This window comes from Procambarus clarkii, chromosome 35, assembly GCF_040958095.1.
Source record: "Procambarus clarkii isolate CNS0578487 chromosome 35, FALCON_Pclarkii_2.0, whole genome shotgun sequence".
Classification (NCBI taxonomy): Eukaryota; Metazoa; Arthropoda; class Malacostraca; order Decapoda; family Cambaridae; genus Procambarus; species Procambarus clarkii.
Window position 1 is genome coordinate 27350019 of NC_091184.1, and position 70215 is coordinate 27420233.

At 44.7% G+C, this 70215-nt stretch overlaps 2 protein-coding genes across 4 annotated transcripts; one reads left to right on the forward strand and one right to left on the reverse strand.

Moving 5' to 3' along the window:
- The first annotated feature begins 921 nt into the window (after positions 1-921).
- LOC138371404 (zinc finger protein 493-like) lies at positions 922-4748 on the forward strand. The gene has a single exon (XM_069336203.1). The coding sequence runs from the start codon at positions 1086-1088 to the stop codon at positions 2391-2393; it is 1308 nt and encodes a 435-aa protein (XP_069192304.1). The 5' UTR covers positions 922-1085; the 3' UTR covers positions 2394-4748.
- An 8320-nt stretch (positions 4749-13068) lies between these two features.
- LOC123768515 (uncharacterized) lies at positions 13069-60516 on the reverse strand. 3 transcript variants are annotated; one of them, XM_069336205.1, is made up of 7 exons: positions 60361-60516; positions 46452-48871; positions 45579-46403; positions 40538-40639; positions 31950-32066; positions 27108-27221; positions 13069-13759 (listed from the first exon to the last, which is right to left on the reverse strand). In XM_069336205.1, exons 1-7 carry the CDS (start codon positions 60455-60457, stop codon positions 13541-13543), a joined length of 3894 nt encoding a protein of 1297 aa, XP_069192306.1. In that variant the 5' UTR covers positions 60458-60516; the 3' UTR covers positions 13069-13540. The 3 variants fall into 3 exon arrangements, with proteins under 3 accessions (XP_069192306.1, XP_069192305.1, XP_069192307.1); XM_069336204.1 differs by having other exon boundaries at positions 45579-48871; XM_069336206.1 differs by lacking the exons at positions 13069-13759; positions 27108-27221; positions 31950-32066 and adding an exon at positions 33917-33994 and having other exon boundaries at positions 45579-48871.
- Positions 60517-70215: the final 9699 nt, after the last annotated feature.

The window sequence follows — 70215 nt, forward strand, 5'->3', positions numbered from 1 at the left end:
GGGCGAGATAGGAGTGAGGAACTAATACAGAGATTCAGGACAGCCATTGAATTAGTTAGGAGCAAGGGAGGAATCCCGATCATATGTGGCATTCTTCCAAGAAAGGGAGTGGGAAATGAATGGATGTCGAGGGCACTTAGTGTCAATTGCCGGCTGGAAAGATATTGCAAATCAAATGCAATATCTTTCATAGACAACTGGGAACACTTCTATGAGATCAGGATTGGCATTATAGTTTAGCGTTTTATATATGTATAATACACATGAGAGAATGTGCAGTGACTTAATGTCTAACATATTCAGAGATTTGAGTAGGGGTACCGAGTGATGTCTGGGGCCAGAGTTGGATATTGTCCTAACAGCAGCTTTGTGTTGAGTAATTAGAGGACGTAAGTGATTTTGGGTAGTAGAGCCCCAAGCACAAATACCATAGTTGAGATATGGATAGATAAGGGAGTAATAGAGAGACACCAGGGCAGGGCGTGGTACATAATATCTGATCTTAGAAAGAATGCCCACAGTTTTTGAAACTTTTTTTGAAACTCCTCTCAAATTCACTCTCCTCGACTGACTGGCTGCTTTCTGAATCCATGTGAGTATTGCCGTGGGGAGTAGCCAGTTCTTCTGGTGACTGAGTCTCCATCTCAGTACCCAGCATGGGGGAAGATGTGTAGAATGCGATTGATACTAGTCAGTCTCCTTGTGTGTAGACTGAGCTAAACACCAATACTAACTTGCTTTAGGCATTGTATGTGCTAGCTCTATCTATAAATTCATCAATATTTGTATCACACCTTGTATGTATGTACTTTACCTGAATAAACATTTGATATTGAATTTGAATTTTTTTAAATGAACTGCAATATCTCTGTTTGAAACTCCCGCCTTAAACTTCCCATTCTCCTAATCGGCCATGTTGGTCTGGATGTTGTTGTTGTGTTGGCGGCGACGGAATTGATGAACATAGTGCATTCTGCCTTGTGCTATAGCTGCCTTTAACCCACCACAACAACACACCTTTATAAATCAATCTACCAAGTGGCACGTTACGTGTATAGGAGGTGTCTCACGTCACAAGACAACTCATGCAGTCATTGGAAGGAGATAATAATGTATTGTGTGTCAAGGGGCAGCCAGACGCCACAATACAACTCATGCAATCATCGGAAGAAGATAACAATTTTGTATGTGTCAAAGAGGAGCCAGACGTCACAAATTTTGTATGTGTCAAAGAGGAGCCAGACGTCACAATACATTTCATGCAGTCATTGGAAGGAGATAACAATGCGTTATGTGTCCAGGAGGAGCCAGACGTCACAATACAAATCATGCCGTCATCAGGAGAAGATCCCCTTGTGTTGTGTGTCAATGAGACGCCCCACATCACAAGCCAACTCCTTGAGTCATCAGGAGATAACATTATGCAAACAGCAAAGAACAAGGCAAAACCTCACCAGTGTCCGGAGTGTGAGAAAAAATTCAGTAAACTTGGAACTATGAAGAGACACTTGCTGGTTCATACAGGTGTTAAATCTAACAAGTGCCCCGATTATTGGAAAATGGAGGATAATCCTAAACTGCAAGATAGTTTGTCTAAATTTTGTGATAGGCCTAAACTTCGTGATAGGTCTAAACTTCATGAGTGTCCTAAGTGTGGGAAAATATTTAGTCAACGTTCAACTATGAAAACTCACATGATGGTGCATGTGGGTGATAAGCCTCATGAGTGTCCTGAGTGTGGGAAAAAATTCAGTAAACTTGGAACTATGAAGACTCACATGAGGGTGCATATGGGTGCTAAGCCTCATATATGTCCTGAGTGTGGGAAAAGCTTCAATCATCTTGGAACTATGAAGAGGCACCGAGTGGTACATACAGGTGAGAAACGTCACGAATGTCCCGAATGTGGAAAAACATTTAGTCAACTTTCAACTATGAAAACTCACATGATAGTGCATAAGGATGATAAGCCTCATGAATGTCCCGAGTGTGGGAAAAGATTCAGTCTTCCAGGAACTATGAGGAGGCACAGGATGGTGCATATTGGTGTTAAACCTCATGCATGTCCTGAGTGTGGGGAAAGGTTTAGTCAGCTTGGAACTATGAAGAGACACATGATGATTCATACAGGTGCTAAACCTCACAAGTGTCCTGAATGTGGGAAATCATTTAGTCGTCTTACACACATGAAGAGACACAGGATAGTGCATACAGATGAAAAGCCTCACGAGTGTCCTAAGTGTGGGAAAAGATTCAATCAAGTTGGAAGTGTGAAGATTCACAGGATCGTGCATACAGATGATAGACCTCATATATGCCCTGAGTGTGGGCAAGCATTTCGTCGTCTTGGACACATGAAGAGACATAGGATGGTGCATATGAATTTGGAATAATGTTCAGAGAAACTAGCAATATAATTAACAAGAGCACATGTAAGTGTTTACATCTGAAAGTGTGTATTTTTTAAATTGCTTACAGTTTCAGTCATTTTAGTAGAATTGTATGAGAAAACTTAGGTGACATTAACTTCCATTGTACTAATCTAGTGTTGCCTGTTTGTTTGTTTTTTGGGGAACTTGTAAACTTCATTATGAAAATACTGTGCAATCCCCTTGTCACCTGGATTTCCTACAAAAGTATTTTTGTCTAACTTGTATTGTATGTGAAATACATTTGGCTATGGATTTTTTTTTAAGAATCTATAAAATTTGATATTAAATATAAAGATTTTTGTTTTAACCATTTTTAAATAAGTATATACTTTAAATTAACTAACTGAACTTTAACTATTCCAATGCACACACACACAAACACACCTAGTGCAATTGGGTCATTGGGGGGAAATAGCTTCCTCTTCCAATGACTTTTAATTGTCTGGTGGTCAGTTGGTCAGAGTACTGGACTTGTCAAGGGGTTCATTGCCCCTGTCAGTCATAGGTTTGATCCTTTCATGAGAAGAGTTCTTTCTAATAAAATATATATTTGCGTGTAAATCACGAAAATTAACACATGATGAAAAATGTGACAAAGTCAGTATTAATTCCTTCTGAAGATGTATTAATATACGAAAGTACTTAAAGAAATTCCTGTTTCAATTCTTCCTCCGTGGTCTGACTTTTGTCACATATATATATACTGTCTCCACTCGATTATCTGGGGCCGGATTCAGGAAGGTACTTACGAAGGTTTTTCCTCTTAGCTAAGAGCGTTTTCCGTCTTAGCGCCTTCGTGGCGGCTACGTCCGTATTCAATTAACTACCCTAAGTGGAAAAACCTTCGTAAGTTCATTCCAGGATTTAAGTGTGGTTTCGATCACTCGTAGCTTTACGTAAACTGGATATAAGTCATTTTTTCTCTTCTACATAACACTGGGATCGATTTATGATATTGGAACATGACCAAAATATTATAGCTGGTGAATCTAGTGGAGAGGAGTCCTTCGTGTTAGTTATATATGCATTCTCTGCTTGAAACTTGAAGTAAATATGTGTTTGATGATAGTAGAATTAGTTTTATAATAGCAAGATATTATACCAGTAGTTATTAAGTAAATAAACACTGGTGAACATGAAATATGAGAGAAGGTGATGAGCCCTGCCTGATGGGATCATTTACTATCACCAAATGCCCCTGTTCACCTAGTAGTAAGGGTGTACCTTAGCTATACATACCCATTTCTAATTTATTTAGTTTGGTTTTATTTTGAAATTAAATCTGGGTGAGACATAAAATAAAAATATGCTGCACAAATGATGTTAGGTAAGGAAAAGGGTAAAAATGTCACAAACTTTATTCATTGAATACTTAAAGCTATAATTATGACTATATAGATTATTAAAAAAGAGAGAGGGAAGTAGGGGTCCAAGACCTCTTCCTGTTATACAATTTGGGTGTGGAACAAGTAATTATCAAAAGAAGGCACCATGCCGGGAAGGCTATGTAGCAGTAAGGCAGTGAGGCGAGGCAGCTACTTATTTGAGAAATGCTTATTTTATTTACCTTATTAGCTGAGGCAACTTATTTTATTTGAGGAATACTCAGCTGATTCCTCTACATTTAGCATGGAACAAATTTGTGTCCAAGACCTCTTCCTGTTACTCAATTTGGCTGTGTGTAACCAAACTAGAAGTGCTCTACAAATCAAGGGACCCAGAATGTGGAATGACCTCCCGAATCATGTCAAAGGCTGTACCTCTCTCAACCAGTTTAAGAGTTAAACCAAGTACTGCCAAATTAACTCCATGTAACCTAACTTACCTCCTAAATGTCAACCCATGTCTTGCTATTTTTTAAACAACGCTGTTCACCAACATGTGCAATTGCTGATTTATGCTATGTTAACCCCCTTTTTGTATTTTTTATTCCTTCTTTCAACACAATTTATACCTAATCCCGATTACTATTAAGTTTTAGTCTGTGTTTTTTTTCCCCCACACCTTGCCCGAAATGCTATGAGTATTAGTGGCTTTAGGTATTGTATGTACTAGCTCTGCCTATAAATCCATCTTTATGTTTGTAAATCAACTGTATGTACTTTTCCTGAATAAAATGTATTTATTATTTATTTTTTAATCAGTAAGTATTAAAAGAAGGCACCAAGCTGGGAAGGCTATGTAGCACCATTGTGTGTAACAATAAACCAAATTTTTTTTTAACAAATAATGCACCTGTATGGGAAAACAAATCCTGTCAGCTGTAAAAATATTGATGCAGTTATTTAAATGAAAAATATAATGAAAGAAATATTACTGGTTTATTTTTATCCTATCTTTTTGTACTGTACAGTATATCCAAGGAAGTGAAACATTGAGACAATGCACAATTTAATGAATGATTAGCAGTTCAAAAGAAATATGACTTGTCATTACATATCAACATGAGATCTTAATGATCCATGGTCAACATGATTAAATAAGGATAATACAGTACTGTATTTGTAATACAAACTATAATTTAAAATCTTTATTACTGATTTTTTTTATTAAGAAGATTAGGTATACACAGCAATGTGCTGCTACCCTAGTCTATATGGAATATTACACAGTGTAGATAAAAAACTAGCTATAAATTTATCTAATACTCCCATCTCACAGGATGGTTAGACATACTGTACATGGAATCAATTTAGAAAATACCAGCCTCAATACAAAAAACAAATCAACTCTGACTAAACAACTCTAAGCAATTTTCACAAGAGGTAAGCACTGAATCATGGAAACATTATATTATAATTACTCTTACCAGTTTCTACAAAACTCCTCTCAAACAATGTATTTTTTAAACATGTTTAGGTATACACAGCAATGTGCTGCTTCCCTATTCTGTATAAAGGACCACACAGTGTAGATAAAAAACCAGCTACAAGCTCACCCAACATCCTCACCTCACAGGATGGCCAGTCATACATGGAATTAGGAGAGAACAAAATACTTAATGCTGATCTATTAGCCTCCACTGGCAAAATCTGGGTGCAGCACAAGAATATCTTCCAATATTCCTGAGTGTATGAAGTAATTACAGAGCTCAAAATACCTCATACCATTTGGAATGAAGTCACTGATAACAGGACAATCACAGATATAGTGTTGGAGAGTATGTTCTCTCAAGTAGGACTGAAAACAGATGTTTTTTTTCCACCAAGAGGACTATAAACCCATGGAACAGCCTACCCGCTGAAGCCGTAAATGCCAAATTCCAGCTAAAAAATATCATTAAGACAATTGGCGGGCCCTTTAACAAGCCACCGGCTTTCTGTCCTCTTCGAGGTCACTAGATAGTTAGTGGCCCTTGGGTAAATTCAGTAAATATATACAATAATTGTCAGCGCATCTTCCGAGCAACAAGGACAGCTACACAGTATCTCTTAGAATTACGTAGGTAAACAACAAATGTAACATATTTGTTTACTACAATGTCGGTGCTGGCTGTAGAAGTTGAAAAAACATTGTTTTACTTCGAAATATACTAATTTTATAAGAAAATTCGACGTAAATAGGAGGCAGTAGAGCTCCGATAAGCCAGCGCTAAATCTTTAATATGAAGAATGTTGCTGCTCTCTGATTGGCCAAACGAAACACAGTAGTGACCTCTATCGGCACGCAGGTGAACCAACAATTTTCTTCCTAAGTATACCTTATTGAATCGCACCTAAGCATCTTCTTAGGGCGCACTTAGGAACCTTCGTAGCAAACCCACTTACGAAGAAATACACAGAGCTTCCTGAATCTAGGTCCTGGACTATATGGGAAGGACCCCCAGCCGGATATTCATGTGTTCCAGATAATGGTACTTTTTCACCTCTGAGTTCAAAAGTGACCATTTCCAACTATTTTTATATTACAAACAACATAATTTGAATTGTCTTGCCACATATAATTATTAAATATTCAGCTAGAAATCTCAACTTACCTTGTTGGTGTTCATCTTCTTGATTGATGCCACATATTTTGAAGTTAAGAATTCTTAACAATTTACTTAACCTATACTAACACAACACTAAATTTACCACTTAAAATTATTGTATAGTTCATTAAGCAAAGTTAGTTTTGACTGCCAGCTGCTGAAGCCTTACTGGTTGAAGGCATTTGGGTTGCCTGTGAGGCCTCACTTGTTGAAGGAGCTTACTTGTGCTTCACTTGAAGGCGCTTGGCATGCCTGTGAAGCCTCACATGTTGAAGGCATTTGGCTTGCCTGTGACGCCTCACTTGTTAAAGGCGCTTGCTTGCACCTCACTTGTTGTTGGCGTTTGGCTTGCCTGTGAAGCTTCATATGTTGAAGGCATTTGGCTTGCCTGTGATGCCTCACTTGTTGAAGGCGCTTGCTTGCGCCTCACTTGTTGAAGGCGCTTGGCTTGCCTGTGACGCCTCATTGTTGAAGGCATTTGGCTTGCCTCTGATGCCTCACTGGTTGAAGTGTATAACACGTAACTTGTCTTTAATTGTTAGGACAACCTTCTTCCTCTTAACACCTCCAGAACAATTGATGCTGCTACCAGACATAGTCTTGGCCAAAAATGTTCAAAGTTACCATGAAAATAAAAAAGTTATTTAAAAAAATATTTCACTAATGGCATGGCACTGTGGTATAACACGAGGGACGGGAGCACATGGGTTGACCAGTGTTGGATGGGTCCACTTGGGGCAGCTATAGCACGTTACGTAGGCCACCAGGAGGAAAAAAATCAAAATATTTTTTAAAGAAACTTCAGCCTGTGCACATTGTTTTTAGGAAACTTATATATTTGTTATTACATAATTACTAGTATTTCATTTGTTTTTGGCTATGATGAATTGTTCTAAAATTTATGGTAATTCCTGTATCCAGGTGGTCCCTCCCGACGCTTCCCTCCCACCCTCCCGATACCACCCACCCACCCCACCCCCTCCTCCATCATGTGCCTTAAGGCAGCCAGCCACAGCCAGACGGGATTAATACGGTACAGCCCGCCCCATACTTTCATATCCGAACAATTCAATGATTGTCATTGTCAATTCAATTCAGCTGGTTGTCCGGATAGTGTAACATCGGCAGTAAGTTAACAAGCTCCGATTTTTTTATCCGGCTAAACCAGCTTTTATCCGGCTCCCATGGCCATTTTGGCCGGATATTGAGAAAACTTTATCTGGTCATGATTTTGGCTGTATAAGGGCAAATCCCAGATAATTGAGTGGTTACAGTTTATATTTATATACAGTACAACCTCGATTCAATGTACCCCGATTCAAGGAATCTCCGGCTGGTTCGCACACTTTTCAGGCCGGATTTACTCACCTAGTTCCACGAACAATGGTTCGCCGAACAGGGGAATGTTCGGATTTGCTTACGATGTCCAGAGTTCACAGACTGGTGGAAAACTTTCCCATTCTATCACAGATTACAATTAATAATTCTCTCATATGACAAGTTGGATCACACAAGTGGACCACTCAAGTGGACCGCATAAGTGGTCCACAAGTGGTCCACAAGCTTACGATGTTGGGACAGAGTTCACAGAGTGGTGGAAAACTTTCTCATTCTATCAGATTACAATTAATAATTCCTTCATTAGACAAGTTGGATCACACAAATGAACCAGACAACAAGTGAGCCATATGAACCAAACACCAGCCAGAGTGTCTCGGTTGTTCACAGAAGTGAATTTCCATGATTTTCGTTCACTGATTTGTGGCACATGTATCTTTGTACATTAATTTAAAGGCTGAAGCATGATTACCTAGCTACATGTGGTAAAATCTCCTTATAGACATTTTCTGTGATGAAACAAGATGAGTGAGGGTGGACAGATAATTAAGAGAGTACTGTACTGTAAACTTTACTTTACAGTGAGGTTTCACTCACTCTCGTCTGTGTCGTCATAGTTCAGTGACCCACGATTTTGAAAGTTTCAGATTAATAAATAATTTCTAAAGCCAGTGTTTTAATAGCTTTTAGTTATCCTTATTAAACTAAACTAAATAAAACCGAAAATATACTGTAATATGATAGACACCTGCTATTTGAGAAATTACTGTATGTTATTAGAACAACGCCAGTGCGAGTGGACAGGTTTAATCCTTGTACACACAGCACCATGCGTGTTTCATTCGGTTTTGTCGCCATAGTTCATTGACTACGGCCTCGAAATAATAAAATTAATAAATTAGTTCTAAAATAAGTTTTTTATATCTCTTATAATCCTAACAATGTTACTAAACTAAATATATTATCCAAAAATATATAAATTGATGTAAGTCCAACATTTATCACTGGCGTACCCCGCGCGCCACCCCTCAACTGTGTGATTTGGGTCTCAGCGTTTCAAGGGAGCGCGCGTTAATTCTGAAAAGCGCGCGTTAATTCTCTCTTCAACTTTGTCACCTCAATTCTCGTCCTACGAGATTAAATTTGGTATCATTGTGTTCGCAATAGAATTCTCTACATGCACTAAATGCATATAAACTCCAAAAGCCTGGCTAATTACCCGCAGCAAACAGAGAAAGTGCGAACGAGTTACCCAGGAGCGCGCAAAAGCGATAAAATGTTTTTTTTTTTTTTTTTTTTTTGAGATATATACAAGAGTTGTTACATTCTTGTACAGCCACTAGTACGCGTAGCGTTTCGGGCAAGTCCTTAATCCTATGGTCCCTGGAATACGATCCCCGCCGCGAAGAATCGTTGTTACATCCAAGTACACATTTTACTGTTGCGTTAAACAGAGGCTACAGTTAAGGAATTGCGCCCAGTAAATCCTCCCCGGCCAGGATACGAACCCATGACATAGCGCTCGCGGAACGCCAGGCGAGTGTCTTACCACTACACCACGGAGACTGCATGTTCACTCTGGTCACCTCAATTTTCGTCCTAAGTCTTTCATTTTGGTATCAATGGGTTCGCAATAGAGGAATGTTAGCATATAAAATAAAAAACCTGGTCACACTCCACCCGCCGACGAGTTGAAGACGGGCCACGCGTTAACCGCGAGTGAGCGCCCAGACGCCTTCCCGCTACAGTAATTGCACACACTACCACTGGACCACACACTACCACTGGACCACACACTACCACTGGACCACACACTACCACTGGACCACACACTACCACTGGACCACACACTACCACTGGACCACACACTTCCACACACTACCACAGGACCACACACTACCACTGGACCACACACTACCACTGGACCACACACTACTACAGGACCACACACTACCACTGGACCACACACTACCACTGGACCACACACTACCACAGGACCACACACTACCACAGGACCACACACTACCACTGGACCACACACTACCACTGGACCACACACTACCACTGGACCACACACTACCACTGGACCACACACTACCACTGTACCACACACTACCACTGGACCACACACTACCACTGGACCACACACTACCACAGGACCACACACTACCACAGGACCACACACTACCACAGGACCACACACTACCACAGGACCACACACTACCACTGGACCACACACTACCACTGGACCACACACTACCACAGGACCACACACTACCACTGGACCACACACTACCACTGGACCACACACTACCACAGGACCACACACTACCACAGGACCACACACTACCACTGGACCACACACTTCCACAGGACCACACACTACCACTGGACCACACACTACCACTGGACCACACACTACCACTGGACCACACACTACCACAAGACCACACACTACCACAGGACCACATACTTCCACAGGACCACACACTACCACTGGACCACACACTACCACTGGACCACACACTACCACTGGACCACACACTACCACTGGACCACACTACCACTGGACCACACACTACCACAGGACCACACACTACCACAGGACCACACACTACCACACGACCACACACTACCACAGGACCACACACTACCACTGGACCACACACTACCACTGGACCACACACTACTACAGGACCACACACTACCACAGGACCACACACTACTACAGGACCACACACTACTACAGGACCACACACTACCACAGGACCACACACTACCACAGGACCACACACTACCACTGGACCACACACTACCACAGGACCACACACTACCACTGGACCACACACTACCACAGGACCACACACTACCACTGGACCACACACTACCACAGGACCACACACTACCACACGACCACACACTACCACAGGACCACACACTACCACTGGACCACACACTACCACAGGACCACACACTACTACAGGACCACACACTACCACAGGACCACACACTACTACAGGACCACACACTACCACTGGACCACACACTACCACAGGACCACACACTACCACACGACCACACACTACCACTGGACCACACACTACCACAGGACCACACACTACCACAGGACCACACACTACCACACGACCACACACTACCACAGGACCACACACTACCACTGGACCACACACTACCACTGGACCACACACTACTACAGGACCACACACTACCACAGGACCACACACTACTACAGGACCACACACTACTACAGGACCACACACTACCACAGGACCACACACTACCACAGGACCACACACTACCACTGGACCACACACTACCACAGGACCACACACTACCACTGGACCACACACTACCACAGGACCACACACTACCACTGGACCACACACTACCACAGGACCACACACTACCACACGACCACACACTACCACAGGACCACACACTACCACTGGACCACACACTACCACAGGACCACACACTACTACAGGACCACACACTACCACAGGACCACACACTACTACAGGACCACACACTACCACTGGACCACACACTACCACAGGACCACACACTACCACACGACCACACACTACCACTGGACCACACACTACCACTGGACCACACACTACCACTGGACCACACACTACCACAGGACCACACACTACCACTGGACCACACACTACCACAGGACCACACACTACCACTGGACCACACACTACCACAGGACCACACACTACCACAGGACCACACACTACCACAGGACCACACACTACCACAGGACCACACACTACCACTGGACCACACACTACCACAGGACCACACACGACCACACACTACCACAGGACCACACACTACCACAGGACCACACACTACCACAGGACCACACACGACCACACACTACCACAGGACCACACACTACCACTGGACCACACACTTCCACAGGACCACACACTACCACTGGACCACACACTACCACAGGACCACACACTACCACTGGACCACACACTACCACAGGACCACACACTACCACTGGACCACACACTACCACTGGACCACACACTACCACTGGACCACACACTACCACTGGACCACACACTACCACTGGACCACACACTACCACTGCTGCATAAGCACCAGGGTAATAATTTAATATCCTACTCCCACCACTGCCCTGTACGAACCAGGGTGAAGATGCAAATTTCTAGTTTAGGTTATTTATTATGCACCCCATACCCATCCTGTGGGCGGTAGTGAAAAGGGTTACAGAGGCACATAATGGGCTCAGGGACTGAACCCCACAATTCATTTAGCTAAGCAAGTTACAGTCTTGATGAGCTAGTTACAAAATTCAATGCACATCGTCACATCATTATTGGGTTCGAGACCGACCACAAGAACAGTTTCTAAATTAAGCAACTGACATATGTGGAGAGCTAGTGTCACAATTGATGTTCGAATCCTCGTCACGGCCCTTGTGGATTTGTTCATTTGATACATCACGTAATTGTGATTTCTGTGTGTAATTGACGTTTATCTTGCAACCCCCCTCCTCCTCCCCACCCCATCCAGTGGAGGTGGTGGATAGTTTACAATCACTTAGTTACTATCTACAGTTAGCAAACTGGGGATATTTGGCCAAGAATTTTAGAAGCAGATAATTTGTAACGAAATATTTACATTTTGAACATTTTGATATAGAATTGTCTCTGAATTCACGTATCTTTCCGCACTTCATCACATAGTGAAGGAGGGTGTGCGAATAATTTTGTTGACAGTTTATTTTTAGTCAGGTCTACACTAGCAGATAATGAGAATTCCCAGAGATTCTTGTAACCTAGTCTAAACCTAGCAGTAGTAGCATATATGAGTCTGCTGATTTTATTGGATGGTCCATAGATGTGTACTCACCTATATGTACTCACCTATAGGTGCTTGCAGGATCGAGCATTGACTCTTGGATCCCGCCTTTCTAGCTATCGGTTGTTTACAGCAATGACTCCTGTCCCATTTCCCTATCATACCTAGTTTTAAAAGTATGAATAGTATTTGCTTCCACAACCTGTGGATCTTGACCCACAGGTCACAACCTGTGGATCTGTGGATCAATTGCAAATTTGTGTGGCTTCTCTTGCATGATAGTATGATGGTAGATAGAATTACTGGTGTCGATTTCACTTTGCCTCGCATCAACAAGATGCATTAGGTCAAAACACTAACACTGTTCTGTAAGAACCCGGGTCAAGATGTATATACGAACCACACACACTGCAACTGCTCCTTGAGGAGCTTTAAGGATTAGAACCAAAGAATAGGCAGATTTTTAAATTTATTTGAGAATCATAAACAACACTAAATTACTAAAAATACATATTGTGTTTATTGACTTCGTTTCCCTAAAGGCATATAATTCAATGTTAATTTATTACAGCACTTTACATATGTTTACTGGCAATTATTATAATATAATCATGCAAACTTTGTGAGTAATAATAAACCCTTCAGCTCTGCTATAGTTGCAGCTCATAAATAAGGAACACAATACTCATACAAATCTGCTTGATAAACCCCACAGTCAGACGTGCCGAGGAAATACACTTGGATATCTCTGTCCACGACATTTGTCGGGAATCCTGACTTTACCTGAGAGCCACTATATAACACTAGTGGCCTCGATGAGGACAGGAAGACTTCGGTTTGTCGAAGGTTCTCCCCAGTTGCCTTGATGAGTGGACCTTCGACAATCCTGGCGTGGATAAAGCTGGCTGCTGCGGTTCCCAGCGTAGGTCTACACATCCTGGGACTCGTGGTCACAGAGTCCCGGGTAGATGATGGAGGGAGAGTCCGGGTGACAAGCGGTGGCTGGGGGGCCCGCTAGGTATTGAGGGGCCCCCAGCACGTTACCCGAGGGCCCGTAGTTACACACATACACATAGCTCTCGCTGCCTGATTGACTTCTGAAGGTCGCGGCTCCACACCCGACCTCCAACGTCCTCGCCCACACCACCTGCAGGAGCGGAGTGCCTCAGTGTTCAGCACACTCGTGGGTGTTGGATGGTCAGTAGTGGCATGATGCTGAGTGTGGGATGGTCAGTAGTGGCATGATGTTGAGTGTGGGATGGTCAGTAGTGGCATGATGTTGAGTGAAGGATGGTCAGTAGTGGCATGATGTTGAGTGAAGGATGGTCAGTAGTGGCATGATGCTGAGTGTTGGATGGTCAGTAGAGGCATGATGCTGAGTGTGGGATGGTCAGTAGTGGCATGATGTTGAGTGTGTGATGGTCAGTAGTGGCATGATGCTGAGTGTGTGATGGTCAGTAGTGGCATGATGTTGAGTGAGGGGTGGTCAGTAGTGGCATGATGCTGAGTGTGTGATGGATGGGGTGGTCAGTAGTGGCATGATGCTGAGTGTGTGATGGTCAGTAGTGGCATGATGTTGAGTGAAGGATGGTCAGTAGTGGCATGATGCTGAGTGAGGGATGGTCAGTAGTGGCATGATGTTGAGTGTGGGATGGTCAGTAGTGGCATGATGCTGAGTGTTGGATGGTCAGTAGAGGCATGATGCTGAGTGTGTGATGGTCAGTAGTGGCATGATGCTGAGTGTGTGATGGTCAGTAGTGGCATGATGTTGAGTGTGTGATGGTCAGTAGAGGCATGATGCTGAGTGTGTGATGGTCAATAGTGGCATGATGCTGAGTGAGGGATGGATGGGATGGTCAGTATTGGCATGATGCTGAGTGTGTGATGGTCAGTAGTGGCATGATGCTGAGTGAGGGATGGTCAGTAGTGGCATGATGCTGAGTGTGGGATGGCCAGTAGTGGCATGATGCTGAGTGTGGGATGGTCAGTAGTGGCATGATGCTGAGTGTGGGATGGTCAGTAGTGGCATGATGCTGAGTGTGGGATGGTCAGTAGTGGCATGATGCTGAGTGTGGGATGGTCAGTAGTGGCATGATGCTGAGTGTGTGATGGATGGGATGGTCAGTAGTGGCATGATGCTGAGTGTGTGATGGATGGGATGGTCAGTAGTGGCATGATGCTGAGTGTGGGATGGATGGGATGGTCAGTAGTGGCATGATGCTGAGTGAGGGATGGATGGGGTGGTCAGTAGTGGCATGATGCTGAGTGTGGGACGGTCAGTAGTGGCATGATGCTGAGTGTGGGACGGTCAGTAGTGGCATGATGCTGAGTGTGGGACGGTCAGTAGTGGCATGATGCTGAGTGTGGGACGGTCAGTAGTGGCATGATGCTGAGTGTTGGATGGTCAGTAGTGGCATGATGCTGAGTGTGGGATGGTCAGTAGTGGCATGATGCTGAGTGTGTGATGGTCAGTAGTGGCATGATGCTGAGTGTGGGATGGTCAGTAGTGGCATGATGCTGAGTGAGGGATGGTCAGTAGTGGCATGATGCTGAGTGTGGGATGGTCAGTAGTGGCATGATGCTGAGTGTGGGATGGTCAGTAGTGGCATGATGCTGAGTGAGGGATGGTCAGTAGTGGCATGATGCTGAGTGAGGGATGGATGGGATGGTCAGTATTGGCATGATGCTGAGTGTGGGATGGTCAGTAGTGGCATGATGCTGAGTGAGGGATGGTCAGTAGTGGCATGATGCTGAGTGTGTGATGGATGGGATGGTCAGTAGTGGCATGATGCTGAGTGAGGGATGGTCAGTAGTGGCATGATGCTGAGTGTTGGATGGTCAGTATTGGCATGATGCTGAGTGTGGGATGGATGGGATGGTCAGTAGTGGCATGATGCTGAGTGTGGGATGGATGGGATGGTCAGTAGTAGCATGATGCTGAGTGTGGGATGGTCAGTAGTGGCATGATGCTGAGTGTGGGATGGTCAGTAGTGGCATGATGCTGAGTGTGTGATGGATGGGGTGGTCAGTAGTGGCATGATGCTGAGTGTGTGATGGATGGGATGGTCAGTAGTGGCATGATGCTGAGTGAGGGATGGTCAGTATTGGCATGATGCTGAGTGAGGGATGGATGGGATGGTCAGTAGTGGCATGATGCTGAGTGTGTGATGGATGGGGTGGTCAGTAGTGGCATGATGCTGAGTTTGGGATGGATGGGGTGGTCAGTAGTGGCATGATGCTGAGTGTGTGATGGATGGGGTGGTCAGTAGTGGCATGATGCTGAGTGTGTGATGGATGGACTTGTCAGTAGAGTGGTAAATTGCTTATAAAGAAAAATGATTTTTCAAATGAATTTAAGAATTCAATAATCTGTATGACTGGAGCTGAACATGTATAAGTCAGGGTTATACATGGAACATGACTGATTTTTAAGTGTAAGTATACAGCATATACTTACACTGTATATGTGTAAGTCATATTCATGTCACAACATTCACTCGTAAGAGACATGACCTGTAGTTACTATTATATTAATCTCCCGTATGAGACATGTCTATAGTTACATGTCTAACACTAGTCAGAGACAACTCAACTCGTCCTCCTATAACAGAACGTCGCATTTTTGACGTATACTCTACCTAAGGCCAAAAATCTTGGTACTAGAAAATGGAAGCTGCTCACGAAAGTGACATGCTGTCCCATTTTCTGTTTTGGGTCCTCTAGTTGGTTAGGATAAGGTCCCTTTAGTACGACTGTTGCTTGACGTTGGGAAACCTTTGGAGGTCGTGACAGTAACTACAGGTCACACTAGTCACTAGTAAGGTCATGTCAGTAACTACAGGTCACACTAATCACTAGTAAGGTCGTGACAGTAACTACAGGTCACACTAATCACTAGTAAGGTCGTGACAGTAACTACAGGTCACACTAGTCACTAGTAAGGTCATGACAGTAACTACAGGTCACACTAATCACTAGTAAGGTCGTGATAGTAACTACAGGTCACACTAGTCACTAGTAAGGTCGTGACAGTAACTACAGGTCACACTAGTCACTAGTAAGGTCATGACAGTAACTACAGGTCACACTAATCACTAGTAAGGTCGTGACAGTAACTACAGGTCACACTAGTCACTAGTAAGGTCATGTCAGTAACTACAGGTCACACTAATCACTAGTAAGGTCGTGACAGTAACTACAGGTCATACTAGTCACTAGTAAGGTCGTGACAGTAACTACAGGTCACACTAGTCACTAGTAAGGTCGTGACAGTAACTACAGGTCACACTAGTCACTAGTAAGGTCGTGACAGTAACTACAGGTCACACTAGTCACTAGTAAGGTCGTGACAGTAACTACAGGTCACACTAGTCACTAGTAAGGTCATGTCAGTAACTACAGGTCACACTAGTCACTAGTAAGGTCATGACCGTAACTACAGGTCACACTAGTCACTAGTAAGGTCATGTCAGTAACTACAGGTCACACTACTCACTAGTAAGGTCGTGACAGTAACTACAGGTCACACTAGTCACTAGTAAGGTCGTGACAGTAACTACAGGTCACACTACTCACTAGTAAGGTCATGACAGTAACTACAGGTCACACTAGTCACTAGTAAGGTCATGTCAGTAACTACAGGTCACACTAGTCACTAGTAAGGTCGTGACAGTAACTACAGGTCACACTAGTCACTAGTAAGGTCATGTCAGTAACTACAGGTCACACTAGTCACTAGTAAGGTCGTGATAGTAACTACAGGTCACACTAGTCACTAGTAAGGTCGTGACAGTAACTACAGGTCACACTAGTCACTAGTAAGGTCATGTCAGTAACTACAGGTCACACTAGTCACTAGTAAGGTCGTGATAGTAACTACAGGTCACACTAGTCACTAGTAAGGTCGTGATAGTAACTACAGGTCTCATCATTCACTCCTGTGACATGAAAGTAAATACAGGTGAAATAATTCACCATTAGGAGACATGATAGTAACTACAGGTCATATAATTAACCATTAGAAGACATGATAGTAATTACGGGGTCATATAATTCACCAATAGGAGACACGATAGTAATTATAGGTCATATAATTAATTACTAGGAGACCGGATAATAAATACAGGTCGTATAATTCACCATTAGGAAACATGATAGTGACACCAGATCATATAATTCATCCTTAGAAAAAAAGGATAGTAACTACAAGTCATATAATTCATTATTTGAGACATGATCGTAACTACAGGTCACATAATTCACCACTTAAAGACAGGATAGTAACTACAGGTCATATAATTCACCATTAGGAGACAGGATAGTAACTACAGGTCATATAATTCACCATTAGGAGACAGGATAGTACCTACTGGTCAGATAATTATCCATTAGGATACAAGACACTAATTACAGGTCATATAATTCACCATTAGGAGACAGGATAGTAACTACAGATCATATAATTCACCATTAGGAGACATGATAGTAACTACAGGTCATATAATTGACCACTAAGAGACAGGATAGTAACTACAGGTCATATAATTGACCACTAAGAGACAGGATAGTAACTACAGGTCATATAATTGACCACTAAGAGACAGGATAGTAACTACAGGTCATATAATTGACCACTAAGAGACAGGATAGTAACTACAGGTCATATAATTGACCACTAAGAGACAGGATAGTAACTACAGGTCATATAATTCACCATTAGGAGACATGATAGTAACTACAGGTCATATAATTGACCACTAAGAGACAGGATATTAACTGCAGGTCATATAATTCATTTATTTATTTTTGCCTGAAACGCTATGCGTACTAGTGGCTTAAGGTATTGTATGTACTAGCTCTATCTATAAATCCAACATTATGTTTGTAAATCAAATATGTATGTACTTTTCCTGAATAAAAGTTTATTTATTTATTTATTTAAATTATTTATTTATTAGGAGACAGGCTAGTATCTACAGGTAAGATAATTCACAATTAGGAGACGGGATAGTAACTACAAGTCATATAATTCTCCATTAGAAGAGAAGAGAGTAACGACAGGTCATATATTTTGCAATTAGGAGATAAGATGGTAACTACAGGTGATATAATTCACCATTAAAACACATGATAGTAACTGCAGGTTCATATAATTCACCATTAGGAGACATGATATTAATTACAGGCCATGTAAATCACCATTAGGAGATATGACAGTTACCACAGGTCATATAATTCACCATTAGGAGACGTGACTGTAAATACAGGTCATATAATTCATCACTAGGAGACAAGGCAGTAACTACAGGTCATATAATTCACCATTAGAAGACACGATATTAACTACAGGTCATATAATTCATCACTAGGAGACAAGGCAGTAACTACAGGTCATATAATTCACCATTAGGAGACACAATATTAACTACGCGTCATATTGTTCACCATTAGGAATAGGATATAAACTACAGGTCATATAATTCACCATTAGGAACCTCGAAAGTAACAATACGTCATATAATTTACCATTAGGAAACTCGATAGTAACAACAGGTCAGATAATTCACGATTAGGATATAGGATAATAACTGCAGATCATATAATTCCACCACTAGGAGACATGGTAGTAACTACAGGTCATATAATTCACCACTAGGAGATAGGATAGTAACTACAGGTCATATAATTCACCACTAGGATACATGATAGTAACTACAGGTCATATAATTCACCACTAGGAGACAGGATAGTAACTACAGGTCATATAATTCACCACTAGGAGACAGGATAGTAACTACAGGTCATATAATTCATTCGCAGAGACATGATAGTAAATACAGGTCAAATCATTCACTCGTAAAACTTGAGAGTAATTACATGCTTTATCATTCACTCATAAGAGAATCAAAAATTTCCATAAAATAGTTTGTCTGTCTGTCTAAAACAGGAGGTCAGACTTCATGGGCTAGCCTCTCCCAACTTTACAAGATGACACTTGGGGGGTATGTGAGTGTCATAGGCCAGTCAAGTTTGACAACCGCGTTTCTCTTGAAGAATTATTTGCATCGGAAGTTTTTAGAAGTTTTAACGTTGCTTCGTAATATCATATTTTCCGAAAGAAAGAGAAATATGTAGATAGATTGATTGATTGATTGAGTGATTGATTGATTGATTGATTGATTGATTGATTGATTGATTGATTAATTGATTGAGTGATATGTAGCTCGATAAACAGATAGATACATAGATAGATTGATTGATTGATATGTAAATAGATAAATAGATAGATAGATTGATTGATTGATTGATTGATTGATTGAGGGATTAATTGATGGATAGATAGATAGATAGATAGATAGATAGATAGATAGATAGATAGATAGATAGATAGATAGTGTGACGATAATCTCTTTCAAGAGAGATTGAGCCTCCTCTTCCCTACACAATTACGTCATTCAAGTACAAGATACTATATTGAAGATACGTCCACCAGTATCGCCAAACGTTTTGCCCAGGAAGCAAATCGTACCATGCACACCCCGACACACCGGCTACAGCCCGCCGTAACCAGCAAACTGCTCATCCTCCACCTGCCTGTTGCTGATTGGCTGGTGTCTCGCCGCACCTGCACTCACGCCACCACCAAGAGTCGACGTCTGGGCAGCAGCACGCCGTACTCCTCAGAATATCTCTGTGCTCCTTGGAGTTGACATCTCTCGCTAGTAGACTAAGCCTTGGCTGTCGTGTACTAAGGGAGGTGGCAGCTTGAAGCCAGTATTCCAGCACCTCACTTATTTGATTTATTTTAACTTGCATTCTTGTCTTAGAGTAACTTTTCATTACCAGTAATTATTCATGTTGTTTTGTTTGTTGACCTGTTCTGAATTTTATGAGATTGTCTTTATTCTTATCTTGTTTTCTAGAGTAATTAAAATTTCATTGTTTATATACTTTGTGTTTTGTGTGTCTTCCCATTACCTTACCACAGACGAAAGGACAAACTTCTTTTTTTTTTGGTTATGTGACGAGGCCCTGCCCCCAGCTTTTGAAACAGCCGAACACCAACGCTTTACCGTCACATTACATGGGGGCCTGTCCACGGAGCTTCACTTAGGTACTGGTGCCAAGTTGTAAATTTGTGGTAAGCGTATTTGGCTTTGGTAACGTAGCTTTTCACTATTTTCAATATTCAATTTTATTTTCATATGGTGCTGTGTGTATTGTGCATTCCGAGAGTAGCATATGGTGAAGGTGAGACAACTTTGGATTACGTGGTGACTGTAGGCCTCAGTCATTCTCTTAATTGGTCATCTCTCCCTCCGTGTTATTACTCGTGTTTACCATCTTTTGTCCCTAGGATATTTCTCATATTTTCGGCAGATCATCATATTGGTACCCTGGTACTGTGGTCTGTCCCCGGGTCAAGTGCACCTAATCTTCTGCAATCTGACGGTAGGAGGATAAAGAGGGCCATAGTTCCTCTCGCACGAACTTTAGTTGCTGAATTGGGACCTCAGCAGCAGTTCTCGTCACCAGTTGACACCTCGCACCCCTACACGTCGGTCAGAGATGATGATATTTACATTGGTAGGGAATTAGCCTTCTTTTTCAGAGCACAAAAGTTCGCTAATTCTGTAAGTATCATATTAATTTCAGTGGGAAAAACTTGCTTATGTCCTATAGAGACTCGGCAAGGTATGCCTACATTCTTGGACTACCTAATTCACTTTTGAGGCAATTAACTGTTTCATTTGTTTTAGAAACTCAGTTTCGCTTATTTAGTAGGATTTTCTTGCCCTTATCCTCTTACATGAGTACCGGGTACAAGATTTCCTGCAACCTTGATTTATTAATCATTTATCATCTTGAAATTAACATTAATTGTTAACGATTTTTATCGTTAATCGTTAAATTAGGATAGGTACCAGTTGCCACGTTGTCCTGTTTCTGACATTCACCATATCACAACAGTATATTCGTTGTGCATTTATTTGCTAATTTCACCATGTTTCGTCTCCAAGCTTTCCGTACAGATCCAGCAGGTGAAATAGGGACTTTAAGTCGTGCCAAGAGGACTGAATTACAAACTCTTGCACATGAGTATCAACTAGAAGTTCCCTACCAAGCCAACAAAAATGAAATACACAACCTGTTACTGGATCATCTCTTAGAGGAAGGTAAGATAGACTCTGAAACTCACGAAACGTACTTTATTGCAGATAAAACTGACTTGGCAACGATGAAACTCAAAATAGAGCTGGCCAAGATCGAACGCGAACAGCAAAGGGAAGCAGCTGCCATACGAAAGGAAGAAAAGGAACGTGAAGCTGCCTTGAGGAAGGAAGAACAAGAACGTGAAATCGCCCTCAAGGAACGTGAGATTGCAATACTCCGTGAGCGGGAACGTATACAGCTTGAAACAAAACAACGCCACCTGGAGATGCAACGCGACCATGACAAACAACAAGCAGCTCTGGCTATGGAATGTCGTCAACGAGAATTCGCGTTGGAAACTACACACCTCACTTAACGCCAGCAAGCTACCGCCAGTCTTCCTGTCAGTTTCAATATCTCGCATGCAAGTAAGTTAATGCCACCATTCGTAGAGACAGAAGTTGATGTGTTTTTCACCACCTTTGAAACCCTTGCTAATCAACTTAGTTGGCCTGCCGACCAATGGGCAACCCTTCTCAGAGTACATCTCACAGGTAGAGCTGCAGTTACACTCAGTACTTTGGCGACTGAGAATGACTATCAGACTCTGAAACAAGCAGTGTTGGACGCCTACCTTCTCTCCACCGAAAGTTATCGAAGGAAATTCCGTGACCACCTGAAGGCAAGTACCACTACCTTTCTCGAATTTGCTAATACCAAAAGGAGATATTTTATGAAATGGCTGGAAGCAGCACATGTCTCTACCTTTGCAGAACTCGTCAACCTCATGCTAGTTGAAGAATTCTTGAGGCGGGTGCCGCCTCCTGTCCGTCTCTACTTAGCAGATAAAGAAGAGACCGACTACCTGAAGTGTGCTAAGTCGGCTGACACTTACCAGCCTCATCGACCGGCTGACAGCAGAACCATCCTCCAGTAAGAAGTCGTGGTACAGTTACGAGAAAGTGAGTACCGATCAAGCTGGCTCGCAATTGTACTGTAAGTATTGTAGACTCTATGGACATACCATAGATAAATGTGGTAAGTCTCAATACAAAGGAAATCCTGAATCACCTAAACCCAAACAGACTCCTCCTAAGTCCGGTAAGCCTGTGATGAATGTTGGTGTTCATGTTAATGATCTTTCTCTCTTCAGTAAACACCTGTATACTGGAACTGTCTCTACCAACGGCTCAAATCCGGAGGGACATTTCAAACTGAAGATCTTGAGGGACACAGCGGCTCTTCAATCAATTATTTTGAATCAGGCTGTGCCCAATATCGCCTACACTGGAGAAACTGTCTTCATCACTGACCTCACTGCTACTACTCCTTATCCTCTCGCCAGTGTCCACCTGGATTGTCCCTTCGTGACCGGAGAAGTCCAAGTCGCCGTCAGGGAAAAGCCTTTTCCCATGCCTGGAGTGCAACTTCTCCTGGGCAACGACTTGGCAGAAGACCTGCAACCGACCAACCTGATCGTCATGGACAAACCCCAGGTGTGTAACTCTGTGATGGATAATCCCATCTTTGAATATGTTCCAGCAGAGGTTCAAGAGAGTGATGAAGTTTCTCCTCCGGTTTTAGTAACCACTCGTGCACAAGCTGCACGACCACAGCCAGCTGACTCTACTGCTACCGCTGTCCCTCAAGACCCTCAGAAACTACCCCCGAATCTGACCACGTTGGAGTTCCGTAAGTTACAGAGGGAAGATCTTACCTTGACACCATTATTTTTCCAGGCTGAGACTCAACCTGACAGTATTCCTGGGTTCTTCCTAGAGAACGAGTTGCTCTACCACAGATATAGACCCAGTAAACTGAAGGAGGAGGACGATTGGGCCAACGTCGAACAACTAGTGATTCCTGCCAGCCTGCAGCCCACTATTCTACACCTGGCCCACGGAGCACTCTCCCACTACGGATTTAACAAGACCTACCATGGAATCCGTCAAGACTACTACTGGCCAGGTATGGTAAATAGCGTCAAACAGTACGTCAAACAGTGTCATACATGTCAGATAGCAGGTAAACCGAACATCTCTATCCCCAGAGCACCACTGACTCCCATACAGGTGCCTGCGGAACCTTTCCACAGACTTATTATAGACTGTGTTGGTCCTTTACCTCGGACCAGTTCAGGTAACGCCTATATCTTAACCATTCTGTGTCTTACAACCAGATTCCCCATAGCAGTTCCAGTAAAGAACATTACGGCTGCTACGGTTGTGAAACACTTATTGAAGATCTTCACCCAGTATGGATTTCCAAGGGAGGCTCAGAGTGACTGTGGCACCAACTTCACCAGTGATCTCTTCAAGAGGACACTGGAAGAGTTCAACATCAAACAGGTATTGTCCAGCCCCTATCATCCTGCTTCACAGGGTTCTCTTGAGCGTAGTCATCAGACTATTAAAGCACTCCTGAAGAAGTTTTGTAATGAAACCTCTAAGGATTGGGATAAGCAAATTGACCTGATAATGTGTATCTTTAGAAGTCTTCCCAATGAGTCTCTAGGAATATCTCCTTATGAGATGCTCTACGGACTAAGTGCCGTACTCCTCTCAAAGCTTTCAAAGACTCTACGTGATGCCACCTTCAGTGAGCATCAGAATGTGCCCCAGTTTCTTCAAAACCTACAACACATTCTAGAGAGGGTACACAGTTTTGCCCAAGATAATTTATTGAAAGCACAGGAGAGGATGAAGACTCATTACGACCAGACCAGCAAAGTAAGGAAATTTAAACCGGGTGACTTGGTGATTGCTTATTTCCCTGTCCCAGGTTCTCCTTTGCAAAACAGGTTTTCAGGACCCTACCGCATCAAGGAGTGCAGAAACAACCACAACTACGTTCTAGAGACTCCAGATAGGCAGCGGAAGACCCAGTTGTGCCACGTCAACCTCCTGAAGCTATATAACGGTACTCCTCCCACTGTCATGATAACCTATTCTTCCTTTAAAGAGCCATACATCCACAGTGAGACCTTCCTTGCTTCTCCTCCCGAAAGCACTGAAACGGAGTCAGCGCTTTCCAATTCGGAAATCCTAACTGATCTTCACAATTATTTTCAGGACAATCATAGTGCACCTCTCATCAAGATCTTCAAAGAACATCAGGAGTTGTTCCGAGATGACCCCCAAGAGTGTAATGTTACCCAGCACGACATCCAACTGCTCCCTGGCACCCGGCCGATTCGTTAACCCTTCTACCGAATCAGCCCTAGCAAGAAGGAAGTCATGCGTGCTGAGGTGCAGTACCTCTTGGATCATGGACTGGCTACACCTTGTGAGTCCCCCTGGGCCTCACCCTGTATCTTGGTGCCAAAACCCCAAGGTAAGGTGAGACTTTGTACGGATTACCATAAATTAAATAACGTAACCGTCAAGGATGCATACCCCTTGCCAAGGATAGATGACATTCTTGACGCCATTGGTAATGCCCAGTACTTGTCCCAAGTGGACTTGCTTAAGGGGTATTACCAAGTGTGTCTAACAGAGCGAGCCAAAGAAATATATGCCTTTATCACTCCCTTTGGACCTTTCAGATATGAACGCCTTCCTTTCGGACTATGTAATGCCCCGGCCACCTTTCAGAGAGCTGTCAACCGCGTCATCCAGGGCTTGGATAACACCTACGCCTATTTGGATGATATCGTCGTAGCATCCAACACCTGGAGCGAACATCTGCTCCAGCTGCAACGATTGTTCGCCAAGCTCCTGACAGCCGGCCTCACCATCAACCTGGGCAAGTCCACCTTCGCCAAAGGTAAAGTGCGTTATCTGGGTCATGTAATTGGGAGTGGCAGCCTAGCTCCGTTAGACACACACACTCAAGCTATCCAGCATTATCCACAGCCTACCACCAGGAAGCAGCTCCTGCGCTTCCTTGGTCTTGCCTCCTACTACCGTAGGTTTGTGAGAAATTTTAGTTCGGTAGCAACACCATTAATTACTTTAACCAGTCCCAAGCAACGGTATAATTGGACCATGCAGCAAACCGTTGCTTTCGAACAACTCAAATTCCTCCTCTGTTCTAATCCTATTCTCGCCTCGCCAGATATCACCAAGCCTTTCATCCTACATGTCGACTCCAGTGGTACCGGCATCGAGGGGTGTCCTGATGCAGCAACGAGGCGAGGAGGTTCTACCTGTTAGCTACTACAGCTACAAGTTGAAACCTCACCAGAGGAACTACAGCACTATCGAGAAGGAGCTACTCTCCATCGTCCTGAATCTCCAGCACTTTGCTCCATACCTACAAGGTGCCAGGTCTACCACCATCTTCTCAGACCACAATCCTTTCCGCTTCTTACATCAAGCCCAATTCAATAACCAACGTCTTCTACGATGGGCATTATATCTGCAAGATTTCAACCTGGAGATCCGCTATATCAAGGGTTCTGACAACATCATAGCCGACGCCCTCTCCAGAGTCTATGAAGTAGAAGCAACTCCAACTATCACTCCACCACATGAAGACGTAACTTCTTCCAGAACCGCAGGCTTTGGGGGAGAGTTGTGACGATAATCTCTTTCAAGAGAGATTGAGCCTGCTCTTCCCTACACAATTACGTCGTTCAAGTACAAGATATTATATTGAAGATACGTCCACCAGTATCGCTAAACGTTTTGCCCAGGAAGCAAATCGTACCATGCACACCCCGACACACCGGCTACAGCCCGCCGTAACCAGCAAACTGCTCATCCTCCGCCTGCCTGTTGCTGATTGGCTGGTGTCTCGCCGCACCTGCACTCACGCCACCACCAAGAGTCGACGTCTGGGCAGCAGCATGCCGTACTCCTCAGAATATCTCTGTGCTCCTTGGAGTTGACATCTCTCGCTAGTAGACTAAGCCTTGGCTGTCGTGTACTAAGGGAGGTGGCAGCTTGAAGCCAGTATTCCAGCACCTCACTTATTTGATTTATTTTAACTTGCATTCTTGTCTTAGAGTAACTTTTCATTACCAGTAATTATTCATGTTGTTTTGTTTGTTGACCTGTTCTGAATTTTATGAGATTGTCTTTATTCATGTCTTGTTTTCTAGAGTAATTAAAATTTCATTGTTTATATACTTTGTGTTTTGTGTGTCTTCCCATTACCTTACCACAGACGAAAGGACAAACTTCTTTTTTTTTTTGGCTATGTGACGAGGCCCTGCCTCCAGCTTTTGAAACAGCCGAACACCAACGCTTTACCGTCACAATAGATAGATAGATAGATAGATGGATAGATAGATAGATAGATAGATAGATAGATAGATAGATACAACGTTACACCTACACCCATGACTTTCCTGAGTAATGGACATCATGTACAGCTGTACACCTACACCCAAGACTCACCTGAGTGTAGTGGGTAATCCTCCTGCCAGAGTTATCCACCTGGAGGCTGTCGACGAAGCCTCTTGGCACCCGGACCACCTCGTCGTACCAACCATGCACCGCGCGGCTCCAGTTCTTGCAATGGGGGAAAAAAATACAAATTCGTCTCGTACTACTGCAAAAGTTGGACATGAGTGTTTGTCTAAGAACAATGAGGAGGAACCAGTGACGATGGACGTGGTGGAACAACACGAAGATTCTTACAATTTTTCAGCAGCAATATTTTACAGCATAAGATTGAGACAAGTATATGGAATGAGTTGCAGGGAAGAGAGGTCAAGTTTGCTCAATCCGCGAATTTATTTTTGTATGCTGAGTTAGCTGATAGATGAAAGTCGAAGCAGTTAAACACCGAAGAGAGTCGAAGCAGTAAAAGACCACATGTTTGTTCCAAATGAACACCATTAACCACATGTGTGTTCTAAATAAACGCCATCAGCCACACATATGTGTTCAAAATGGACACCATCCACCACACATGTGTTCTAAATGGACACCATCCGGCGCACACATACGAAAATATTCTAAGATAAAACGATCCACCACATATATATGTGAGTGTTTTAAATGAACACTATCCACCACATGGAAGTGTGTGTTTGAAAGGTACGCCATCCACCACATAAGTGTTTAAGTAAACATGATCAATCACATAAAAGTGAGTGTTCTAAATGAACCCCCATCCACCACACATATGATTGAGTGCTCTAAATGAAAGACATCCACCACATAAACGTGAGTGCTCTAAATGAACGCCATCGATCACATAAACGTGAGTGCTCTAAATGAACGCCATCCACCACATATACGCGAGTGCTCTAAATGAACGCCATCCACAACATATACGCGGGTGCTCTAAGTGAACGTCATGCACCACACATACGTGACTGCTCTAAATGAACGCCATCCACCACATATACGCGAGTGCTCTAAATGAACGCCATCCACAACATATACGCGGGTGCTCTAAGTGAACGTCATGCACCACATATACGTGACTGCTCTAAGTGAACGCCATCCACCACATATACGCGGGTGCTCTAAGTGAACGCCATCCACAACATATACGCGGGTGCTCTAAGTGAACGTCATGCCCCACATATACGTGACTGCTCTAAGTGAACGCCATCCACCACACATATACGTGACTGCTCTAAGTGAACGCCATCCACCACATATACGCGGGTGCTCTAAGTGAACGCCATCCACCACATATACGTGACTGCTCGAAGTGAACGCCGTCCACCATATACACGTGACTGCTCTAAGTGAACGCCATCCACCACATATACGCGGGTGCTCTAAGTGAACGCCATCCACCACATATACGCGGGTGCTCTAAGTGAACGCCATCCACCACATATACGCGGGTGCTCTAAGTGAACGCCATCCACCACATATACGCGGGTGCTCTAAGTGAACGCCGTCCACCACATATACGTGACTGCTCTAAGTGAACGCCATCCACCACATATACGCGGGTGCTCTAAGTGAACGCCATCCACAACATATACGCGGGTGCTCTAAGTGAACGTCATGCACCACATATACGTGACTGCTCTAAGTGAACGCCATCCACCACATATACGTGACTGCTCTAAGTGAACGCCATCCACCACACATATACGTGACTGCTCTAAGTGAACGCCATCCACCACATATACGCGGGTGCTCTAAGTGAACGCCATCCACCACATATACGCGGGTGCTCTAAGTGAACGCCATCCACCACATATACGCGGGTGCTCTAAGTGAACGCCATCCACCACATATACGCGGGTGCTCTAAATGAACGCCATCCACCACATATATACGCGGGTGCTCTAAATGAACGCCATCCACCACATATATACGTGAGTGCTCTAAATGAACGCCATCCACCACATATATACGTGACTGCTCGAAGTGAACGCCATACACATTTTCTCTTGGCGTATTCAAACTTTGGCATAAAATACATAATATTTGGAACATTCAAAATATCGTATTATTTGGAACACTTAAAATATGGTAATAATTAAAACACCCAAAATATGGCAATATTTAGAACATTAAAAATGATGGCAAGGTTTGGAGCACTAAGGATTATAACAATATTTTTAACAATAAAGATTATGGCAATATTTAGAACATTAAAATTATGGTAATATTTTTAATTAAAAAAAATTATGGCAAGGTTTGGATCATAAAAGACCATGACATATATTGAAGATAAAGATTATGGCAAATTTGGAACACAAAAGATTATGTCAAGTTTGCAAAACAAAGATTATAGAAATTTTGGAATACGAGAGTTTGTCAAGTTAATTAAAGGTATATAGAGGTTATGGTAAGTTTGTAACACATAGATAATGGCAAAGTTTGGAGCACAAAGATAATGGCAAAGTTTGGAGCACAAAGATTATAGGAAGTTTGAAATGCCAAGAATAAGCATTGTCAAGTTTGGAAAACTAAAGATTAAGGCAAGATTAAGAAACTAACAAATATTAGAGTTTGGTATTGTAATAACGATTATGTGTGTAGTCAAATGTGTTGGTACTGTGGTACCTGAGATGTGCTGGTATAATGGCACCTGAGATGTGCTGGTATTGTGGTACCTGAGATGTGCTGGTATTGTGGTACTGAGATGTGCTGGTATTGTGGTACTGAGATGTGTTGGTATTGTGGTACCTGAGATGTGCTGGTACTGTGGTACCTGAGATGTGCTGGTATTGTGGTACTGAGATGTGTTGGTATTGTGGTACTGAGATGTGTTGGTACTGTGGTACCTGAGATGTGCTGGTATTGTGGTACTGAGATGTGTTGGTATTGTGGTACTGAGATGTGTTGGTATTGTGGTACCTGAGATGTGCTGGTATGTTGGCACTGAGATGTGCTGGTATAATGGTACCTGAGATGTGCTAGTATTGTGGTACCTGAGATGTGCTGGTATAATGGTACCTGAGATGTGCTGGTATTGTGGTACTGAGATGTGTTGGTATTGTGGTACTGAGATGTGTTGGTATTGTGGTACCTGAGATGTGCTGGTATGTTGGCACTGAGATGTGCTGGTATAATGGTACCTGAGATGTGCTAGTATTGTGGTACCTGAGATGTGCTGGTATAATGGTACCTGAGATGTGCTGGTATTGTGGTACTGAGATGTGTTGGTATTGTGGTACTGAGATGTGTTGGTATTGTGGTACCTGAGATGTGCTGGTATGGTGGCACTGAGATGTGCTGGTATGGTGGCACTGAGATGTGCTGGTATAATGGTACCTGAGATGTGGTGGTCTTGTGGTACTGAGATGTGCTGGTATGGTGGCACTGAGATGTGCTGGTATAATGGTACCTGAGATGTGCTGGTCTTGTGGTACTGAGATGTGCTGGTATGGTGGCACTGAGATGTGCTGGTATAATGGTACCTGAGATGTGCTGGTCTTGTGGTACTGAGATGTGCTGGTATGGTGGCACTGAGATGTGCTGGTATAATGGTACCTGAGATGTGCTGGTATGGTGGCACTGAGATGTGCTGGTATAATGGTACCTGAGATGTGCTGGTATGGTGGCACTGAGATGTGCTGGTATAATGGTACCTGAGATGTGCTGGTCTTGTGGTACTGAGATGTGCTGGTATAATGGTACTGAGATGTGCTGGTATTGTGGTACTGAGATGTGCTGGTATTGTGGTACTGAGATGTGCTGGTATAATGGTACTGAGATGTGCTGGTATAATGGTACTGAGATGTGCTGGTATAATGGTACCTGAGATGTGCTGGTATAATGGTACCTGAGATGTGCTGGTCTTGTGGTACTGAGATGTGCTGGTATGGTGGCACTGAGATGTGCTGGTATAATGGTACCTGAGATGTGCTGGTATGGTGGCACTGAGATGTGCTGGTATAATGGTACCTGAGATGTGCTGGTATGGTGGCACTGAGATGTGCTGGTATAATGGTACCTGAGATGTGCTGGTCTTGTGGTACTGAGATGTGCTGGTATAATGGTACTGAGATGTGCTGGTCTTGTGGTACTGAGATGTGCTGGTATAATGGTACCTGAGATGTGCTGGTATTGTGGTACTGAGATGTGCTGGTATTGTGGTACTGAGATGTGCTGGTATTGTGGTACTGAGATGTGCTGGTATTGTGGTACTGAGATGTGCTGGTATGGTGGCACTGAGATGTGCTGGTATTTTGGTACCTGAGATGTGCTGGTATTGTGGTACTGAGATGTGCTGGTATGGTGGTACCTGAGATGTGCTGGTATTGTGGTACTGAGATGTGCTGGTATGGTGGTACCTGAGATGTGCTGGTATTGTGGTACTGAGATGTGCTGGTATTGTGGTACCTGAGATGTGCTGGTATTGTGGTACCTGAGATGTGCTGGTATTGTGGTACCTGAGATGTGCTGGTATTGTGGTACCTGAGATGTGCTGGTATGGTGGCACTGAGATGTGCTGGTATAATGGTACCTGAGATGTGCTGGTATAATGGTACCTGAGATGTGCTGGTATAATGGTACCTGAGATGTGCTGGTATAATGGTACCTGAGATGTGCTAGTATTGTGGTACCTGAGATGTGCTGGTATTGTGGTACTGATATGTGCTGGTATAATGGTACCTGAGATGTGCTGGTATGGTGGCACTGAGATGTGCTGGTAAAATGGTACCTGAGATGTGCTGGTATGGTGGCACTGAGATGTGCTGGTATAATGGTACCTGAGATGTGCTGGTATGGTGGTACCCGAGATGTGCTGGTATGGTGGCATTGAGATGTGCTGGTAAAATGGTACCTGAGATGTGCTAGTATGGTCACACTTACCAGCTTGACATCAGCTCCGGAGTCGTAATAAAGGTTCTGGCCGACTACGTAGTTCCTGGAGCAGATCTTTCTCTTCTCGAACCCGTCGTAGGCGTATAGACATTGGTTAGCCCAGGCCTGTAAGAACATTGGTTAGCCCAGGCCTGTAAGAACATTGGTTAACCCAGGCCTGTAAGAACATTGGTTAGCCCAGGCCTGTAAGAACATTGCTTAGCCCAGGCCTGTAAGAACATTGGTTAGCCCAGGCCTGTAAGAACATTGGTTAGCCCAGGCCTGTAAGAACATTGGTTAGCCCAGGCCTGTAAGAACATTGGTTAGCCCAGGCCTGTAAGAACATTGGTTAGCCCAGGCCTAGTAAGAGCATTGGTTAGCCCAGACCTGTAAGAACATTGGTTAGCCCAGGCCTGTAAGAACATTGGTTAGCCCAGGCCTAGTAAGATCATTGGTTAGGCCAGGCCTGTAAGAACATTGGTTAGCCCAGGCCTGTAAGAACATTGGTTAGCCCAGGCCTGTAAGAACATTGGTTAGCCCAGGCCTAGTAAGAGCATTGGTTAGCCCAGACCTGTAAGAACATTGGTTAGCCCAGGCCTGTAAGAACATTGGTTAACCCAGGCCTGTATGAACATTGGTTAGCCCAGGCCTGTAAGAACATTGGTTAGCCCAGGCCTGTATGAACATTGGTTAGCCCAGGCCTGTAAGAACATTGGTTAGCCCAGGCCTAGTAAGAGCATTGGTTAGCCCAGGCCTGTAAGAGCATTGGTTAGCCCAGGCCTGTAAGAACATTGGTTAGCCCAGGCCTGTAAGAACATTGGTTAGGCCAGGCCTGTAAGAACATTGGTTAGCCCAGGCCTGTAAAAACATTGGTTAGCCCAGGCCTGTAAGAACATTGGTTAGCCCAGGCCTGTAAGAACATTGGTTAGCCCAGGCCTGTAAGAACATTGGTTAACCCAGGCCTGTAAGAACATTGGTTAGCCAAGGCCTGTAAGAACATTGGTTAGCCCAGGCCTGTAAGAACATTGGTTAGGCCAGGCCTGTAAGAACATTGGTTAGCCCAGGCCTGTAAGAGCATTGGTTAGCCCAGGCCTGTAAGAACATTGGTTAGCCCAGGCCTGTAAGAACATTGGTTAGCCCAGGCCTGTAAGAACATTGGTTAGCCAAGGCCTGTAAGAACATTGGTTAGCCCAGGGCTGTAAGAACATTGGTTAGGCCAGGCCTGTAAGAACATTGGTTAGCCCAGGCCTGTAAGAACATTGGTTAGCCCAGGCCTGTAAGAACATTGGTTAGCCAAGGCCTGTAAGAACATTGGTTAGCCCAGGCCTGTAATAACATTGGTTAGCCCAGGCCTGTAAGAACATTGGTTAGCCCAGGCCTGTAAGAACATTGGTTAGCCAAGGCCTGTAAGAACATTGGTTAGCCCAGGCCTGTAAGAACATTGGTTAGGCCAGGCCTGTAAGAGCATTGGTTAGGCCAGACCTGTAAGAACATTGGTTAGGCCAGGCCTGTAAGAGCATTGGTTAGCCCAGGCCTGTAAGAACATTGGTTAGCCCAGGCCTGTAAGAACATTGGTTAGCCCAGGCCTGTAAGAACATTGGTTAGCCAAGGCCTGTAAGAACATTGGTTAGCCCAGGCCTGTAATAACATTGGTTAGCCCAGGCCTGTAAGAACATTGGTTAGGCCAGGCCTGTAAGAGCATTGGTTAGGCCAGACCTGTAAGAACATTGGTTAGGCCAGGCCTGTAAGAACATTGGTTAGCCCAGGCCTGTAAGAACATTGGTTAGGCCAGGCCTGTAAGAGCATTGGTTAGGCCAGACCTGTAAGAACATTGGTTAGGCCAGGCCTGTAAGAACATTGGTTAGCCCAGGCCTGTAAGAGCATTGGTTAGCCCAGGCCTGTAAGAACATTGGTTAGCCCAGGCCTGTAAGAGCATTGGTTAGCCCAGGCCTGTAAGAACATTGGTTAGCCCAGGCCTGTAAGAACATTGGTTAGCCCAGGCCTGTATGAACATTGGTTAGCCCAGGCATGTATGAACATTGGTTAGCCCAGGCCTGTAAGAACATTGGCAAAGACCTAGTTGTTGTGCTTGCGGGGGTTGAGCTCTGGCTCTTTGGTCCCGCCTCTCAACTGTCAATCAACTAATGTACAGGTTCCTGAGCCTACTGGACTCTATCATATCTACACTTAAAGCTCTGTATGGAGTCAGCCTCATCCACATCACTGCCTAATGCATTCCATCTGATAACTACTCTGACACTGAAAAAGTTCTTTCTAACGTCCCTGTGGCTCATTTGGGTTCTCAGTTTTCACCTGTGTCCCCCTTGTTCGCGAACCCTACCATGTTAAACAGTGTATCCTTTTCAACCCAGTAAATTTTTCTGAGAATTTTGTAGGTTGTGATCATGTCTTCCCTTACTCTTCTGTCTTCCAGTGTCGTGAGGTGCATTTCACGCAGCCTTTCCTTGTAATTCATGCCTCTTAGTTCTGGGACTAACCTAGTGGCATGCTTCTGAACTTTTTTCAGCTTCGTCTTGTGCTTGACAAGGTACGGGCTCCATGAGGGTGCTACATATTCCAGGATTGGTCTTACATATGTGGTATACAAGGTTCTGAATGATTCCTTACACAGGTTCCTGAAGGCAGTTCTTATGTTAGCCAACCTTGCATAAGCTGCAGAGGTTATTATTTTTATGTGGGCTTCAGGAGACAGGGTTGGTGTGATATCAACTCCTAGATCTTTTTCTCTGTCCGTTTCATGAAGTACTTCATCTCCCATTCTGTATCCTGTGTCTGGCCTCCTGTTTCCACCGCCTAGCTTCATTACCTTACATTTACTTGGGTCGAACCTTAGTAGCCATATGTTGGACCATTTATTCATTCTGTCTAGGTCCTCTTGTAGCCTCCTACTATCTTCCTCTGTTTTAATCCTCCTCATAATTTTTGCATCAGCAGCAAACACTGAGAGGAACGATTCTATACCCTCTGGGAGATCATTTACATATATAATGTATAGTGTTTGTGAAGCAGAAATATAGCAAACGTAGACATGGGTGTGTCTATTTGAGTGCAAGTAGGAAGGGGGGGGATATGGGTGTTACACAGTGGGGGTTTGTTCATAGGGGGATGGGGGAGGGGAAGGGGGAGGGGAAGGGGGAGGGGCCACGAGGGCCCTAGTCCATATAAGTGTCAAAACGTCTATCCAGAATGAGCCATCCGGAATTGTTGGTCTAAATATCTCGGATATATTTTAACTTAATTACTTTAAGTCTCTCTGTACACCTTATTGATGACCTGGGGCCAGATTCAAGAAAGCACTTACGCAAACATCTACGAACCTGTACATCTTTTCTCTATCTTTGGCGGCTTTGTTTACAATTATTAAACAGTTAATGACCTCGGAAGCACCAGGAGGCTGTTTATAACAATAACAACAGTTGAATGTGAAGTTTTCATGCTTGTAAACTGTTTAATAAATGTAACCAAAGCCGTCAAAGATTGAGGAAAGATGTACACGTTCGTAAGTGTTTGCGTAAGTGCTTTCGTGAATCTGGCCCCTAGAGAGAGAGAGAGAGAGAGAGTACCTGTCACTAGCTCACCTCAAGCAAGCACATGCTAGGGGAGTTTCAGGTGATGTCCATATGACGAGGGTTTGGTCACCTGTCCTCTCCTGGTGCTGGTTGGCAATGCTGTCTACACGCGGTCCTGATATACTATTCGTTCCTATCCTTCTCACTGAGCGTCAGTCAACATGTACTACATAGTATACGTTTCTACACGGTGCACACACTTCGGGGGATCGATCACCATGTCTGTTATATTTCACCTTCACAAACAATATTCTCGCCAATTAGTCAGACCTGACTTACGGTATGGCACTGATGTTGCCATTCAACCTTATTTTTTCCTTATCTGATCTAATGCTATCGGTGCTCACTATATACTTGATCACATCGTTTGTGTACACTCCTGTGATAAGAAACTATGTTTCTTGTCACAAGAGCGACAATAAATATCTTGTGACAAACTATGTTTCTTTTCACAGGAGTGACAAGAGAGAGAGTGTTTCTTATCTCTGTAACACTTCAATTTCTCGAGACAACAGATGTTAGTTCACTGACACGTGTGTCTCTCACGACCCCAGAATTCAGACAGTGTGTGTATCTGTACACACCTAATTGTGCTTGCAGGGGTTGAGCTCTGGCTCTTTGGTCCCGCCTCTCGACCGTCAATCAACAGGTGTACAGGTTCCTGAGCCTATTGGGCTCTATCATATCTACACTTGAAATTGTGTATGGAGTCAGCCTCCACTACATCACTTCCTAATGCATTCCATTTGTCAACCACTCTTACACTAAAAAAGTTCTTTCTAATATCTCTGTGGCTCATTTCGGCACTCAGTTTCCACCTGTGTCCCCTAGTGCGTGTGCCCCTTGTATTAAATAGCCTGTCTTTATCTGCCCTATCGATTCCCTTGAGATTCTTGAATGCGGCGATCATGTCCCCCCTAATTCTTCTGTCTTCCAACGAAGTAGGGTTTAATTCCCGTAGTCTCTCCTCGTAGCTCATATCTCTCAGTTCGGGTACTAGTCTGGTGGCAAACCTTTGAACCTTTTCCAGTTTAGTCTTATGCTTGACTAGGTATGGACTCCATGCTGGAGCCGCATACTCCAGGATTGGTCTGACATATGTGGTATATAATGTTCTGAAAGATTTCTTACACAAGTTTCTAAATGCCCTTCTTATGTTGGCCAGCCTGGCATATGCCGCTGATGTTATCCTCTTGATATGAGCTTCAGGGGGACAGGTCTGGCGTGATATCAACCCCCAGGTCTTTCTCTCTCTCTGACTCTTGAAGTATTTCATCTCCCAAATGATACCTTGTATCTGGTATCCTGCTCCTACACCTATCTTCATTACATTACATTTGGTTGGGTTAAACTCTAACAACCATTTATTCGACCATTCCCGCAGCTTGTCCAGGTCTTCTTGAAGCCTCAAGCTGTCCTCCTGTCTTAATCCTTCTCATAATTTTGGCGTCGTCAGCAAACATTGAGAGGAATGAGTCTATACCCTCTGGGAGATCATTTACGTATATCAGAAACAGGATAGGTCCAAGTACAGAGCCCTGTGGGACTCCACTGGTGACTTCACGCCAATCTGAGGTCTCACCCCTCACTGTAACTCTCTGCTTCCTATTGTTTAGGTACTCCCTTATCCACTGGAGCGCCCTACCAGTTACTCCTGCCTGTTTCTGCAGCTTATGCATCAGCCTTCTATGGGGTACTGTTTCACAGGCTTTCCGACAGTCCAAAAAAATGCAGTCCGCCCATTCTTCTCTTTCTTGCTTAATCTTTGTCACCGGATCGTAGAATTCTATTAAGCATGTAAGGCAAGATTTACCCTCCCTGAACCCATGTTGATGGATTGTCACGAAGTCCTTTCTCTTCAGATGTGTTGCTAGTTTTTTTCTCACGATCTTCTCCATCACCTTGCATAGTATACAAGTTAGGGACATTGTCCTGTAGTTCAGTGCCTCTTGTCTGTCACCCTTTTTAAATATTGGTACTACATTAGCAGTCTTCCATACATGTGGTAGGTCTCCCGTTTCCAGTGACCTACTATACACTATGGAGAGTGGCAAATATAGTGCTCCTGCACACTCTTTCAATACCCATGGTGAGAGTCCGTCCGGCCCAACAGCCTTTCTCACGTCCAGCTCCAATAGATGCTTCTTGATCTCATCTCTTGTAATTTCGAACCCTTCCAAGGTCGCTTGGTTTGCTGCCACCTCTCCTAGCGCCGTGCCCTCTCCTTGTTCTATTGTAAAGACCTCCTGGAACCTTTTGTTGAGTTCTTCTCACACCTCTTTGTCATTCTCTGTGTACCTGTCCTCACCCGTTCTAAGTTTCATCACCTGTTCCTTCACTGTTTTCTTCCTCCTGATGTGACTGTGTAGTAGTTTAAGTTCGGTCTTGGCTTTATTAGCTATATCACTTTCATACCTTTTCTCAACTGCTCTTCTCACACTAACATACTCGTTCCTGGTTCTCTGGTATCTCTCTCTACTCTCTGGTGTTCTGTTCTTACGGAAGTTCCTCCATGCCCTTTTGTTCAGCTCCTTTGCTTTCATACATTCCCTATTAAACCACGGATTCTTCCTTTGCTTCTCTGTTTTTTCCTGTTGGGCTGGGACAAACCTGCTTACAGCCTCCTGACATTTTTGGGTGACATAGTCCATCATGTCTTGTACGGACTTGGTTCCGAGTTCTGTGTCCCAATGTATATCCCATAGGAATTTATTTATCTCCTCATAGTTTCCCTTTCGGTACGCCAGCCCTTTGTTTCCCAGTTCTTTTTTGAGGGTGATAATTCCTAGCTCAACCAGGTACTCAAAGCTCAATACTCTATGATCACTCATTCCCAAGGGGGCTTCGAACTTAACTTCCCTTATATCCGACTCATTTAGGGTAAATATCAGATGAAGCAAGGCTGGTTCATCCCCTCCTCTCGTTCTTGTCGGTCCCTTGACGTGTTGACTTAGAAAGTTTCTTGTTGCCACATCCAGCAGCTTAGCTCTCCATGTGTCTGGGCCTCCATGTGGGTCTCTGTTCCCCCAATCTATCTTCCTATGGTTGAAGTCTTCCATGATTAGAAGTCTGGATCCGTTCCTGCTAGCCACAGAAGCTGCTCTCTCTCTTATATTGATGGTGGCCAAGTTGTTTCTATCATATTCCTGTCTGGGTCTTCTGACATTCGGTGGGGGGTTATATATGACTACTACTATAATTTTCTGTCCTCCAGTTGCTATGGTGCCTGATATGTAGTCACTGAAACCTTCACAGTTCTGAATTACCATCTCTTCGAAACTCCAACCTTCTCTTAGTAGCAAAGCTACACCACCTCCTCCTCTCCCTTCTCTCTCTTTCCTCACTACATAGTAGCCCTGTGGAAACACTGCGTTTGTTATGATTTTCGTTAACTTTGTTTCTGTGAGTGCTATTATGTCTGGGTTTTCTTCTAGTGCCCATTCTCCAAGTTCACTTGTTTTATTTGTAATCCCATCTATGTTAGTGTACATCGCCTTGAAGCTCACTTTCTTCTGTTCATTTTCATGTCCCTTTCTTGGCAAGCATTCTGCTGGTGTGGGAAGCTGTTCCGTGGGTGAGAGGATCTGTGAGGTGGTTTGCAGGGTCTCAGAGGATTTTGGGGTGGGGGGTGGGGGTTTAAGGGACAGGTAGGGTGTGGGTTAAGGAGATAGGGGGGACATGGAGGATACGGGGTGAGGGGGGAGGAGGGATAGGGAGGGTATGGGATGAAGGGGGAGGGGGGACAGGGGGAGAAAGGTGGGAGGGGGGACATGATGGGAATGGGGAAGGGGTGTCAAGGTCAGAATGGGGTGGGGGGGGAGGGATGGTTGGGTGGGGGCAGGTAGGGTGAGGGGAAGGGAGGGTTTCTATGCAGAGGGGGGGTGGTGGTGTTGCCCCCCCCCTCTAGTGTGTGTGTGTACTCACCTATATGTACTCACCTATATGTGCTTGCAGGATCGAGCATTGACTCTTGGATCCCGCCTTTCTAGCTATCGGTTGTTTACAGCAATGACTCCTGTCCCATTTCCCTATCATACCTAGTTTTAAAAGTATGAATAGTATTTGCTTCCACAACCTGTTCCCCAAGTGCATTCCATTTTTCTACTACTCTCACGCTAAAAGAAAACTTCCTAACATCTCTGTGACTCATCTGAGTTTCCAGTTTCCACCCATGTCCCCTCGTTCTGTTATTATTACGTGTGAACATTTCATCTATTTCCACTTTATCAATTCCCCTGAGTATTTTATATGTCCCTATCATATCTCCTCTCTCCCTTCTTTTCTCTAGTGTCGTTAGGTTCAGTTCCTTCAGCCGCGTGTGTGTGTGTGTGTGTGAGTGTGTACTCACCTAATTGTGCTTGCGGGGGTTGAGCTCTGGCTCTTTGGTCCCGCCTCGTGTGTGTGTGTGTGTGTGTGTGTGTGTGTGTGTGTGTGTGTGTGTGTGTGTGTGTGTGTGTGTGTGTGTGTGAGTATGCGCGCATGACTGAGTGACAGCATATTCACATGTCAAATAACAACATGGACACTTTAGTTGCAACTGTAGCTAGTAGATTATCCCAATAATATACTCGCTCCAAACGCATTAGCCTAATGAGAAACGCAAAGCTCTTCTTAGTACTAATTATGGAACTTCCCTACTTCCAGTTAATATTCCAGTTAATATTCCTGTCACCCTTTGGAGAATGATGAGGTGTTGCCCGAGCATATAAGCAGCAGAGTAGCGAATAATAACTAGTCCACTTTCAAGTGTGGTCTAGAACAGACACTTGCGAGATACTGTACCGACGCTCAGTGCTCTCCACGCACACCATTGCTCACCAAAGTATCACCTGCGTACTTCTCTATACTCGACAAAATATATATATATTCTCTTAGTGTTTGTGTTTATTTTCGCCATACTTTACGTTACAATAGAACCGTTACATTGGTCACTCCGGGGTCACCAATGTAACGGTTCTATTCACAACAAATATTTGCATTCAATGACTGCGACAATACTAGACACACCTGAGCAACAGCGGCCAGCTCCTCATTCCAGCGCAGGACGGCCATGTTGGCGGCTTGTGGCTGTGGACCAGGATCTCCCCGGAGCTCCTCTCCTCTCGCTACCTGTAGGAGGACAAGTGTGAGTCGTGTGGTAGTGTGCTCCTCTGGTAGTGTGCTCCTCTGGCAGTGCGTTCGTCTGACAGTGTGCTCTGCAGGCAGTTCCAATGGCGTTCATCACACACTTGATCTCAGGACACGCACACTCAGAGTCGTCCCACTACCAGACTGCTCATATCAGTACATATGTACAGTCTACAGTACATATGTACATATGTACAGTAAAGTGTACACACTGATCACACCAGAGCATCATCTGCCTTGTGTGAAGACTTTTCACAGAACTTACCTGAGGCTGTTGTGTACCAATAGTCACGGAACTAACCTGCGTCCTGAGGCTGTTGTGTACCCTTATTGTCACGGAACTAGCCTGCGTCCTGAGGCTGTTGTGTACCCTTATTGTCACGGAACTAACCTGCGTCCTGAGGCTGTTGTGTACCCTTATTGTCACGGAACTAACCTGCGTCCTGAGGCTGTTGTGTACCCTTATTGTCACGGAACTAACCTGCGTCCTGAGGCTGTTGTGTACCCTTATTGTCACGGAACTAGCCTGCGTCCTGAGGCTGTTGTGTACCCTTATTGTCACGGAACTAACCTGCGTCCTGAGGCTGTTGTGTACCCTTATTGTCACGGAACTAACCTGCGTCCTGAGGCTGTTGTGTACCATTATTGTCACGGAACTAACATGCGTCCTGAGGCTGTTGTGTACCCTTATTGTCACGGAACTAACCTGCGTCCTGAGGTTGTTGTGTACCATTATTGTCACGGAACTAACCTGCGTCCTGAGGCTGTTGTGTACCCTTATTGTCACGGAACTAACCTGCTTCCTGAGGCTGTTGTGTACCATTATTGTCACGGAACTAACCTGCGTCCTGAGGCTGTTGTGTACCATTATTGTCACGGAACTAACCTGCGTCCTGAGGCTGTTGTGTACCCTTATTGTCACGGAACTAACCTGCGTCCTGAGGCTGTTGTGTACCCTTATTGTCACGGAACTAACCTGCGTCCTGAGGCTGTTGTGTACCCTTATTGTCACGGAACTAACCTGCGTCCTGAGGCTGTTGTGTACCCTTATTGTCACGGAACTAACCTGCGTCCTGAGGCTGTTGTGTACCCTTATTGTCACGGAACTAACCTGCGTCCTGAGGCTGTTGTGTACCCTTATTGTCACGGAACTAACCTGCGTCCTGAGGCTGTTGTGTACCCTTATTGTCACGGAACTAACCTGCGTCCTGAGGCTGTTGTGTACCATTATTGTCACGGAACTAACCTGCGTCCTGAGGCTGTTGTGTACCAATAGTCACGGAACTAACCTGCGTCCTGAGGCTGTTGTGTACCAATAGTCACGGAACTAACCTGCGTCCTGAGGCTGTTGTGTACCCTTATTGTCACGGAACTAACCTGCGTCCTGAGGCTGTTGTGTACCCTTATTGTCACGGAACTAACCTGCGTCCTGAGGCTGTTGTGTACCATTATTGTCACGGAACTAACCAGCGTCCTGAGGCTGTTGTGTACCCTTATTGTCACGGAACTAACCTGCCTCCTGAGGCTGTTGTGTACCATATTGTCACGGAACTAACCTGCGTCCTGAGGCTGTTGTGTACCCTTATTGTCACGGAACTAACCTGCGTCCTGAGGCTGTTGTGTACCCTTATTGTCACGGAACTAACCTGCGTCCTGAGGCTGTTGTGTACCCTTATTGTCACGGAACTAACCTGCGTCCTGAGGCTGTTGTGTACCATTATTGTCACGGAACTAACCTGCGTCCTGAGGCTGTTGTGTACCCTTATTGTCACGGAACTAACCTGCGTCCTGAGGCTGTTGTGTACCATTATTGTCACGGAACTAACCTGCGTCCTGAGGCTGTTGTGTACCCTTATTGTCACGGAACTAACCTGCGTCCTGAGGCTGTTGTGTACCCTTATTGTCACGGAACTAACCTGCGTCCTGAGGCTGTTGTGTACCCTTATTGTCACGGAACTAACCTGCGTCCTGAGGCTGTTGTGTACCAATATGTCACGGAACTAACCTGCGTCCTGAGGCTGTTGTGTACCATATGTCACGGAACTAACCTGCGTCCTGAGGCTGTTGTGTACCATTATTGTCACGGAACTAACCTGCGTCCTGAGGCTGTTGTGTACCAATTATGTCACGGAACTAACCTGCGTCCTGAGGCTGTTGTGTACCCTTATTGTCACGGAACTAACCTGCGTCCTGAGGCTGTTGTGTACCCTTATTGTCACGGAACTAGCCTGCGTCCTGAAGCTGTTGTGTACCATTATTGTCACGGAACTAACCTGCGTCCTGAGGCTGTTGTGTACCATTATTGTCACGGAACTAACCTGCGTCCTGAGGCTGTTGTGTACCCTTATTGTCACGGAAACTAACCTGCGTCCTGAGGCTGTTGTGTACCCTTATTGTCACGGAACTAACCTGCGTCCTGAGGCTGTTGTGTACCATTATTGTCACGGAACTAACCTGCGTCCTGAGGCTGTTGTGTACCCTTATTGTCACGGAACTAACCTGCGTCCTGAGGCTGTTGTGTACCATATTGTCACGGAACTAACCTGCGTCCTGAGGCTGTTGTGTACCCTTATTGTCACGGAACTAACCTGCGTCCTGAGGCTGTTGTGTACCCTTATTGTCACGGAACTAACCTGCGTCCTGAGGCTGTTGTGTACCCTTATTGTCACGGAACTAACCTGCGTCCTGAGGCTGTTGTGTACCATTATTGTCACGGAACTAACCTGCGTCCTGAGGCTGTTGTGTACCCTTATTGTCACGGAACTAACCTGCGTCCTGAGGCTGTTGTGTACCATTATTGTCACGGAACTAACCTGCGTCCTGAGGCTGTTGTGTACCCTTATTGTCACGGAACTAACCTGCGTCCTGAGGCTGTTGTGTACCCTTATTGTCACGGAACTAACCTGCGTCCTGAGGCTGTTGTGTACCATTATTGTCACGGAACTAACCTGCGTCCTGAGGCTGTTGTGTACCCTTATTGTCACGGAACTAACCTGCGTCCTGAGGCTGTTGTGTACCCTTATTGTCACGGAACTAACCTGCGTCCTGAGGCTGTTGTGTACCATTATTGTCACGGAACTAACCTGCGTCCTGAGGCTGTTGTGTACCCTTATTGTCACGGAACTAACCTGCGTCCTGAGGCTGTTGTGTACCATATTGTCACGGAACTAACCTGCGTCCTGAGGCTGTTGTGTACCCTTATTGTCACGGAACTAACCTGCGTCCTGAGGCTGTTGTGTACCCTTATTGTCACGGAACTAACCTGCGTCCTGAGGCTGTTGTGTACCCTTATTGTCACGGAACTAACCTGCGTCCTGAGGCTGTTGTGTACCATTATTGTCACGGAACTAACCTGCGTCCTGAGGCTGTTGTGTACCCTTATTGTCACGGAACTAACCTGCGTCCTGAGGCTGTTGTGTACCATTATTGTCACGGAACTAACCTGCGTCCTGAGGCTGTTGTGTACCCTTATTGTCACGGAACTAACCTGCGTCCTGAGGCTGTTGTGTACCCTTATTGTCACGGAACTAACCTGCGTCCTGAGGCTGTTGTGTACCATTATTGTCACGGAACTAACCTGCGTCCTGAGGCTGTTGTGTACCCTTATTGTCACGGAACTAACCTGCGTCCTGAGGCTGTTGTGTACCCTTATTGTCACGGAACTAACCTGCGTCCTGAGGCTGTTGTGTACCATTATTGTCACGGAACTAACCTGCGTCCTGAGGCTGTTGTGTACCATTATTGTCACGGAACTAACCTGCGCCCTGAGGCTGTTGTGTACCATTATTGTCACGGAACTAACCTGCGTCCTGAGGCTGTTGTGTACCATTATTGTCACGGAACTAACCTGCGTCCTGAGGCTGTTGTGTACCCTTATTGTCACGGAACTAACCTGCGTCCTGAGGCTGTTGTGTACCCTTATTGTCACGGAACTAACCTGCGTCCTGAGGCTGTTGTGTACCATTATTGTCACGGAACTAACCTGCGTCCTGAGGCTGTTGTGTACCCTTATTGTCACGGAACTAACCTGCGTCCTGAGGCTGTTGTGTACCATTATTGTCACGGAACTAACCTGCGTCCTGAGGCTGTTGTGTACCCTTATTGTCACGGAACTAACCTGCGTCCTGAGGCTGTTGTGTACCCTTATTGTCACGGAACTAACCTGCGTCCTGAGGCTGTTGTGTACCAATAGTCACGGAACTAACCTGCGTCCTGAGGCTGTTGTGTACCCTTATTGTCACGGAACTAACCTGCGTCCTGAGGCTGTTGTGTACCCTTATTGTCACGGAACTAAGCTGCGTCCTGAGGCTGTTGTGTACCATTATTGTCACGGAACTAACCTGCGTCCTGAGGCTGTTGTGTACCAATAGTCACGGAACTAACCTGCGTCCTGAGGCTGTTGTGTACCCTTATTGTCACGGAACTAACCTGCGTCCTGAGGCTGTTGTGTACCCTTATTGTCACGGAACTAACCTGCGTCCTGAGGCTGTTGTGTACCAATAGTCACGGAACTAACCTGTGCCCTGAGGCTGTTGTGTACCATTATTGTCACGGAACTAACCTGCGTCCTGAGGCTGTTGTGTACCCTTATTGTCACGGAACTAACCTGCGTCCTGAGGCTGTTGTGTACCCTTATTGTCACGGAACTAACCTGCGTCCTGAGGCTGTTGTGTACCCTTATTGTCACGGAACTAACCTGCGTCCTGAGGCTGTTGTGTACCATTATTGTCACGGAACTAACCTGCGTCCTGAGGCTGTTGTGTACCCTTATTGTCACGGAACTAACCTGCGTCCTGAGGCTGTTGTGAACCATTATTGTCACGGAACTAACCTGCGTCCTGAGGCTGTTGTGTACCCTTATTGTCACGGAACTAACCTGCGTCCTGAGGCTGTTGTGTACCCTTATTGTCACGGAACTAACCTGCGTCCTGAGGCTGTTGTGTACCCTTAGGATTTCCTTCTTCTCCTGCTGAGGAAGACTCGTCCTGGTGGTGGTACACTGGGAGCTGCCACTCAGTACCATACTGTGGTTGTGGTGGAACTTGGAATAGTCACATTGTGGCTGGGCTGCAGTGGGCTCAGCTGTATCCTCTTCTGGATACGCAATATTATAGCTGGCTCTCAGGTAAGATGTATAGTCTTGGTGGGAAGTGTCTTGATCCGGTTCTAATTGTTCCTTTTGCAGGATAGGATTATGTTCTTCATGCATAGATGTGATAGCTTGGTTGAAAGGGCTATGTTGTTCTCCATTAAAAGAAATATGTTCTTGGAAAGTAGTATGTTCTTCAAGGTGGGAAGGAGAGTGTTCTTCACTATGGTAAGGAGTATGCTCTTTTGGGTGGACAGGAGTTTGCTGCTGTCCATGGAAAGTGATATTTTCTTTGAGGAAAATTTTTTGTTCTTGTTGTTGAGAAGGAGCATGTTCTTGGTGGGAAGGAGCATGTTCTTCTTGGAAAGGAGCATGTTCTTGGTGGGAAGGAGGGTGTTCTTGGTGGGAAGGAGGGTGTTCTTGGTGGAAAGGTGCATGTTCTTGGTGGGAAGGAGGGTGTTCTTGGTGGAAAGGAGGGTGTTCTTGGTGGAAAGGAGGGTGTTCTTGGTGGCCCGGAGCATGTTCTTGGTGGGAAGGAGGGTGTTCTTGGTGGAAAGGAGCACGTTCTTGGTGGGAGAGAGCACGTTCTTTCTGGGAAGGAGAGTGTTCTTGGTGGGAAGGAGCGTGTTCTTGGTGGAAAGGTACATGTTCTTGCAGGTGGGAAGATGCATGTTCTTGCAGGTGGGAAGATGCATGTTCTTGCAGGTGGGAAGATGCATGTTCTTGCAGGTGTAAAGTGGAATGTTCTCCAGGGTGTAAAGTGGAATGTTCTCCAGGGTGTAAAGTGGAATGTTCTCCAGGGTGTAAAGTGGAATGTTCTCCAGGGTGTAAAGTGGAATGTTCTCCAGGGTGTAAAGTGGAATGTTCTCCAGGGTGTAAAGTGGAATGTTCTCCAGGGTGTAAAGTGGAATGTTCTCCAGGGTCTAAAGTGGAATGTTCTCCAGGGTGTAAAGTGGAATGTTCTCCAGGGTGTAAAGTGGAATTTTCTCCAGGGTGTAAAGTGGAATGTTCTCCAGGGTGTAAAGTAGAATGTTCTCCAGGGTGTAAAGTGGAATGTTCTTCATAATGCATCGTGGACTTAACTTGGTGGACAGGAGAAACTTGTTGGAAAGAGGTTTCTTGATGGAATGTGTCATTGAGTTTTTGGGAAAGAATATGTTCTAATTGGTGGGAAAGAATATGTTCTCTTACGTGAGAAGCATTATGTTCTTGCTGGGGAGGGTTATGTTCTTCATGCTGAGAAGGAATATGTTCTATTATGTGAAAAGGATCATGTCCTTCATGCTGGGAAGGATTATGTTCTTTCATGTGAGAAGGATTATGTTCTTTCATGTGAGGAGGATTATGTTCTTTCATGTGAGAAGGATTATGTTCCATCATGTGAGAAGGATCATGTTCTTTCATATGAGGAGGATTATGTTCTTTCATGTGAGGATTATGTTCCTCTCGGGGAGAAGGTGTATGTTCTACAAGATGAGAAGGATCATGTTCTGTCACGTGAGAAGGAAAGTGTTCTCGGTGGGAGGGAGAATTTTCTTCTCGGTTGAAAGAACTATGTTCTCCATAGAGGAAAGGAGTAAGTTCTTCTCTTTTGGAAGAATTATACTCTCCTTGGGTAAAAGAAGTATGTTCTTCGTGGTATGGAGAACTTTGATCTCGGTGCGACTGATAAAGTTCTCTTTGAGAAGGAGTGTGTTCTTTACGGTGGGAAGGCGTATGAACTTCTCGATGGTATGCAGAATGTTCTCCGTGGTAGAAAGGGGTAGTGGCATGTTCTTCATAGTAAGACGTGACATGTTCTTTCTGGTATAAGTTTGCATTTTCTTGATAGGAATGAATGTGTTCTGGGTGAACACTGACATTACCAAGAGGGAGAGGAATGCCTTCCTGTGACTCGGAAGAGACATGTTCTCCTTGGTTGAAAGGGAGTTGTTCTTTTTGATAGAAGAGAGGCTTTTCTAGCATGGTAAAGGGCTGTTCTGAATGCGTATGAATATTATCCCCTTGTAAATTGACCCCAGTTTGTTGGACTGGACTATATTTGTATATTTCTAAAGTGGAATGTTCTGTTGGATAAACCAGGGTTGGTTTTGGTTGGAAAGTTTCATTAACTACTGTGAAAGTTGTGTTGTGTGCGTGGAGGAAAAGGTGTTGCTCCTGTGTTTGGTGTTCAGGCCCAAGTTCTCCTTGAGGAAAGGGAAGATGTTTCTGACTGTGAAAAGCATCATGATCTCTGTGGGAAGGTGCGTGTTTCCCTTGATGGGAAGAGGTATATTCGTCTCCGTGGCTTGGGGTATATTCTTCACCGTGGCTTGGGGTATATTCGTGCCTCTGGAAAGTGTCATTAGGTTGGTGGAAGAGAGTATGCTTTTCTTGTTGGTATAATGTATTCTTTAGTAGGTGGAAAGAAGTATTTTCCTTCTCCTGCAGAGGTGTCTGTTCTTGTTTATGAAAAGAGGAATTTAGCTGATGGAATAGAGGATGGTCTTTTTGACTGACAGAGTTCTGTTCTTCTTGGTGGGAGAAATAATTATGGGCCTGTGGGTGGTAAGTGGAATTTGCTTGCTGGAAACTGGTGCGTTCTTCGTCGTTGAAAGATGTGTCTGCTCGGTTGGGAGAGGAATTTGTTTCATCGTGAGAGAAAGATTTTCCTCTGCGGAAGGTGCTATGTTCTGTAGGACGGCAAAGTAGTGTATTGGGCCTGTTGTAAATGATTGATTCCGTTGGTTGGAAAGTAAGTGATTCGTTTGGCCGGGAAGTGAATTGTTCAAATGGATCGAAAACAGGTGATTCTTTTATAATGGAGGTGATTGGTTCTGTTGTTTGGGAATGGGGAAAATGTTCGTCATTTGTAATGTAACAGATTAATTCCGTAGTGCCGGGAGATATCTTTTGCATCAACTTGTCTGGAATGTGAAAGACTAATGTATTTGTCTGGAGAGGCATCTGCTCTTTAACGTCATCATTTGTATACTCTGAGATGAATGGCTCTGAGAGCTTGGGGAGACCTGGAGTTTCTCTTCGAATGTTTGAAGAAGAGTCCCAGTGGGACCCGGAGAACCCGATGCTAGACGAGTTGACTGCATCATCTCTCTTTCTGTCCCAGTCTCCTTCCACCACCAAACCTGATAAAAGAGCATAGAGTTATATTTTGTTAGTTGGTTATATATATATATATATATATATATATATATATATATATATATTATATATATATATATATTGTGACGGTGTTCCCCCCCTTATATTTCTCCCACGCCTGCAGTAAGAGTCATGTCCACTTTACCCGAGCGTTCTCTACGTCGCAGGCATCAATTTGGTATATGTGGGGGACTGTAGTGTTCTCGGAGTGCCGAGAAATTTATCAAAGAAGAGTATTTTGGCCTGTGGTTTAGGCCCTTTAGGAAGCCAATATGGCGCTGGCTCTTCTGTTTTGCCGCCAAAACTATGTGACGTCAGTGACACCGGATTGGTCACCTACAGCGATGTGGCACAGGGAGCCAATGAAAACCTCCTGTGGCGAATGTGACGTCACGAAGGAAGGGGGGTCCGGTCAGAGCGCCACGGCGGCGCCATCAGTCTGACACGACACGTCAAGGTGGTTGGACGTGCGAAGATTGGTCCTGTCAGTTTGACAGTTGTTTCCCGTTCCCGTTGATTTTACGCGTCACCCGAAGTCTGCCAGTACTCTGTGAGGTCTTCCTTCGTTCCTGTGTTGGACCAGAGAGGGAATCGACGGGATATTGAGCAACAAGCGTTCCGGGACAGGTACTGTGCAAGAAGAAGTGAAGCCTGTGCAGTGACGTATACGACGTCTGAGGCCGTTCACCCGTTTGTGACGGCGTAGTGGCTGGACCGAGCCACCGGGAAGCAGTGGAAGAGGAAAACTGTTCGGGAATCCGAACGACTGCAGCCGAGACGTAGGCGGGCAGCCGTAGCTGGGAGGAGAAGTCAACGGCCGGGAGACCGACTCCAACCCCACAAGAAGTCGAGGAGGAGCACGGACCTGCAGTGAAAAGGCACGGAGACGACGCGCTTACGGTGGGACGTTGATTGAGTTCCTGGAGGACACGACAGTGTGTGTGTGGGGGCGTTCCCTACACGAGGCCGGAGCCAGGACCAGGAGCTACAACTCAACTCTCACCGGAGGATAGGTGGAAGTAGGTGATACTAGTTTCCCTCCCAATTCCCCTTTAGTCAGCTATATTATTTAGCCAGAGTATTTTGTATGTCGTGAGCAAGGCTCACCTATGTCACAGTAAGGCACCAGTGTGAAGAGTGGGACTATAAAGAGTACTCACGATGTTTATGATTATTATTGGTGTGTACAGGCACCCGGAGTAATTGATGAATTTACCGTGTTGATAACGTCTTTCATGAGACTTTAATAAGATCATTTAGTGAGAGAATATATATATAAATATGCCAGTGTTTGGAGTTAGGCTATGTGCCCAGTAACTATGTTATTACCATTATTGATGTCTGACTCATCCATATATATATATATATATATATGTCTATGCTCGTGTATTGAATAATCATTCATGTGTGCAGTGATTAATTGTGTTATCGCCCACAAAAGGAATTACTGAGAACTCCAGTAATATATACTTGCATACATTATCATTAAATGAAGGGCAGTGTGTAATACCATGACAGTAAATTATTGTCACCTTTAATATAGAAATGTTTGATTGAGCTCAAGATCAGTGTAGCGAAGTGTTTACGTGCTATTGTCGCGAATATTGTGTGTTCGATCTTGTAGTGATCTTTGAGAACTTAAAGAAACTGGCGCGTCACGCCACAAGCAAACAGATAAAGTGACATTCGCGCGGGGGTAGTCGCCCGGCTGATTTTGACATTGACGTGAGGGGGAGCATTGCCAGCTTGGCGAGTTCATATTATATGTGGGAACGAGCGGCTCCCGCCTGAAACAGCTGTTTGCTTATTGATATAATCTTGTGATGTCTTTGAATGAGTTTTAAGTAAAATACAAAGTACATTGGTGTTTATATCATCCCCTCCATATTTCTTGTGGCTATATAATACCTGAAAGCAGAGAGCGATAGAAGTAAATACCTGCCTGATATCAGACATATTGAGTGTGTTCTTGCCACTGTTACCACAATTCAACAAAACCACTGACGTGTTACTGGACACCGAAAACACCAGTTGGCGACCTTGTGGTTAGTAGTAGAGCCCTATGTTGGGGCGGGCATACAACAGTTAAGTGAACAAGTTGTGTTCCCACTCCTTCTCGATCAGAGGCCGGTTGGGATTGACTGGGATACTCTCCTGGCGTACAGTGGCGCCGCGAGGATAGAGTGAAGACCCGCAGGGCTACGGTGAGTGACCTTGAGTATACTCTTACTCGCCCCTTTCCCCTCTCATTGGAGGTGAACCCCGACATTGGCGACCTTGCCAGGATTAAGCACTTATATTGTCGCTCACCGAGTAACCCTGACAATATATATATATATATATATATATATATATATATATGTATATATATATATATATATATATATATATGTATATATATATATATATATATATATATATATATATATATATATATATATATATATATGCGAACAAGCCTGAATGGTCCCCAGGACTATATGCGTCTGAAAACTCACACCCCAGAAGTGACTCGAACCCATACTCCCAGGAGCAAGGCAACTGGTAACTACGGGGCGCCTTAATCCGCTTGACCATCACGGCCGGACAAAAGGAAGTGATAGCCGAAGCTATTTGAACCACTTCCCCGCCGGCAACTCGGATGGTAATCTTGGGCATAGCATTTTATCAAATCACCTCATTCTTTGGGGCACACGTGAGGAACACAAATGCGAACAAGCCTGAATGGTCCCCAGGACTATATGCGTCTGAAAACTCACACCCCAGAAGTGACTCGAACCCATACTCCCAGGAGCATACTCCCAAAAGAATGAGGTGATTTGATAAAATGCTATGCCCAAGATTACCATCCGAGTTGCCGGCGGGGAAGTGGTTCAAATAGCTTCGGCTATCACTTCCTTTTGTCCGGCCGTGATGGTCAAGCGGATTAAGGCGCCCCGTAGTTACCAGTTGCGTTGCTCCTGGGGTGTGAGTTTTCAGACATATATATATATATATATATATATATATATATATATATATATATATATATATATATATATATTGTATGTGTATATATATATGTATGTACCTTTGCCTAAATAAAAAATATTATTATTATTATTATATATATATATATATTTTAAGATAAATAGGAAAACCAGGGATATACTGAACATCTTGTTTCAGAATCTTTACTTTAAAATGCATAACGTTTCGAATACTTCTCGTATTCATCATCAGATCTAAAAGAAAAAACTGAAATCACAATCAAATAGCTGGTAAACAAAGAACTCATACTGAATATAATTGCCTATCAAAGAAAGGAAAATGCTTGAAAAACAAAACACTTAAGCACACTTAAAGTGATCAATACAAATAAAACTTATTAACTGTCACATATGTTAAAACTAATTTAAAATCCATTAAACTACAAGATGAAATTTATAACTACTAAAACAAACCATTCTATTAAACTTACGTGAAGTGATCAGAAGTGAAACTTGATACCTAACACATAGATACTAAACACTATAACAAATATTTATATAATGACCACAAATCTACAAAAAATGTATGTAAAATACAAGCAGAATAAACGACAATTATAAAGTACAAACCAAAATCATATAAAAAACTCAAATATTAAAAAAAATTAAATACCAAAAAATGTATTATATATCCTAAATAAAAGATTATATTAATGTACAATGTTAAGACTTGAAATAAGTAAGAAAGGGCAAAGACATGGTAAACTAAACAAAATTAAATTACCAAAACAAACTAAAAATCAAATTACAGGGCCTACTGTGCACTATACAGTGTACAATTGAACAGCTGAAAGGTTGCTATTTAACAGAGGCCGCAGCTCCTTTATATATAAGGATTCCATTACTTTCAAATCTGACTGGCCATTCATACAAGTGTCCAGAATTTTAAAATCAGATTCCAGCAGAGAATGATCAAACTCATAACAATGGTTTCTAATCTCCGAAAATGCTGGTTTAGACAATGGTAATCCAGTCCTAAAAGATAATCCCCGGTGCTCAAGTATCCTAATCTTAAAGTTCCGAATGGAACTCCCGATATATCCAGCATTACAGCTGGAACAATTATACATATATACGACATTTGAGCACAAGGGAGTAGGCACTTTATCTTTAAATTTAAAATAAGAGCCTATGGTATTTGTGTTGACAAAAATAAATCTAAAGTCTACTTGAGGATAACACTGCTGCAACAGTCTCCTCAAACGACTCCTTACAGAAAAGCTAATAGTGCCATAAAATGGTAATTTAATATATTTAAGATCCCTTTCCACTGTAGTAATCCTACACGATGGGTGAAACTTCTTATTTAAGAAATTCCTTATAAAAGTATAAACCATATGCACAGGATAACCATTATTTGAAAAAAAATTCACAAGAAAATTAATTTCCTGATCAAAGTTATTCCAATTAGAACATAAAACAAAGGCCCTATTCAGTAGAGTGTTAATAGCATTTTTCTTAAAAATATCAGGAACAAAGGAATTAAAATTTAAACCTAAACCAGTAAAGGTTGGTTTCCTAAAAACATTAGTGTTGAACCCATTGAGGTTATTCACTTTTACATCAAGAAACGACAATGAATTATCAACTTCACACTCTGCAGTAAACCGTATATTACTATGTTGTGCATTAAGATACTCTCTAAATTTCTCAATATGACACTGGTCCCTAAACAACAAAAAAGTGTCATCTACATATCTTCTGTACAAGACTGGTTTGAAGGCCGAAGGACAATTATCAAGCCAATTTATTTCGTGAAAACTCAAAAAAGCATTAGCCAGTGCAGGACCTAAAGGAGACCCCATTGCTACTCCATCAATTTGTTTATAATAAATATTATTAAACATAAAGATGGAGTCTTTAACTGCTATTTCTAACAGCCGTCTGAATATTTTACTACAAAATCCAGACACTAAGTTAGTGTCAGCAAATAATTGACTTACACAGATGTCAATGGTTTCCAACAGAGGAATATTAGTAAAAAGTGATTCAACATCGAAACTGGCCATTATAGTTGGGAACTCCAAATTTAAAGAGGAAAGTTCTTTTACAAAATCCTGAGAATTTCTCACAGTAAATTCATTATGCGTTAATGGTTCTAATAATGGAACCAGAAACTTTGCCAGTTTATAATTAAAAGTGCCAATCGCTGATAAAATAGGACGAATCGGTATACCTGTTTTATGAACTTTAGGTAACCCATATAAGATGCCTGGCTTAGAGCCAGTTGCAAGAAATTTAGTATAATCGAAAAGAGAGTCTTTCAAACTTCTTAAAACTCTATTCAGTTTATCCTCACATTTCAAAATATACGAGAATGGGTCTATATCAACCAACGTAAATTTAGAGGGGTCTTCTAACAACCTTTCCACCTTATTAACATACTCTAACTTGTCCAAAACCACTATACCCCTACCTTTATCTGGCCTGGTAATGCAAATACTCTCTTTTCGATTATACTAAATTACTTGCAACTGGCTCTAAGCCTGGCATCTTATATGGGTTACCTAAAGTTCATAAAACAGGTATACCGATTCGTCCTATTTTATCAGCGATTGGCACTTTTAATTATAAACTGGCTAAGTTGAGAAAATTGACAAACCATGGATACACAGGTCAGATACCATAGATACAGTGGTCAAATCACATGGAGACACTGGTCAGATCCATGAATAAACTGGAGAGATTCAAAGGATTCACTGGTCATGGTCATATACCATGGATACAGTGGTCAAACACAATTCAGACACTGGTCAGATCCCATAGATACAGAGGTCAGATACCATGGATGCACTGGTCAGATACCGTTGAGACACTGGACAGATCTATGGATACAGTGGTGAGACACAATGGATATATTGCTCATATACAATGGATACACTCGCAAGACCATCTTGAGGTTATCTTGAGATGATTTCGGGGCTTTATTTTTAGTGTCCCCGCGGCCCGGTCCTCGACCAGGCCTCCACCCCCAGGAAGCAGCCTGTGACAGCTGACTAACACCCAGGTACCTATTTTACTGCTAGGTAACAGGGGCATAGGGTGAAAGAAACTCTGCCCATTGTTTCTCGCCGGCGCCCGGGATCGAAACCGGGACCACAGGATCACAAGTGCAGTGTGCTGTCCGCTCGGCTCCCCCCATGGATACCCTGGTCATATACCTTGAATACACTAGTCAGACCCCCTTGATACAGTGGTCAGATACCTTGACACACTGGCAAGATACAACGGATACACTCATCAGACCATGGATACAATGGTCACGAACCAGGATACAATGGTGAGTGTTGGAAATTCCCAACAGTTTTATGTTTGAGATATATACAAGAGTTGTTACATTCTTGTACAGCCACTAGTACGCGTAGCGTTTCGGGCAAGTCCTTAATCCTATGGTCCCTGGAATACGATCCCCTGCCGCGAAGAATCGTTGTTACAACCAAGTACACATTTTACTGTTGCGTTAAACAGAGGCTACAGTTAAGGAATTGCGCCCAGTAAATCCTCCCCGGCCAGGATACGAACCCATGACATAGCGCTCGCGGAACGCCAGGCGAGTGTCTTACCACTACACCACGGAGACTGTAAAGACTTTTATACATCATTTGTATTTTATACAACATTTCTGCATTAATCACAAGTAGTTACTAAAAATTACTAACTTGTAGAATTAACCATAATCATGATTTTATAATTCGCAATATTCTGCCAAATTCTTCCTGAGTCCAGTTTATAACTACCTTTACTAAGGATAATTACTCACTAACAAGTTTATTTACGTAGCACCTTACTGCTTACTGGAACTCCCTTATATTAACCACACCAGTAGAAATTAATACTGGTTGTAAAATCTCTTTATGTATGTACCTTTGCCTAAATAAAAATTATTATTATTATTATTATTAATAAAAAGTAAAACAATTTCACTTTATATTCCTCATTCCTTTATGCAGCTTTAATATACCGACTTACGCCGCGAGAGGTTAGAATATAACACTAAATATATAAACGTGACATATTCATCACAATCTCTTCCTTCGGTATTTAACTCCGAAATACTTAAATTCATTTACACACGAGGTATCTAGCGAGAGCCGCGCATGCGCACTAGGAGCGAGCGAGGAGGAGTGACGCCAGCCACCTTGGGACTCGGACACCATTACAGACTCTCCCACGCCATTATATGGAGAGAGCGTGGGCATCAAATTTGCCTAGTTATTGTGTTGCAGAAGTCCTAATCAACGACTCTTAATTACGTCACACTTGCAGCAGCGGGTGGTAGAGTTCGTGGAGACCCACATCTGCATTTTAATCAGTCTCCGTGGTGTAGTGGTAAGACACTCGCCTGGCGTTCCGCGAGCGCTATGTCATGGGTTCGTATCCTGGCCGGGGAGGATTTACTGGGCGCAATTCCTTAACTGTAGCCTCTGTTTAACGCAACAGTAAAATGTGTACTTGGATGAAAAAACGATTCTTCGCGGCAGGGGATCGTATTCCAGGGACCATAGGATTAAGGACTTGCCCGAAACGCTACGCGTACTAGTGGCTGTACAAGAATGTAACAACTCTTGTATATATCTCTCTCTCTCTCTCTCAACACAATTCCAGACGAGGATAATTACCTTTTATAATGATTTTTGTTAGAAAGTGCACTTGATAACATTCTCATGTATAGGTAGCTCGTTCGTTGTCCCACGCGCAACCCGTTCTCGCAAATTTAATAAGTCAATATTGACTTATTAAATATGTGCATAGGTGACATACTTAACATAATAGATACCCTTAAAAAGATTCATAGAAAACACCGACCTTACCTAACCTACTTAGTATGTTAAGATAAGCATCTTATTGCTTCGTAATTACAATTATTACCTAACCTATAATAGGTATAGGTTAAGTAATAATTGTAATTACGAAGCAATAAGATGCTTATCTTAAGATACTAACAAGGTTAGGTAAGGTCGGTGTTTTCTATGAATCTTTTTAAGGGTATCTATTATGTTTAGTATATCACCTATGCACGTAGTTAATAAGTCAATATTGACTTTACGAATTTGCGAGAACGGGTTGCCCACGCGACAACAACGTCATCAAAGTTAGTTCCATTAAGACTAGACTCTCACCTTTTCAATCAGAAATAGTGATATTAAATGCAGTCTAGACAACCTTTACATTTAATTTGCCTTTCAGCTTGACTGGTAGAAGCGTAAACAAGAATAATAATATTCATTCCCTGGGTGTTATCTTGAGGTTATCTTGAGATGATTTCGGGGCTTTTTAGTGTCCCCGCGGCCCGGTCCTCGACCAGGCCTCCACCCCCAGGAAGCAGCCCGTGACAGCTGACTAACACCCAGGTTCCTATTTTACTGCTAGGTAACAGGGGCATAGGGTGAAAGAAACTCTGCCCATTGTTTCTCGCCGGCGCCTGGGATCGAACCCAGGACCACAGGATCACAAGTCCAGCGTGCTGTCCGCTCGGCCGACCGGCTCCCCACCTGGACATGGTGTTGTAGCAAGTGTGCTATCGTTATCGCCCCACACTTGCCACACTAATTCAGTCGAACACCTAAGCTGACATTATTTTTTGTAGTGTAGTATTAGATATATTAACATTAAGCTACATGAATGATTTCCTTTCAAATTGCCATTTACTCGCCATTTGTGAATGAATGATATATTATTTTCTAACCTCATTTCATATTTGATTTTATGTGTATGAAATATAACTTGAATTTATATTAGTAATTCTTACCGACGGTTGAACCAACGTCAGATTACAGGTGCTAAGATTCAATTGTATCCTAGCGCTTAACCCCCCAATTTTGTGAAAGTTAATTTGACTCTTGATTTATGATAAATTACAATCCTATTAAGATCCATAAGACACTAGTTCTTGGTATCAATATTAATCCATTTGCTCACTTTTGTTTTCCATTTTTACTCAAAAAGTGGCGGTCCTTCGCAGCTATTGAAGTTTTTATTATTTATTTCAAATACTGGAGTCAGATTTTCCCACAGTGAGATACCATGGATACAATGGTCAGGTACCAGGATAGACTGGTGAGATACCATGGATACAATGGTCTGGTACCAGGATAGACTGGTGAGATACCATGGATACAATGGTCAGGTACCAGGATAGACTGGTGAGATACCATGGATACAATGGTCTGGTACCAGGATAGACTGGTGAGATACCATGGATACAATGGTCAGGTACCAGGATAGACTGGTGAGATACCATGGATACAATGGTCTGGTACCAGGATAGACTGGTGAGATACCATGGATACAATGGTCTGGTACCAGGATAGACTGGTGAGATACCATGGATACACAGGTCAGTTGCCATATACTCGTCAGATACTATTAATGCACTGGTCAGTTATTATGGATACACTGATCAGATACCATTGATACACTGATCAGATACCATGGATACACTGGTCAGATACCATGGATACACTAGTCAGATACCATTGATACACTGATCAGATACCATTGATACACTGATCAGATACCATGGATACACTGGTCAGATACCATTGATACACTGATCAGATACCATTGATACACTGATCAGATACCATGGATACACTGGTCAGATACCATGGATACACTAGTCAGATACCATGGATACACTGGTCAGATACCATTGATACACTGATCAGATACCATGGATACACTGGTCAGATACCATGGATACACTGGTCAGATACCATGGATACACTAGTCAGATACCATGGATACACTGGTCAGATACCATGGATACACTGATCAGATACCATGGATACACTGGTCAGATACCATGGATACACTAGTCAGATACCATGGATACACTGGTCAGATACCATGGATACACTAGTCAGATACCATGGATACACTGGTCAGATACCATGGATACACTAGTCAGATACCATGGATACACTGGTCAGATACCATGGATACACTGGTCAGATAACATTGATACACTATATCTTGAGGTTATCTTGAGATGATTTCGGGGCTTTTAGTGTCCCCGCGGCCCGGTCCTCGACCAGGCCTCCACCCCCAGGAAGCAGCCCGTGACAGCTGACTAACACCCAGGTACCTATTTTACTGCTAGGTAACAGGGGCATAGGGTGAAAGAAACTCTGCCCAGTGTTTCTCGCCGGCGCCTGGGATCGAACCCAGGACCACAGGATCACAAGTCCAGCGTGCTGTCCACTCGGCCGACCGGCTCCCAATCACTAGTCGGATACCATGAATACACTAGTCAGATACCATGGATACACTGGTCAGATACCATTGATACACTGGTCAGATACCATGAATACACTAGTCAGATACCATGGTAAGATACCATTGATACACTAGTCAGATACCATGAATACACTAGTCAGATACCATTGATACACTAGTCAGATACCATGAATACACTAGTCAGATACCATTGATACACTAGTCAGATACCGTGAATACACTAGTCAGATACCATGGATACACTGGTCAGATACCATTGATACACTGGTCAGATACTATGAATACACTAGTCAGATACCATGGTAAGATACCATTGATACACTAGTCAGATACCATGGTAAGATACCATTGATACACTAGTCAGATACCATGGTAAGATACCATTGATACACTAGTCAGATACCATGAATACACTAGTCAGATACCATGGATACACTGGTTAGATACCGTGAATACACTAGTCAGATACCATGGATACACTGGTTAGATACCGTGAATACACTAGTCAGATACCATGGATACACTGGTTAGATACCGTGAATACACTAGTCAGATACCATTGTTACACTAGTTAGATACCATGAATACACTGGTCAGATGCCATCGATACACTGGTAAGATACCAATAATACACTGGTCAGATACCATGAATACACTAGTCAGATACCATGGATACACTGGTTAGATACAGTGAATACACTAGTCAGATACCATGGATACACTGGTTAGATACCGTGAATACACTAGTCAGATACCATGGATACACTGGTTAGATACCGTGAATACACTAGTCAGATACCATTGTTACACTAGTTAGATACCATGAATACACTGGTCAGATGCCATCGATACACTGGTAAGATACCAATAATACACTGGTCAGATGCCATGGAGTAACCTGGAAGACCAGCCCCTGAGCTGAGCTAAAGTCCCCAGTAATCAAGCCACAACTCACAGCAAGGAAGATGTCTCTTGGGAGACGTCATCAACATACGCAACATTTTCACCAAGATAAACAAACAGAACCAACGGGATATAATGTGTCTTGCTATAAGTGTGAGAGCCATTAACACCTTCAAGTATAGTAATCCCCATAGGTCGCAGGAACTAGTCTATTGAGATGTGGGATCCGAGAGCTAAAGCTCAAACAACTAGGCGAGCGAAGAAAGGAACGTGCCACATCAGCCCCCCGCCGCCCTCCTCACCTTGGATCAGCAGACGAAGAAGCAGCAGGAGAGTCAGCCCCGGGGCACCGGTGGTCGACATGCTCAGCAGGTAAATGCCGCCCCATGCCGTCCGCATCTCTATATATACCCTCCTCACCCCACATGCCACTTACGGGCTATTCATGCCCGTGCCACCTCTTGGGTGGCTTAATCTTTATCAATCACCACATGCCATCTTCAAAACCATTGCTACTCCATCAATTTGCTTTTATGTTTAATAATAATTATTATAGAGTCTTTAACTGCCAATTCTAACAACCATCTAAATATCTTACTACAAAATCCTGACACTAAACTATTGTCAGCATATAACTGATTTACACAATTGTCAATAGATTCCAACAGAGGAATATTAGTGAAGAGTGATTCTACATTAAAACTAGCCATTATAGGTGGGAACTCAAAATTGAAACAGGAAAGTTCCATTACAAAATCCTGAGAGGTTCTCAAATTATATTCATTTCAGGTTAGTGGTTCTAATAATAGAACTAGTAACTTTGCCAGTTTGTAATAAAAAATACTAATCGCTGACAAAATCAATGGTACTTTAATTACAAACTGGTAAAGTTTCTAGTTCCATTATTAGAACCACTAACCTGTAATGACTTTGCTGTGAAAAACTCTCAGAATTTGGTAAAGGAACTTTCTTCATTGAATTTTGAATTCCAAGCTATAATGGATACTTTTAATGTAGAATACGCTTCACTAATATTCCTCTGTTGGAAACTTTTAACATTTGTGTAAATCAGTTATTTCCTGACAATAATTTAGTGTCAGGATATTGTAGTAAGATCAAATCCACAAGGGCCGTGACGAGGATTCGAACCTGCGTCCGGGAGCATCCAAGACACTGCCTTAATCGACTGAGCTACGACAGGGTTAAAAAGAGTTGAAACCGAAGTTCTACTGAACTTACTGGATCCTGCAGCCTCTCCGAGACACAAACCAGGGTTTTACACAACTCCCCCCTGCACTCGAGCTATGTCAATAGGCTGTTCTCCCTCTTCACCCTTACTTCATTACACACAGAAATCACACTACCGTCATGTCAAATGACGGTAGTGGATTTGTTCAGTGGATTTGTTCAGTGTGGAATTGTTCAGTGGATTTGTTCAGTGGATTTGTTCATTTGACATCACGTTAAGTGTGATTTCTGTGTGTAATGAAATTGTAATAAGATATTTAGATGGTTGTTAGAGTTAGAAATGGCAGTTAAAGACTCAACAATTATTATTATTAAACATAAAAACAAACAGATTGATAGAGTAGCAATGGGTTCTCGATTAGGCTTTGCACTTGCTAATGCTTTTTTCAGTTTTCATGAGAGAAATTGACTTGATAAATGTAGTTTGGACTTTAAACCAGTCACGAAGAGGAGATTGGGGAGGATAATTTTTTTTATTTTGATTCGGGAGGTATCACTGACGGAAGGAGTCACTGACGGAAGGAGTCACTGACGGAGGCAACACTGACGGGAGGCAACACTGACGAGAGGCAACACTGACGCGAGGCAACACTGACGGGAGGCAACACTGACGAGAGGCAACACTGACGCGAGGCAACACTGACGGAAGGAGTCACTGACGGGTGGCAACACTGACGCGAGGCAACACTGACGAGAGGCAACACTGACGAGAGGCAACACTGACGCGAGGCAACACTGACGGGAGGCAACACTGACGAGAGGCAACACTGACGCGAGGCAACACTGACGGAAGGAGTCACTGACGGGAGGCAACACTGACGGGAGGCAACACTGACGGGAGGTAACACTGACGGGAGGTAACACTGACGGAAGGAGTCACTGACGGGAGGCAACACTGACGGGAGGCAACACTGACGGGAGGCAACACTGACGAGAGGCAACACTGACGGGAGGCAACACTGACGGGAGGCAACACTGACGGGTGGCAACACTGACGCGAGGCAACACTGACGGAAGGAGTCACTGACGGGAGGCAACACTGACGGGAGGCAACACTGACGGGAGGCAACACTGACGAGAGGCAACACTGACGGAAGGAGTCACTGACGGGAGGCAACACTGACGAGAGGCAACACTGACGGGAGGCAACACTGACGGGAGGCAACACTGACGGGAGGTAACACTGACGGGAGGTAACACTGACGGAAGGCAACACTGACGGGAGGCAACACTGACGGGAGGCAACACTGACGGGAGGCAACACTGACGGGAGGCAACACTGACGGGAGGCAACACTGACGAGAGGCAACACTGACGGGTGGCAACACTGACGGGTGGCAACACTGACGGGTGGCAACACTGACGGGTGGCAACACTGACGGGTGGCAACACTGACGGGTGGCAACACTGACGGGAGACAACACTAACGGGAGGCAACACTGACGGGAGGCAACACTGACGGGAGGCAACACTAACGGGAGGCAACACTGACGGGTGGCAACACTGACGGGTGGCAACACTGACGGGTGGCAACACTGACGGGAGACAACACTAACGGGAGGTAACACTGAAGGGAGGCAACACTGACGGGTGGCAACACTGACGAGAGGCAACACTGACGAGAGGCAACACTGACGAGAGGCAACACTGACGAGGCAACACTGACGAGAGGCAACACTGACGAGAGGCAACACTGACGGGAGGCAACACTGACGGGAGGCAACACTGACGAGAGGCAACACTGACGAGAGGCAACACTGACGAGAGGCAACACTGACGAGGCAACACTGACGAGAGGCAACATTGAAGGGAGGCAACACTGACGAGAGGCAACACTGACGGGAGGCAACACTGATGGGAGGTAACACTGACGGGAGGCAACACTGATGGGAGGTAACACTGACGGGAGGCAACATTGACGGGAGGCAACACTGACGGGAGGCAACACTGATGGGAGGTAACACTGACGAGAGGCAACATTGAAGGGAGGCAACACTGACGAGAGGCAACACTGACTGGAGGCAACACTGATGGGAGGTAACACTGACGGGAGGCAACACTGACGGGAGGCAACACTGACGGGAGGCAACACTGACGGGAGGCAACACTGACGAGAGGCAACACTGACGAGAGGCAACACTGACGGGAGGCAACACTGACGGGAGGCAACACTGACGAGAGGCAACACTGACGAGAGGCAACACTGACGAGAGGCAACACTGACGAGGCAACACTGACGAGAGGCAACATTGAAGGGAGGCAACACTGACGAGAGGCAACACTGACGGGAGGCAACACTGACGAGAGTCAACACTGACGAGAGTCAACACTGACGAGAAGCAACACTGACAGGAGGCAACACTGACGGGAGGCAACACTGACGGGAGGCAACACTGACGGGAGGCAACACTGACGGGAGGCAACACTGACGGGAGGCAACATGTGGAATGATAAGGACAAAGCGGCAGTGAATGAAATACTGAAGGCACTAGACATGGAAGGGGCTGAGCATAGCATTGAGAAGGTTTTCAGGTTAGGCTGGTACAAAAAAGACCGAGACCGTGTGTTAAAGATAGTGTTTGCAAACGAGAACACAAAGGACACGATTCTAATAAAGAAAAGCCACCTGCAACATGTGGGAGAATTCAAAAAAGTATTCCTCCAGAGGGACATGACGAGGGAGGAGAGGGCCATGGCGGCAGAAGCAAGGAAGAAGCGCCGGGCGAGAGGGGAAAACCAGGAAACCACAGCTCCCAACACTTCACCCCCCAGAGGCGAGGGGGGAACCCACAACCAGCTGCCCAGTAACACCAGCGGGGAGGGCAACCCCACCACCCTCCTCTGCATAGAAAACCCCCCCCTTTCCTTCCTGTCCTCCCGCCCCGTTCACCCCATACCCTCCCTGTCCTTTCCCCTTCACTTGACCCCCCACCCCTCATCCCAGTATCCTCTGCAACCCTGGTATCCAAGTCACAAATCCTCACACCCATGGCACAGCTTCCTCCACCAGCAGAACATTCACCAAGGAGGAGATTTGAGAAGGGACAGAAGAAAGTGAGCCTCAAGGCAATGTACACTAACATAGACGGTATTACAAATAAAGCAAATGAACTTGGAGAATGGGTACTAGAGGAAAACCCAGACATAATAGCTCTCACAGAAACAAAGCTGACGAAAACAATAACAGTGTTCAGTGAAACAGTGAAACAGTGTTCCCACAGGACTATTATGTTATGAGGAAAGAGAGAGAAGGAAGAGGTGGGGGTGGTGTAACTCTGCTGGTAAGAAAAGGCTGGGATTTTGAGGAGTTGGTTGTTCAGGGATGTGAAGGTTTAAGTGACTACGTAATAGGAACAATAACAACTGGAGGGCAAAAAATTATAGTCGTAGTCATATATAATCGGCCACCAAATGACAAAAGACCCAGACAGGAATATGATAGAAACAATATGGCCACCATTAACATAATGGAGAGAGCAGCTTCTGTTGCTAGCAGGAATGGATCTGGACTACTAATCATGGGAGACTTCAACCATGGGAAGATAGATTGGGAGAACAGAGACCCGCATGGAGGACCAGAAACATGGAGAGCTAAGCTGCTGGACGTGGCAACAAGAAACTTTCTAAGCCAGCACATCAAGGATCCAACAAGAATGAGAGGAGAGGATGAACCAGCAATGCTTGATCTGATATTTACCCTAAATGAGTGGGATATAAGGGAAGTCAAGATGGAAGCACCCTTGGGAATGAGTGATCACAGTGTATTGAACTTTGAGTACCTGGTAGAGCTAGGAATTATCCCCCCCCCCAAAAAAAAAGAACTAGGACACAAAAGGCTGGCATACCGAAAGGGAAATTATGAGGAGATGAGAAGCTTCCTAAGGGAAGCTTGGGACACAGACCTCAGAGCTAAGTCTGTACAAGATATGATGGACTATGTCACCCAAAAGTGTCAGGAGGCAGTAAGCAGCTACATCCCAGACCAAAAGGAAAAATTCGAGAAGCAAAAGAAGAATCCATGGTATAATAGGGCATGTATGGAAGCAAAGAAACTGAACAAAAGGGCGTGGAGGAACTTCCGGAATAACAGAACACCAGAAAGCAGAGAGAGATACCAGAGAACCAGGAATGAGTATGTCAGGGTGAGAAGAGAAGCAGAGAAAAGTTATGAAAATGATATAGCAAACAAAGCCAAGACCGAACCAAAGCTACTCCACAGTCACATCAGAAGGAAAACAACAGTGAAAGAACAGGTAGTGAAACTTAGAACAGGCGAGGACAGGTATACAGAGAATAACAAAGAGGTGTGTAATGAACTCAACAAGAGGTTCCAAGAGGTCTTCACTACAGAACAAGGTGAGGTCACTGTGCTAGGAGAAAGGGAAGTAAACCAGGCGGCCTTGGAAGAGTTTGAAATTACGAGAGAGGAGGTCAAGAGACACCTGCTGGAACTGGATGTTAGAAAGGCTGTTGGTCCAGACGGGATCTCGCCATGGGTACTAAAAGAGTGTGCAGAGGCACTTTGCTTGCCACTCTCCATAGTGTATAGTAGGTCACTGGAGACGGGAGACCTACCAGAAATATGGAAGACGGCGAATGTGGTCCCAATATACAAAAAGGGCGATAGGCAAGAGGCACTGAACTACAGGCCAGTATCCTTGACTTGTATACCATGCAAGGTGATGGAGAAGATCGTGAGAAAAAACCTGGTAGCACATCTGGAGAGAAGGGACTTCGTGACAAATCGACAACATGGGTTCAGGGAGGGTAAATCTTGCCTGACTGGCTTAATAGAATTCTATGACCAGGTAACACAGATTAAGCAAGAAAGAGAGGGTTGGGCGGACTGCATTTTCTTGGATTGTCGGAAAGCCTTTGACACAGAACCGCATAAGAGGCTGGTACATAAGCTGGAGAGACAGGCAGGTGTAGCTGGTAAGGTGCTCCAGTGGATAAGGGAGTACCTAAGCAATAGGAAGCAGAGAGTTACGGTGAGGGGTGAGACCTCTGATTGGCGTGAAGTCACCAGTGGAGTCCCACAGGGCTCTGTACTCATTCCTATCTTGTTTCTGATATATGTAAATGATCTCCCGGAGGGTATAGATACATTTCTCTCAATGTTTGCAGACGATGCCAAAATTATGAGAAGGATTAAGACAGAAGAGGACTGTTTGAGGCTTCAAGAAGACCTAGACAAACTGTAGGAATGGTCGAACAAGTGGTTGTTAGAGTTTAACCCAACCAAATGTAATGCAATGAAGATAGGTGTAGGGAGCAGGAGACCAAATACAAGGTATCATCTGGGAGAGGAAATTATTCAGGAGTCAGAGAAAGAAAAATACTTGGGAGTTGATATCACGCCAGACCTGTCTCCTGCGCACATATCAAGAGGATAACATCAGCGGCATATGCCAGGCTGGCCAACATACGAACGGCATTCAGAAATTTGTGTAAAGAATCATTCAGAACTTTGTATACCACATATGTCAGGCCAATCCTGGAGTATGCAGCCCCAGCATGGAGTCCATATCTAGTCAAGGATAAGACTAAACTGGAAAAGGTTCAAAGATTTGCCACCAGACTAGTACCCGAGCTGAGAGGTATGAGCTACGAGGAGAGACTACGGGAATTAAACCTCACTTCGCTGGAAGACAGAAGAGTTAGGGGGGACATGATCACCACATTCAAGATTCTCAAGGGAATTGATAGGGTAGATAAAGACAGGCTATTTAACACAAGGGGCACACGCACAAGGGGACACAGGTGGAAACTGAGTGCCCAAATGAGCCACAGAGATGTTAGAAAGAACTTTCTTAGTGTGAGAGTGGTTGACATATGGAATGCATTAGGAAGTGATGTGGTGGAGGCTGACTCCATACACAGTTTCAAGTGTGGATATGATAGAGCCCAATAGGCTCAGGAATCTGTACACCTGTTGATTGACGGTTGAGAGGCGGGACCAAAGAGCCAGAGCTCAACCCCCGCAAGCACAACTAGGTGAACTAGGTGAGTACATGTCTGAGGACCCAAGCTCGACGCCACACTGTTGCAACACCTTGAGTCTCAATGCTCTCACTGGGAAATATGTACAACAACGCTGAGCCCAGCAGGTCGGCTCCCACAGTGCGCTGAGCTCAGCACATTGCTCGCAGCCTCCAGTATTCATGTCATGAGCACTTGTGTGTTTAGTCCATGCCATCCTGGGGTCATGAGCGCTGCTGAGCACTACTGAGCACTAAAGGTTTACAAAGAGGTTGTGAGCATTACTATGACCCCAGTGTCTCCTGCGCAGTAGCGTCTGTTGTGCCCCAATGTCTCCTGTGCCTCAATGTCTCCTGTGTCCCAGTGTCACCTGTGCCCAAATGTCACCGGTGCTCCAGTGTCACCTGTGTCCCAATGTCACCTGTGCCCCAATGTCTCCTATGCTCCAATGTCACCTGTGCCCCAATGTCTCCTATGCTCCAATGTCACCTGTGCCCCAATGTCACCTGTGCTCCAATGTCACCTGTGCCCCCAGTGTCTCTTGTACCCCAATGTCACCTGTGCTAAAATGTCTCCTGTGCTCCAATGTCACCTCTGCCCCAATGTCTCCTGTGTCCCAATGTCACCTGTGCCCCAAAGTCTCCTGTGCTCCAATGTCTCCTGTGCTCCAATGTCACCTCTGCCCCAATGTCTCCTGTGCCCCAATGTCACCTGTACCCCAATGTCTCCTGTGCCCCAATGTCACCTGTACCCCAAAGTCTCCTGTGCTCCAATGTCACCTGTGCTCCAATGTCTCCTGTGCTCCAATGTCAACTCTGCCCCAATGTCTCCTGTGCCCCAATGTCTCCTGTGCCCCAATGTCTCCTGTGCCCCAATGTCACCTGTACCCCAAAGTCTCCTGTGCTCCAATGTCACCTGTGCTCCAATGTCTCCTGTGCTCCAATGTCACCTGTGCCCCAATGTCACCTGTGCTCCAATGTCTCCTGTGCCCCAATGTCTCCTGTGTTCCAATGTCACCTGTGCTCCAATGTCACCTGTGCCCCAATGTCTCCTATGCTCCAGTGTCACCTGTGCCCCAATGTTTCCTGTGCTCCAATGTCTCCTGTGCTCCAGTGTCACCTGTGCTCCAATGTCACCCTGTGCCCCAATGTCTCCTGTGCCCCAATGTCTCCTGTGCTCCATTGTCTCCTGTGTCCCCATATCTTTTGTGCTCCAATGTCTCCTGTGCCCCAATGTCACCTGTGCCCCGATGTCACCTGTGTCCCAATGTCTCCAGTGTCCCAATGTCTCATGTGCTCCATTGTCACCTGTGTCCCAATGTCTCATGTGCTCCAATATGTCTCCTGTGTTCCAATGTCTCCTGTGCTTCAATGTCACCTTTGCCCCAATGTCACCTGTGCCCCAATGTCTCCTGTGCTCCAATGTCACCTGTACCCCAATGTCACCTGTGCTCCAATGTCTCCTGTGCCCCAATGTCACCTGTGCTCCAATGTCAACTGTGCTCCAATGTCTCCTGTGCTCCAATGTCACCTGTGCTCCAATGTCAACTGTGCCCCAATGTCACCTGTGCCCCAATGTCACCTGTGCTCCAATGTCTCCTGTGCTCCAATGTCACCTGTGCCCCAATGTCACCTGTGCTCCAATGTCTCCTGTGCCCCAATGTCACCTGTGCTCCAATGTCAACTGTGTCCCAATGTCACCTGTGCTCCAATGTCTCCTGTGCCCCAATGTCACCTGTGCCCCAATGTCAACTGTGTCCCAATGTCACCTGTGCCCCAATGTCACCTGTGCCCCAATGTCACCTGTGCCCCAATGTCACCTGTGCTCCAATGTCACCTGTGCCCCAATGTCACCTGTGCTCCAATGTCACCTGTGCCCCAATGTCACCTGTGCTCCAATGTCACCTGTGCCCCAATGTCACCTGTGCTCCAATGTCACCTGTGCCCCAATGTCACCTGTGCTCCAATGTCTCTTGTGCCCCAATGTCACCTGTGCTCCAATGTCAACTGTGTCCCAATGTCTCCTGTGCCCCAATGTCACCTGTGCTCCAATGTCTCCTGTGCCCCAATGTCACCTGTGCCCCAATGTCAACTGTGTCCCAATGTCACCTGTGCCCCAATGTCACCTGTGCCCCAATGTCACCTGTGCCCCAATGTCACCTGTGCTCCAGTGTCAACTGTGCTCCAATGTCACCTGTGCCCCAATGTCACCTGTGCTCCAATGTCACCTGTGCCCCAATGTCACCTGTGCCCCAATGTCACCTGTGCTCCAATGTCACCTGTGCCCCAATGTCTCCTGTGCCCCAGTGTCTCCTGTGCCCCAGTGTCTCCTGTGCCCCAGCGGCACCTGTGCCCCAATGTCAACTGTGTCCCAATGTCTCCTGTGCCCCAATGTCTCCTGTGCCCCAGTGTCTCCTGTGCCCCAGCGTCACCTGTGCCCCAATGTCACCTGTATCCCAGTGTCTCCTGTGCCCCAGTGTCTCCTGTGCCCCAGCGGCACCTGTGCCCCAGCGTCACCTGTGCCCCAGCGTCACCTGTGCCCCAGCGTCACCTGTGCCCCAATGTCACCTGTGCCCCAATGTCAACTGTGCTCCAATGTCAACTGTGTTCCAATGTCTCCTGTGCCCCAATGTCTCCTGTGCCCCAGCGTCACCTGTGCCCCAATGTCAACTGTGCTCCAATGTCAACTGTGTTCCAATGTCTCCTGTGCCCCAATGTCTCCTGTGCTCCAGTGTCAACTGTGCCCCAATGTCTCCTGTGCCCCAATGTCTCCTGTGCTCCAGTGTCTCCTGTGCCCCAATGTCACCTGTGTCCCAATGTCTCCAGTGTCCCAATGTCTCATGTGCTCCATTGTCACCTGTGTCCCAATGTCTCATGTGCTCCAATATGTCTCCTGTGTTCCAATGTCTCCTGTGCTCCAATGTCACC

Bases quoted from the DNA above. Each gene is read 5' to 3' on its own strand.
- LOC138371404 (XM_069336203.1), top strand. From the start codon at position 1,086: ATGCAGTCATTGGAAGGAGATAATAATGTATTGTGTGTCAAGGGGCAG.
- LOC123768515 (XM_069336204.1), bottom strand. From the start codon at position 60,457: ATGCGGACGGCATGGGGCGGCATTTACCTGCTGAGCATGTCGACCACC. The intron at 48,872-60,360 runs GTGAGGAGGGCG...CTCTTTTATCAG, and splicing joins TCTTCGTCTGCTGATCCAAG to GTTTGGTGGTGGAAGGAGAC. The intron at 13,760-27,107 runs GTGAGTCTTGGG...CCGCTCCTGCAG, and splicing joins GGATTACCCACTACACTCAG to GTGGTGTGGGCGAGGACGTT.